Source organism: Rutidosis leptorrhynchoides, chromosome 9, assembly GCF_046630445.1.
Source record: "Rutidosis leptorrhynchoides isolate AG116_Rl617_1_P2 chromosome 9, CSIRO_AGI_Rlap_v1, whole genome shotgun sequence".
Taxonomy (NCBI): Eukaryota; Viridiplantae; Streptophyta; class Magnoliopsida; order Asterales; family Asteraceae; genus Rutidosis; species Rutidosis leptorrhynchoides.
The window spans coordinates 267,188,475-267,260,563 of NC_092341.1; the positions used below are offsets into that span (position 1 = coordinate 267,188,475).

Here is a 72,089-nt window from a genome sequence, read left to right on the forward strand (position 1 = left end):
TGAACGGATTAAAGCTCCAAGTTAATATATGGCTGATGGTCACAACTTGGTGGCTATTCTTGGGGTGTTCTTGAGTGTACTAATGTGTCGGGTGGTTTGGTTAGGTGGAGATATATATAAGACTCGCCGAAAACCGATACCCGGGGCTCAAGTTATGACCCGATGAACTTTTAATTAAAACTTATGGTTATGAAATAATACTTTGACATATATAATGATTTTCATTATTAATAAATTACTTATGATATAAAAAGTAATTATTTTAATTTAAGACTTATGATATACATATTTATTATATCATTTATTAATTAATTATGATTTAAGTAAACATTTAATTAAACTTATGATTAATAATGATTTTATTATTAATGAAAAATACTTATGATAAGTACTAAACTTATATTATGAGATTATTTTAATAAGACTTATAATAAAGATTATTTAATTATTTAATTATTATAAGGCTTAGTTATTACTTAATTATAATTTAATTATTAAATACTTATAATTTAATAATTATAATTAAATAATTATGATATGATTAATAATTCATTATTAATTAATAATACTTATGATATGATTAAAATTTATTATTAATTAATAATACTTATATTATGATTAATATTTAATTATTTAATTAAATACTTATGTTATATTAATTCTATCATTTAAACTTATGTTAACTTTATTAATTCAAATTAATTTAATTAAACTTATGTTATGACATAATTATACATGTATGACTTTAAATAACATTATAACTAATATTATTATTATAACTTATACTTTAAAATTTAATGTTGACTATGTTTGACCAAGGTTGACTTTTGAGTTGACTTTCGGTTGACTTTGACTTTCAGTTAACTTTTGTTGACTTTCTAATTAAGGAAACTTTCCTAATTTATAAACTTTCCAAAAATAGCAACTTTCTAAATATGGAAACTTTCCAAAAATAGTAACTTTCTAAAAATAGAAACTTTTCTAAAATAGAAACTTTCCTAAAATAGAAACTTCCCAAAAATGGAAACCTGCTAAAAATAGAAACTTTCTAAAAATAGGAAGTACGTGTCCTTACGCTGTTCTGATCAAACCGAAGCATGTTGAGTGTTGTTCTATGTTTACTTGCAACAAGTACTATAGCTATCATAGTAAGACTTGACCTAAGTTAGTTATTTATATCGACCTCCTTTATTTATAGGTCGGTGTTGTGATCATTGTTGTGATCATTGTTGATCACTTTACTTCGTTTATTGTTCGCTTTTGTGTGGTTACTTCATTTGCTTTAAGGTGAGTTATAGTCCCGTGTTCATACTATTTAAAGTGTTTTTGGGATGTGATTACATGCATTTTGTTTTACGTTTAGATACAAGTGGCAATTAAATTTAAATTATTCATTATGAGTTGAACGAAAATATTCCCTAGTCTGGTAACTGTAATCACTGGTTTCTACTGGTGAACGTGAATCATATGGATAGATCTATCGGGCTTGACAGCCCCATTTCGAGCTAGTCGCGCTAGCAATTTATAATCGGAATGTATTAGTACTTCGTATTTATTTGAAGATACATATGTTTAGTGTATATATTATGTTTGGCAAGGGTAAGTAAATGGTTAAGGGGTTACCAGGTGGCTCATAGATAATGGAATAATATTTTATGTTTTCTAACATTTTAAATCTTGTGGTCTAAAGTTTATTCGTTTATTTAAACCTATAATTCACTCAACATTTTTGTTGACAGTTTACTCGCATGTTTTCACAGGTACTTGATTTGTTTGGTGCTTCCGCTGTGTTAGAAGTGTCTGTATGCATTTGGGCAGATTTTGTTAAACAATTTATGAAACATTAAACTTGCATTCTCTTTTTGAATATTTAAACTTGTGGGTATTTGGTTGACTATGTTTTATGTCAACTTTGGATATTTAATATGTTGGGTTTGTTTAAACTACATATTTTGGTAAATTTTCTTTTTGGGAAACTTTTTTAATGTTGTTTATTAAATTCATTTAAAGTACGATCAAGCTGTGGGACCAAGTGACGGAGCCGTTAAGTGTTTTGACAGGGCCATCACAGATATGAGTTCTCATTCTCTGTGGTCCCTTTCGAGGGAATGATGAACTATTAAATTCGGATACTATTGCGCAGTTGGAAGAGAAAATTTGTAACGGGTTCGTTAACCGTTAGACCATCTTGAAATTTTTACTGAAGGTTCCAGACAAGTATTTCCAGTCGTTGTTAAAGTTTGGCGATGATCAGACCATTAGATCTCATGGTATGATTTTTCCAAGATGTTGTCGTTCAGGTATAAACTATTAGGATTTGTTTGCACAACTGCGAGAGAAAATTCATTGCGGGTGCGTCCACCGTTAGATTGACTTGGTGTTTGGAATGTAGGGTTACAACATACTGATCTAAACGTGGTTAAAATTTGGCGATGATCGGACCGTTGGATCTTGAGTTAATATTTTTTAAAGTTGCTGTAATTTATCGAAGAGTTTCCGGGTTTTGATATTGCGAATGGCAAGACGGTTTTGTTTTATGAAACTTTGGGTGATAAGGCTATGTTTTTCAGAGATGTAGGTTTGTTACGGAGCTAACATATATGTCGGATTTTATGGACGACAATGTGGGTGTACCTCTCAGCGCATGCATGCGTTCCCTTGGTAACATTGAGTTGATCCTGGAGTCTTGTATTGAAATCTCACTGGCCAACACACATACAACTTGAGGGTTCCATTTGGCGGTGGCAAAGGTTAGGTCCGAACTAACGTTGCAGGGAGACCCATATGGACTTGGGTTTGAGGAGATGTTTGTTATGCTGCAAACCAAAGTCATACACCGGATATGGGGAAGAAACAAATGTGTGCTTAGGAGGTGGTTTCTCTCTGGTTTGGCGGTATGGTAGTAAACAGTGGGGACATTCGTTTGGAAATTGATAGTGGAAGTTATCTTGAAAGTTTTGATACTCGCGGTTGTAGTCTGGATGTATGGATAGCGCAATGTGACATTTACAACATGTCGACGATTGGCGCACTCGTTGGTTAGTGCAAGCGGTTACGCACCCTTAGTGGAAGAGTTGATCTTGGAGCCTTGTACCATAAGTCGACTGAAAGGACCCGTTCATATACATTATAAACGATTCACAATAGTTGATTACATCGCGAGGTATTTGACCTCTATATGATACATTTTACAAACATTGCATTCGTTTTTAAAAGACAAACTTTCTTTACAACGAAAGTTGACGGCATGCACACCATTTCATAATACATCCAACCATAATTTGGCTTAATAATAATCTTGATGAACTCAATGACTCGAATGCAACGTCTTTCAAAATATGCCATGAATGACTCCAAGTAATATCCTTAAAATGAGCTAATGCACAGCGGAAGATTTCTTTAATACCTGAGAATAAACATGCTTTAAAGTGTCAACCAAAAGGTTGGTGAGTTCATAGGTTTATCATAACAATCATTTCAATATATTAATAGACCATAAGATTTCCGTTTATAAATATATGTACACTCGCAAGTGTATAAAAGTATTCTATAAGTTGTAGGCACCCGGTAACAAGCTTTAACGTTCATGTTTTACCCTCTGAAGTACACCAGATCAGGTGTGTTTAAAATAACCTCGAAGTACTAAAGCATCCCATAGTCAGGATGGGGTTTGTCAGACCTAATAGATCTATCTTTAGGATTCGCGCCTACCGTACATAGACAAGTAGTTTAATGTTACCAAGCTAAGGGTATATTTCTGGTTTAAACCCACATAGAATTAGTTTTAGTACTTGTGCCTATTTCGTAAAACATTTATAAATCAGCGCATGTATTCTCAGCCCAAAAATATATATAAAAAGGGAGCAAATGAAACTCACAATACTGTATTTCGTAGTAAAAATACATATAACGTCTTTTAACAAGTGCAAGGTTGGACTCGGATTCACGAACGTATCAATATTGAGATTCAATATTGCAGGAAAGTACGTAGACGCAACGGAGATGATAAACACTAGATTGACCTCACGAGCATACCCATGAACCATACCCATCACCTCCATAGCTATAACCCATAATTTCCTTAGCTTCGACTCATTTAAAAAAACTATTTTGAAATTACTCAGACAGCACTCCGTCGTAATATTTTATGTATACTAATAATATCTTGAAATAATACAAAGAAAATATATATATGTAATTCGATTGAGAGAGTTTAGAGAAATATATTTTCAAGTTTCTAAGAAATAATGAAACCTATTGAATTCTATTTATAACAGATTTTTGAATTATTAAAGTGAATTATTAAAGTATGAATTATTAAAATAAATTATTAAAGTATGAATTATTAAAGTGAATTATTAAAGTATGAATTATTAAAGTATGAATTATTAAAGTGAATTATTAAAGTATGAATTATTAAAGTGAATTATTAAAGTGAATTATTAAAGTATGAATTATTAAAGTATATTATTAAAGTGAATTATTAAAGTATAAATTATTAAAGTTAAAGTAAAATAAAAGTAAAGTAAAGGTAAAGTTAAAGTATAGTAAAAGTATAAAACTATATACGTATAATACGCGTATAAGTATATATAATATTAATTTAAATCATTATATATATTTAATAAAATAAAATATAAATATCGTTATCTTTATCATACTGGTAAGTAATGAGTTGTCAAAAGTGGTTCTAGATATTTATAAAAGATATATACGTTTTAATAATAAAGTTCTTTTTAAACTGAAAACGTTTTTTGTACTTTTGAAACTAAATTAATAGAATATTATGGAAACCAATTCTCCACTAACTTTTGTCTAACTTTCGTAAATGACACTTTTTGTTTTTATTTATAAATAGCTTTACAAATTATTCTGAATATCGTTAAGAGGAATAGATTTTCTCAAATCATAGTGGACCTCTCAACAGAGACTTGTAATCATAATTCAATGTTTCTGATAATTCAATCTTTTAATATATTTTTTTTAATTTCATCAAAAATCATATTGAAACAAATACGTTCGTGTAAGGTATTATACGTTTAATACTTTATTAATATTCTCAAGTTATAATATATATATACATATACATATCTATTTATATATAACGGTTCGTGAATCGTCGGAATTTGGTCGAGGTTATAATGAATGTATGAACACAGTTTAAAATTCTTGAGATTTAACTTAACAAACTTTGCTTATCGTGTCGGAATAATATAAAGATTAAAGTTTAAATTTGGTCGGAAATTTTCCGGTCGTCACAGTACCTACCCGTTAAAGAAATTTTGTCCCCGAAATTTGATAGAGGTCGTCATGACTAACAATGAGAATGTTATTATAACGATTATAGAGTTTTATCATGTTCAAGAAGAATGGATAAAATAATTCGATTACTCGAAGCGTGTGAGTGAAGTTATCATAAATGAATGAAATAAGATAATAGTGATTCGTCGTATCTTTTGACGTCATCACGATTGATCTCCGAAATGAAAATCTTTGTAATCTATATTGGATTTGATTATTCGGCGATTAAGGAAATTATGATCCTCTTCGAATTAATGCAATAATCCATTTTGATTTCTCTGTCGGATATTTCACTATAAATCCACCTCATTTGTTTTCTTACAACTCACACCTTCTCAACTCATATTTTAAAGTATTTGTCAATATGCTTCATCCAGTGCTGATTCTTGATATACTCCTCATTTTCATATCTGTCGCTCTTCTTTTTCATCTGCCTCCGGAAGAATCTATTTACTTCTACTATACTCTTGGTTTTATAGTGTTTTTAGTTCTCCCGTGTCTTTATATTGCTATATGCATTGATATATACGGTTTGTGATTTCTGGGTTGTTGTTGGGTTTTATATCTTCCCTTATATTTCAAAGTCCTTGCTTCTTCTATAATCATTGTCATCCACAGTTAATGCTCTCTTCTATTTGCTATGATTTATACTCCCATTTCTAGTTCGGAGCTTTGTCCTTTCGTTTCTTCTTCTTGCGATTAGGCACCGCTTGTAATGGTCCAGAATTCGCAGATATAAATTTTGGAATGAACATTGTTAATGTTATAGGAAGGAAATTGTAATGGCACGATCTTGACTTGTCAAATTACCAGAATACCTCGGAAAAGGCCGAATCATCAAGAAATATTTTTTTGATATTTAGAGATCAAAGAGAATACAAGAGTCGTGTAACACAGCACATGATGACGTTATGATCTGTGAATCATCATGTTCCATTTAGAAACTCAGCATGAATTACTGTAATATAATCACGTTGATCAAGTGTCATTATATTATACTAACTCATGCTTCAGCTCCTAACACTTCTTCAAGAATATTCCTATTTTAAACTCGAATGTTTTAGAATTTAGAAACTAAAATAGTTTCTTTTATGATATAATACAGATAGCGCGATGAAGTAAATGATTTCAGATAAGAATAATTATGGAAATATCTTCAGAAATATGGAGGATATTTATAATGAAAGATACGATGATATCTTAAAGTTTCTAATATTAGAGGATGATGAAGAATATTGTCCGTAAGGGTTTAGAGTCAGGAGCAAGGTATTCGATAATGAATTCAGCAGACACGGAATCATTTGGATTCTTTGAAGGTAGATTTCGTCCTTGTGATTTATCCACAGCCTTCTTCATGGTTTGCTCAATCCGTATTTTTCAGTACCAAATCTTCTCTTTTTCTGAGCTTTGCCAACACACTACTCTTTATCATCAAACTTTTTACTGTTAAGGTCGTTTATAGTTTTTGCTGCTTCATCAGTATTTCGAGAACTAGTTCGCAGTTTAGGGTGTTTTTCAGAAACTTCACATTCAAAGTATATAAGTCCAGAAGATAGACACATATAATTGTTGGCGTAGACATGCTGCGAGATTTCAAAATACTGATTGCTAATTTCAGATGATTCGTATGGAAATTCTCGTTACAAGATGCAGATGAGTAAATGATGGGGTTTTGATAAATATAAAGATTTTTCGGAAAGTCAAAGATCAATGAAGTTGTTAATAAGTTTACTGCTAATGTGGCGAGATATGAAAGGTTCCCCGGTAATAATGATGAAGGGGTAATCATTATAATAAGGCTTATTCGAATGAACAATTGAAGTTAGTTTGCTGGAGCTGTGACAAAACTGTCTATTTTTAGAAGGGATTGAAAAGTTATTTTAGCTAGTAAATGCCAAAAGGTCTGACATGGATACATGTTAAATTATGACTTTGGTTTGAAGAGTTTTTCAGGTACGTAACTGTGGATAACATGTGGTTGGATCATCATCTCAATTGTTCATTATTTGAAGTGTCTTCATGTATTCCGAAGGGCTTGAACACAGATTATAATCGTTAATATACATACGATGTTCTAACACAGTTTTGAAGTTAAAGTATAGCTTTGAAAGATATAGGAATCTAAGAGTGATGATACTGGTTATATTTCGAATTGAATTATGCGATTTCAAAATCAGAATATGTAATTGAATTTGAATGAGTATGATTGTTTTGATTTATATGAAAGAATGGATATTGTTGTGAAAGTAGGGAGTATAGTTGATGATTGTTGAATCAGTTTCGAAAAATGTAATATATTAATTGTGAATTTATATATCTCTCGGGTATTACCTACCCGTTAAAAAAAATTTCACAATTAATATTTTGTACAAAAGAAGTTTATTACAGTCTTTATGAAAATATATGTGTATATTTTCTTTAGATGTAATATAGATTTAATGAGTTAATATTAAATTAAACTCATTTGTTTTATGGTTGGAACTAGAATTGAGTAATCCCTAAAACTTTATAAATTGCATAAGTATTTCTTCAATAATATTGAAATTATGAATCATTACTTTGTTATTTGTTAGTTTTTGTGAAATTCTTGTGAACTTCGCAAGGTACGAATGATGTTATTTGAAAAGTTTCGAGTACATCGATGATGAAAGTGTAAAATCAAACATATATTCGAATAATACACTTGATTTATTATGAATTGGATTTTTATTGAATTGAGACAGAGATTGTAATTAACGATGGTTAAGTTACGGACGAAGGACGTACATCATTGCATATTTGTAATATGAATTAACTGAGTAGTTAAGATTCACACATAATAGCTTAGTACGGGAAGATTTTTTATGGTTTAAAAATTTATACATATAAAATATACATATAAATCTTTCGATTGGAAATGAGTTAATACTTCATAACTCGTTAATACAATATATTTGTTGTTGATTCATAATGATGTCCACAATGATTCTTGAACTGACAGAGTTTGTGATGTTACAGGTGCTGTTGATTCTGACGATATTGACGGCACTGACTGTGTTGATGATGCTACGGTCATGTTGATGCTATTGGTAAAACAATTCTAGCTTGTAAATCGTACACCATTTTCGATCAAAGTTTCTACTCTACCATCTCCGTTCACTCATCCGATTTACGGTCAGAATTAAATAATCTCTAAGATTTTGGAGATTACATAACTGCCGCAGAGATATCTGTAGTGACCCGAACTTTTCCATGTTTATATATATTAATTGAGATTGATATTTACATGATTAAATGTTTCCAACATGTTAAGCAATCAAACTTGTTAAGACTTGATTAATTGAAATATGTTTCATATAGACAATTGACCACCCAAGTTGACCGGCGATTCACGAACGTTAAAACTTGTAAAAACGACATGACGATATATATATGGATATACATATGGTTAACATGAGATTATGATAAGTAAGTATCTCCATAAGTATATTAACAATGATTTATATACATATAAACAAGACTACTAACTTAAGGATTTCGAAACGAGACATATATGTAACGATTATCGTTGTAACGACATTTAAATGTATATATATCATATTAAGATATATTAATATATCATAATATCATGATAATATAATAATTTAACATCTCATTAGATATAATAAACAATGGGTTAACAACATTAATTGAGATCGTTAACTTAAAGGTTTCAAAACAACACTTACATGTAACGACTAACGATGACTTAACGACTCAGTTAAAATGTATATACATGTAGTGTATTTAGATGTATTAAAATACTTTTGGAAGACTTCAAGACATATATCAAAACACTCATACTTAACGAAAATGGTTACAGTTACTTTCCCATTCTTTTCTTTCATCAAGAATTCTAGTCGTATTCTTACCCGTATTATACACAGCTTCAAAACGTACTTACTATGGGTATATACCAATAGGAACTAGCATGGGATTCCACTCTTGATTATGTCATGTATGACTAATCAATTTTAACTTCTACCATGAGCTAGTCAACTAACTAGAACTCCTTTTAACCCCACTCACCACTCACCAATTACCACTCATCATTCACTCCATTTCACTTCCAATTCTCTTTCTAATTCTCTCTCAACACACCCACACTATTATGAACGTATTTTTCCAGTAGTTAATCATCATCTTCATCAAAATCACTTCAAGAATCAAGCTATAATCATCATAGGAAGAACACTTCAAGAACACTTCAAAAATTCCTTCAAGTTTACTAATTTACTTCCAAACTTTCTAATCCATTCCAAGTAATCATCTAAGATCAAGAAACCTTTGTTATATACAGTAGGTTATCTTTCTTATTCAAGGTAATATTCATATTCAAACTTTGATTCAATTTCTATAACTATAAACTATCTTAATTCGAGTAAAAATCTTACTTGAACTTGTTTTTGTGTCATGATCCTACTTCAAGAACTTTCAAGCCATCCAAGATCCTTTGAAGCTAGATCATTTCTTGTCACTTCCAGTAGGTTTACCTACTAAACTTGAGGTAGTAATGATGTTCATAACATCATTCGATTCATATATATAAAACTGTCTTATTCAAAGGTTTAAACTCGTAATCACTAGAACATAGTTTAGTTAATTCTAAACTTGTTCGCAAACAAAAGTTAATCCTTCTAACTTGACTTTTAAAATTAACTAAACACATGTTCTATATCGATATGATATGCTAACTTAATGATTTAAAACCTGGAAACACGAAAAACACCGTAAAACCGGATTTACGCCGTCGTAGTAACACCGCGGGCTGTTTTGGGTTAGTTAATTAAAAACTATGATAAACTTTGATTTAAAAGTTGTTATTCTGAGAAAATGATTTTTATTATGAACATGAAACTATATCCAGAAATTATGGTTAAACTCAAAGTGGAAGTATGTTTTCTAAAATGGTCATCTAGACGTCGTTCTTTCGACTGAAATGACTACCTTTACAAAAACGACTTGTAACTTATTTTTCCGACTATAAACCTATACTTTTTCTGTTTAGATTCATAAAATAGAGTTCAATATGAAACCATAGCAATTTGATTCACTCAAAACGGATTTAAAATGAAGAAGTTATGGGTAAAACAAGATTGGATAATTTTTCTCATTTTAGCTACGTGAAAATTGGTAACAAATCTATTCCAACCATAACTTAATCAACTTGTATTGTATATTATGTAATCTTGAGATACCATAGACACGTATACAATGTTTCGACCTATCATGTCGACACAACTATATATATTTCGGAACAACCATAGACACTCTATATGTGAATGTTGGAGTTAGCTATACAAGGTTGAGGTTGATTCCAAAATATATATAGTTTGAGTTGTGATCAATACTGAGATACGTATACACTTGGTCGTGGATTGATTCAAGATAATATTTATCGATTTATTTCTGTACATCTAACTGTGGACAACTAGTTGTAGGTTACTAACGAGGACAGCTGACTTAATAAACTTAAAACATCAAAATATATTAAAAGTGTTGTAAATATATTTTGAACATACTTTAATATATATGTATATATTGTTATAGGTTCGTGAATCAACAGTGGCCAAGTCTTACTTCTCGACGAAGTAAAAAATCTGTGAAAGTGAGTTATAGTCCCACTTTTAAAATCTAATATTTTTGGGATGAGAATAAATGCAGGTTTTATAAATGATTTACAAAATAGACACAAGTACGTGAAACTACATTCTATGGTTGAATTATCAAAATCGAATATGCCCCTTTTTATTAAGTCTGGTAATCTAAGAATTAGGGAACAGACACCCTAATTGACGCGAATCCTAAAGATAGATCTATTGGGCCTAACAAACCCCATCTAAAGTACCGGATGCTTTAGTACTTCGAAATTTATATCATATCCGAAGGGTGTCCCGGAATGATGGGGATATTCTTATATATGCATTTTGTTAATGTCGGTTACCAGGTGTTCACCATATGAATGATTTTTATCTCTATGTATGGGATGTGTATTGAAATATGAAATCTTGTGGTCTATTGTTACGATTTGATATATATAGGTTAAACCTATAACTCACCAACATTTTTGTTGACGTTTTAAGCATGTTTATTCTCAGGTGATTATTAAGAGCTTCCGCTGTCGCATACTTAAATAAGGACGAGATTTGGAGTCCATGCTTGTATGATATTGTGTAAAAACTGCATTCAAGAAACTTATTTTGTTGTAACATATTTGTATTGTAAACCATTATATAATGGTCGTGTGTAAACAGGATATTTTAGATTATCATTATTTGATAATCTACGTAAAGCTTTTTAAACCTTTATTGATGAAATAAAGGTTATGGTTTGTTTTAAAATGAATGCAGTCTTTGAAAAACGTCTCATATAGAGGTCAAAACCTCGCAACGAAATCAATTAATATGGAACGTTTTTAATCAATAAGAACGGGACATTTCAGTTGGTATCAGAGCCAGGTTCTTAGAGAACCAGAATTTTACATTAGTGTGTCTTATCGAGTTTGTTAGGATGCATTAGTGAGTCTGGACTTCGACCGTGTTTACTTGAAAAATGATTGCTTAACAAATTTTGTTGGAAACTATATATTTTTAACATGTGAATATTATGTGATATATTAATCTCTTAACGCGTTTGATATTATGTGATAGATGTCTACCTCTAGAACAAGTCCCATTGACTCACCTAATAATAATGAAGAGTCAAATGTAAATTGGAATGATTCGTGGACTGATTCACAAGTTCCCGAAGAGGAACTGGAAGAAGAGTCGGAACCGGAAGAAGAATCGGAATCGGAAGAAGAATCGGAACCGGATAAAGAAATAGAACCGGTGGAGGAAATAATAAAACGGTTAAGTAAAAGAAAATCCTCAACCAACCGACCAAGGTTAATTATGGTCAATGGTGTTTCCGCCAAGGAAGCAAAATATTGGGAGGATTACCAATTCTCCGATGAATCGGATTCCGACGAGAATTCTGATGATGTTATAGAAATTACCCCAACGGAATTTAAAAAGGCAAAAGAAAATAATAAGGGAAAGGGCATAAAAATAGAGAAATCTAATTCCAACCCCGATGAACTTTATATGTATCGTCAACCCCCGAAGTCCTTAAGTTGTAACAATGACCCGGGAACCTCTAAACCACCAGGTTTTTCTAAACCAATGTGGATAACGACGGCTCGTATTAGGGGAACATCATATATCCCTAGAAACTTGGCAAAACGAACCAAAACCAAAGAAGAAGAAACAAGCGAGTCGGAATAAGATAGTTGTATTCGTGTGGTGTAATATAAGTAATATAGTGTGCTTATGCTTTATGATATATGTAAAAATTGCTTGTATTAATAAGTATTTTTTTTATGAATCTAACTCTTGTCTATTTTACAGTATAAAAACACAAAATGGATAGACAACCCAATATTTTAAGAGACCTACCCGGAGACATGATTGATGAAATCTTGTCTAGAGTCGATCAGAATTCTTCGGCACAACTATTTAAGGCGAGATCAGTTTGTAAGACATTCGAAGAACGTTCCAAGAATGCCTTGGTTTATAAAAGGCTTTCGTTCGAAAGATGGGGGATATCACATTGGGAAATCCATAAGTTACGATGTGTTTACTTTGACGCATATATTGCGGGGAACCCAAATGCTATTTTACGCAATGGGTTAAGAAATTATTTTGACTCAATATATCCGAATATTGGACTTCGTGATTTAGAAAAAGCGGCTAACATGCAACATAAAGAAGCATGTTATGCTTACGGATTAGTAATGTTCGCTTCTCACCAAAGTGAGAACAAGAACATCGGGCTACAACTATTAAACGAAACGTTCCCACAAGTGACGGAGTCGGTAATTGGGGTAAGAAATGAGGTTTTTAGATTGTTACGGGACTGTTGGACATTACGTAACCCTCGTCCCTTTGACGACGTTACAACACGCTGTCTTATCAACGGCCATAACGGTTATGTTCCACAAGACCAAGGATGGGAAGTAATCCTAGTAAAACCAGAATGCATGACTTGTTTCTGGACGTATGAATTACGTGTCTTTATTGCCTTTGCTGAACGACTTGTGAACTAGCTAGAATTATCTTCACAACCATCTTGTATCAAATTTATTGTGTGCTATATTTCATGCTATATGTAAAATAAGCGGTATTGTAAGTTTGTAAAATATTGTGTAAAAGTTTGAACGCGAAATATTATTATAATCAGTTTTTCATATAGAATTGTAGTAGTTGAATTGTATATTAGCTACTAAGTATGAACTTAACGGGTAGGTACTACCCGAATTTAAACTTATAAAACGCTAATATGAAGAAAAAGCTTTTATAAATGAGTTCATATTATGCTACGAAATACTATTAACTACTCTTAATATTCTGTATGATTAACTTGTTCCATTTGACTATTTTGAAGGAAATGGCACCGACTACTCGACACACCGTGAATATGAATGAAGAGGAATTCCGTACTTTTCTAGCTTCAAACATAGCCGCAGTACAGGCTACGCTACATACCAACAATAACCTTAGATCTAGCAATACAGGAAATCGTGTAGGATGCACCTACAAAGAATTCACTGCCTGCAAACCTTTGGAATTTGATGGAACCGAAGGACCGATCGGATTAAAACGGTGGACCGAGAAGGTCGAATCGGTGTTTGCCATAAGTAAGTGTACTGAAGAGGACAAAGTGAAGTACGCTACGCATACCTTCACAGGTTCTGCGTTAACATGGTGGAATACCTATCTAGAGCAAGTGGGACAAGACGATGCGTACGCACTACCGTGGTCAGCATTCAAGCACTTGATGAACGAGAAGTACCGTCCCAGAACCGAGGTCAATAAGCTCAAGACAGAACTTAGAGGGTTACGAACCCAAGGTTTTGATATTACCACGTACGAAAGACGATTCACAGAATTGTGCCTATTGTGTCCGGGAGCGTTCGAAGATGAGGAAGAGAAGATCGACGCGTTTGTGAAAGGATTACCGGAAAGAATCCAAGAAGATATAAGTTCACACGAGCCCGCCTCCATACAACAGGCATGTAGAATGGCTCACAAACTAGTGAACCAGATTGAAGAAAGAATTAAAGAACAGACTGCTGAAGAGGCCAATGTGAAGCAAGTCAAAAGAAAGTGGGAGGAAAACAGTGATAAGAATCACCAATACAACAACAACAGCAATTACAACAATAATCGCAACAATTATCCCAACAATCGCAACATCAATCGCAACTACAAAAAACGGCCCAACAACAACAACAACAATAACAACAACTACAACAATCATCCCAACAACAATAATAACCGCAACAACAACAACAACAATCAGAAGCAGCTATGCCAAAGGTGCGAAAAATATCACTCGGGTTCTGCACCAAATTTTGCAACAAGTGTAAAAGAAATGGTCATAGCGCGGTCAAGTGTGAGGTCTACGGACCAGGGGTTAATAGAACGAAAGGAACAAATGGTGTCGGAACGAGTAATGGCGGAGCAAGTAGTGTCGGAGCAAGTTATGCCAATGTAGTTTGTTATAAATGTGGAAAACCGGGCCACATTATTAGAAATTGCCCGAACCAGGAGAACAAGAATGGACAAGGCCGCGGAAGAGTTTTCAATATTAATGCGGCAGAGGCACAGGAAGACCCGGAGCTTGTTACGGGTACGTTTCTTATTGACAATAAATCTGCTTACGTTTTATTTGATTCGGGTGCGGATAGAAGCTATATGAGTAGAGATTTTTGTGCTAAATTAAGTTGTCCATTGACGCCTTTGGATAGTAAATTTTTACTCGAATTAGCAAATGGTAAATTAATTTCAGCAGATAATATATGTCGGAATCGAGAAATTAAACTGGTTAGCGAAACATTTAAGATTGATTTGATACCAGTAGAGTTAGGGAGTTTTGATGTGATAATCGGTATGGACTGGTTGAAAGAAGTGAAAGCAGAGATCGTTTGTTACAAAAATACAATTCGCATTATACGATAAAAAGGAAAACCCTTAATGGTGTACGGAGAAAAGGGCAACACGAAGCTACATCTTATTAGTAATTTGAAGGCACAAAAGCTAATAAGAAAATGTTGCTATGCTGTTCTAGCACACGTCGAGAAAGTACAAACTGAAGAAAATAGCATCAATGATGTTCCCATTGCAAAAGAATTTCCCGATGTATTTCCGAAAGAATTACCGGGATTACCCCCACATCGATCCGTTGAATTTCAAATAGATCTTGTACCAGGAGCTGCACCAATAGTTCGTGCTCCTTACAGACTCGCACCCAGCGAGATGAAAGAACTACAAAGCCAATTACAAGAACTTTTAGAGCGTGGTTTCATTCGACCAAGCACATCACCGTGGGGAGCTCCTGTTTTGTTTGTCAAGAAGAAAGATGGTACATTCAGGTTGTGTATCGACTACCGAGAGTTGAACAAACTTACCATCAAGAACCGCTACCCACTACCGAGAATCGATGACTTATTTGATCAACTACAAGGCTCGTCTGTTTATTCAAAGATTGACTTACATTCCGGGTATCATCAAATGCGGGTGAAAGAAGATGATATTCCAAAGACTGCTTTCAGAACACGTTACGGTCATTACGAGTTTATGGTCATGCCGTTTGGTTTAACTAATGCACCAGCTGTGTTCATGGACCTTATGAACCGAGTGTGTGGACCATACCTTGACAAGTTTGTCATTGTTTTCATTGATGACATACTTATTTACTCAAAGAATGACCAAGAACACGGTGAACATTTGAGAAAGGTGTTAGAAGTATTGAGGAAGGAAGAATTGTACGCTAAGTTTTCAAAGTGTGCATTTTGGTTGGAAGAAGTTCAATTCCTCGGTCACATAGTGAACAAAGAAGGTATTAAGGTGGATCCGGCAAAGATAGAAACTGTTGAAAAGTGGGAAACCCCGAAAACTCCGAAACACATACGCCAGTTTTTAGGACTAGCTGGTTACTACAGAAGGTTCATCCAAGACTTTTCCAGAATAGCAAAACCCTTGACTGCATTAACGCATAAAGGGAAGAAATTTGAATGGAATGATGAACAAGAGAAAGCGTTTCAGTTATTGAAGAAAAAGCTAACTACGGCACCAATATTGTCATTGCCTGAAGGGAATGATGATTTTGTGATTTATTGTGACGCATCAAAGCAAGGTCTCGGTTGTGTATTAATGCAACGAACGAAGGTGATTGCTTATGCGTCTAGACAATTGAAGATTCACGAACAAAATTATACGACGCATGATTTGGAATTAGGCGCGGTTGTTTTTGCATTAAAGACTTGGAGGCACTACTTATATGGGGTCAAAAGTATTATATATACCGACCACAAAAGTCTTCAACACATATTTAATCAGAAACAACTGAATATGAGGCAGCGTAGGTGGATTGAATTATTGAATGATTACGACTTTGAGATTCGTTACCACCCGGGGAAGGCAAATGTGGCAGCCGATGCCTTGAGCAGGAAGGACAGAGAACCCATTCGAGTAAAATCTATGAATATAATGATTCATAATAACATTACTACTCAAATAAAGGAGGCACAACAAGGAGTTTTAAAAGAGGGAAATTTAAAGGATGAAATACCCAAAGGATCGGAGAAGCATCTTAATATTCGGGAAGACGGAACCCAGTATAGGGCTGAAAGGATTTGGGTACCAAAATTTGGAGATATGAGAGAAATGGTACTTAGAGAAGCTCATAAAACCAGATACTCAATACATCCTGGAACGGGAAAGATGTACAAGGATCTCAAGAAACATTTTTGGTGGCCGGGTATGAAAGCCGATGTTGCTAAATACGTAGGAGAATGTTTGACGTGTTCTAAGGTCAAAGCTGAGCATCAGAAACCATCAGGTCTACTTCAACAACCCGAAATCCCAGAATGGAAATGGGAAAACATTACCATGGATTTCATCACTAAATTGCCAAGGACTGCAAGTGGTTTTGATACTATTTGGGTAATAGTTGATCGTCTCACCAAATCAGCACACTTCCTACCAATAAGAGAAGATGACAAGATGGAGAAGTTATGTCACGACCCTACTTTTTCCGTTATCTTTTTCCGTTAATTATTTAACAACCGTTAACTGTTAGTGTGCCACGTCATTTCTATGACCTGTATTATTATTTGTAATAATATATATATATATATATATATATATATATATATATATATATATATATATATATATATATATATATTAATTATTATGTGTTATGTGAATATATGTATTCATATTTTAATTTATACGTTTCTACGTCTCGCGGATTTCTATCCGGCGAATCTTTTCGGTTTTTAAACCAACGGTCGAGCTTTCGGGATTTTTAAATCCTAAATATTTTAAATATGATATTTTAAGGTCATATTATTATTAGGTGTATTTATATTTATTTTTCGTCGCGCGTTTGTTATCTTTCCGGATTTTTAATCGCGTAAGCGTGTTTTCGCGTTTCGGGATTCGTTCGGGCTTTCGGGCCACAAGGACTTGAGCTTTTAGCAAGACGGGCTAGTGGGGCCCACTCCCCACCCCCCATTCGGCCGAAGTCCACCAAGGGAGGGAGTATACTCCCTTAATTTTTCCTTTTTCCATTTTATTTTGCAAAACACAAAACCTAATTCTAATTTTGAGCTCTCCTCTCTCCCTCTCCCTTTTATGCCGTCGCCACCACCACCATACATCACCAAAATCATCACTTTTTATTGCTTGGATCATCAATTGGCTTGCATAATCGGATTCCTCTCGTCTTTCTCTACACATCTATATTCTTTGATTCTCGATTTGGGTATAAACCCTAACCCTAGAACTTTTCATAATTATTTATATTTCTGTATTTTGAGTTTATATTATTAGTATGATGTATATTAGTTGTTGTAATGTTGTTTGGATGCGTAGAGTTACTCGTTTGCATATGTTTTCGGTTTGTAAATTTTGGACAGCAGTTTGATTCGTATATTCTGACTTTGTAACTGATATGAATGTTAAAATAAAGTACATAAATGAGTTCCTCTCATCAAGACATTAATTTTAGACTCCGGATTCATGTCGTTTCGATTCCCGGAGCCCTAGATATGCTTAATTTGGTTTTTGCTAAAGATTGAAAGGTGTTCTTGGCATGAACAAGGTTGGGTCCGACTTTGTGACTATCCTTGGTGTCTTTAGGATGTGTCATTTGGTTAGGACTGATGGTGAGACGAATTGTTATGTTCGGGTCACCTAAATCCGAGCCACGGTTCACCCGTTCTGCCCGAATTACCGTTTTGAGTAAATTGATTTCCCAAATGTTGTCATGGCTGATATCCACGACCTAGGGACTGTTCTTGGAGTGTTCTTGAGTTCATAATTGTGTCGGTTGGTTTGAGTAGGTGAAGTTGCATATGTGGCTTGCCCGAAACCGACACCCGGGGCTCAAGATACGACCCGACGAACTTTTAAACTTAAAACTTATGGTTAATGATTAAACTTATGTTAAAATTAATGGATTTCATTATTAATTAATTACTTATGATAAAAGAAGTAATTATTATTATTTAAAACTTATGATATAAATATTTATTATATCATTTAATTATTAATTATGATTTAATTAACATTTTAATTAAACTTATGATTAATAATACTTTTATTATTAAAGGAAAATACTTATGATAAGTATTAAATTTGTTTTTGAGAAATTATTAAAAGACTTATAATAAACATTAAATAATTATTTAATTATTATAAGACTTAATTATTATTTAATTATGATTTAATTATTAAATACTTATGATTTAATAATTTTAATTAGAAACTTATGATATGATTAATAATTCATTATTAATTAATAATACTTATGATATGATTTAAAATTTATTATAAATTAATAATATTTATATTATGATTAATATTTAATTAGTTAATTAAATACTTATGTTATACTAATTATAACATTTCAACTTATATTAACTTTAATAATTCATTTTATTTAATTAAACTTATGTTAAGACATTATTATACACTTTTGACTTTAATTAACATTATAACCTATGTTATTATTGTAACTTACAATTTTAAAATTAATGTTGACTATGTTTGACCAAGGTTGACTTTTGAGTTGACTTTCGGTTGACTTTGACTTTCAGTTGACTTCTGTTGACTTTCTAAATAAGGAAACTTTCCTAACTTCAAAACTTTCTAAAAATAGAAACTTTCCAAAAATAGAAACTTTCCAAAAATAGAAACTTTCCAAAAATAGAAACTTTCCAAAAATGGAAACCTGCTAAAAATAGAAACTTTCTAAAAATAGAAAGTGTGTGTCCTTATGCTGTTCCAATCAAACCGATGCTTGATGAGTAATGTTCTATGCCTACTTGCAACATGTACAATAGCTATCATACTAAGACTTGGCCTAAGTTAGTTATTTATTTCGACCTGCTTTATTTATAGGTCGGCGTTGTGATCTTTCTTGATCACTTTACTTTACTTGCTGTTCGCTTGTTTGTGAGATTTCTTCAGTTGCTATTTAAGGTGAGTTATAGTCCCGTTTTTACATACTTTTCAAAGTATATTTTTGGGATGTGATTACATGCAGATTTTCATTTACGTTTAGACACAAGTAACAGTTAAATTTAATTATTCATTGTGAGTTGGACAAAAATATTCCCTAGTCTGGTAACTGTAATCATTGGTTTCTACCGGTGAACGCGAATCCTACGGATAGATCTATCGGGTTTGACAACCCCATTTCGAGCTAGTCGCGCTAGCAATTTATAATCGGAATGTTTAGTACTTCGTAATTTGTTGTAGATACACTGTCCAAGTGTATATTTTTATTGTGTTTGGCAAGGGTAAATAAAGGGTTAAGTGGTTACCAGGTGGCTCATTGATAATGGAATAATGTTTAATGTTTTCTAACATTTTTAAATCTTGTGATCTAAAGTTTACTTATTTATTTAAACCTATAATTCACTCAACCTTTGTGTTGACAGTTTACTTGCATGTTTTCACAGGTACTTGAGTTATATGATGCTTCCGCTGTCGTTAGAAGAGTCTGCATGCATTTGGGCAGATTTTATTGAAACAATTTATGAAACTTAAGCTTGCATTCTATTTTTGGATAATTTAAATTGTGGGTTTGTTGGCAATGTTTTGTGTCAACTTTTGGTTCATTACTATGGTTGGTTGGTTTTAAACTACATATTTTGGTTTGTTTCCTTTTTAGGAAAACTTTTGAAATAAAAGAATGCAACTTTGTTTATTTAATTCATTTAAGTCCGATCAAGCTATGGGACCAACTGACGGATCCGTTAAGTGTTTTGACGGGGTCGTCACAAGTTAGCACGACTGTATTTGAAGGAAGTCGTCTCCAGACATGGAATACCAATCTCTATTATCTCTGATAGGGATGGCAGATTTATTTCAAGATTCTGGCAGACATTACAGTAAGCATTAGGAACTCGTCTAGACATGAGTACTGCCTATCATCCACAAACTGATGGGCAGAGCGAAAGGACGATACAAACGCTTGAAGACATGCTACGAGCATGTGTTATTGATTTCGGAAACAGTTGGGATCGACATCTACCATTAGCAGAATTTTCCTACAACAACAGCTACCATTCAAGCATTGAGATGGCGCCGTTTGAAGCACTTTATGGTAGAAAGTGCAGATCTCCGATTTGTTGGAGTGAAGTGGGGGATAGACAGATTGCGGGTCCGGAGATTATATAAGAAACTACCGAGAAGATCATCCAAATTCAACAACGGTTGAAAACCGCCCAAAGTCAACAAAAGAGCTACGCTGACATTAAAAGAAAAGATATAGAATTTGAAATTGGAGAGATGGTCATGCTTAAAGTTGCACCTTGGAAAGGCGTTGTTCGATTTGGTAAACGAGGGAAATTAAATCCAAGGTATATTGGACCATTCAAGATTATTGATCGTGTCGGACCAGTAGCTTACCGACTTAAGTTACCTCAACAACTCGCGGCTGTACATAACACTTTCCACGTCTCGAATTTGAAGAAATGTTTTGCTAAAGAAGATCTCACTATTCCGTTAGATGAAATCCAAATCAACGAAAAACTCCAATTCATCGAAGAACCCGTCGAAATAATGGATCGTGAGGTTAAAAGACTTAAGCAAAACAAGATACCAATTGTTAAGGTTCGATGGAATGCTCGTAGAGGACCCGAGTTCACCTGGGAGCGTGAAGATCAGATGAAGAAGAAATACCCGCATCTATTTCCAGAAGATTCGTCAACACCTTCAACAGCTTAAAATTTCAGGACGAAATTTATTTAACGGGTAGGTACTGTAGTGACCCGAACTTTTCCATGTTTATATATATTAATTGAGATTGATATTTACATGATTAAATGTTTCCAACATGTTAAGCAATCAAACTTGTTAAGACTTGATTAATTGAAATATGTTTCATATAGACAATTGACCACCCAAGTTGACCGGCGATTCACGAACGTTAAAACTTGTAAAAACGACATGACGATATATATATGGATATACATACGGTTAACATGAAATTATGATAAGTAAGTATCTCCATAAGTATATTAACAATGAGTTATATACATATAAACAAGACTACTAACTTAAGGATTTCGAAACGAGACATATATGTAACGATTATCGTTGTAACGACATTTAAATGTATATATATCATATTAAGATATATTAATATATCATAATATCATGATAATATAATAATTTAACATCTCATTAGATATAATAAACAATGGGTTAACAACATTAATTGAGATCGTTAACTTAAAGGTTTCAAAACAACACTTATATGTAACGACTAACGATGACTTAACGACTCAGTTAAAATGTATATACATGTAGTGTATTTAGATGTATTAAAATACTTTTGGAAGACTTCAAGACATATATCAAAACACTCATACTTAACGAAAATGGTTACAGTTACTTTCCCATTCTTTTCTTTCATCAAGAATTCTAGTCGTATTCTTACCCGTATTATACACAGCTTCAAAACGTACTTACTATGGGTATATACCAATAGGAACTAGCATGGGATTCCACTCTTGATTATGTCATGTATGACTAATCAATTTTAACTTCTACCATGAGCTAGTCAACTAACTATAACTCCTTTTAACCCCACTCACCACTCACCAATTACCACTCATCATTCACTCCATTTCACTTCCAATTCTATTTCTAATTCTCTCTCAACACACCCACACTATTATGAACGTATTTTTCCAGTAGTTAATCATCATCTTCATCAAAAATCACTTCAAGAATCAAGCTATAATCATCATAGGAAGAACACTTCAAGAACACTTCAAAAATTCCTTCAAGTTTACTAATTTACTTCCAAACTTTCTAATCCATTCCAAGTAATCATCTAAGATCAAGAAACCTTTGTTATATACAGTAGGTTATCTTTCTTATTCAAGGTAATATTCATATTCAAACTTTGATTCAATTTCTATAACTATAAACTATCTTAATTCGAGTGAAAATCTTACTTGAACTTGTTTTTGTGTCATGATCCTACTTCAAGAACTTTCAAGCCATCCAAGATCCTTTGAAGCTAGATCATTTCTTGTCACTTCCAGTAGGTTTACCTACTAAACTTGAGGTAGTAATGATGTTCATAACATCATTCGATTCATATATATAAAACTGTCTTATTCAAAGGTTTAAACTCGTAATCACTAGAACATAGTTTAGTTAATTCTAAACTTGTTCGCAAACAAAAGTTAATCCTTCTAACTTGAATTTTAAAATTAACTAAACACATGTTCTATATCTATATGATATGCTAACTTAATGATTTAAAACCTGGAAACACGAAAAACACCGTAAAACCGGATTTACGCCGTCGTAGTAACACCGCGGGCTGTTTTGGGTTAGTTAATTAAAAACTATGATAAACTTTGATTTAAAAGTTGTTATTCTGCGAAAATGATTTTTATTATGAACATGAAACTATATCCAAAAATTATGGTTAAACTCAAAGTGAAAGTATGTTTTCTAAAATGGTCATCTAGACGTCGTTCTTTCGACTGAAATGACTACCTTTACAAAAAACGACTTGTAACTTATTTTTCCGACTATAAACCTATACTTTTTCTGTTTAGATTCATAAAATAGAGTTCAATATGAAACCATAGCAATTTGATTCACTCAAAACGGATTTAAAATGAAGAAGTTATGGGTAAAACAAGATTGGATAATTTTTCTCATTTTAGCTACGTGAAAATTGGTAACAAATCTATTCCAACCATAACTTAATCAACTTGTATTGTATATTATGTAATCTTGAGATACCATAGACACGTATACAATGTTTCGACCTATCATGTCGACACATCTATATATATTTCGGAACAACCATAGACACTCTATATGTGAATGTTGGAGTTAGCTATACAGGGTTGAGGTTGATTCCAAAATATATATAGTTTGAGTTGTGATCAATACTGAGATACGTATACACTGGGTCGTGGATTGATTCAAGACAATATTTATCGATTTATTTCTGTACATCTAACTGTGGACAACTAGTTGTAGGTTACTAACGAGGACAGCTGACTTAATAAACTTAAAACATCAAAATATATTAAAAGTGTTGTAAATATATTTTGAACATACTTTAATATATATGTATATATTGTTATAGGTTCGTGAATCAACAGTGGCCAAGTCTTACTTCTCGACGAAGTAAAAAATCTTTGAAAGTGAGTTATAGTCCCACTTTTAAAATCTAATATTTTTGGGATGAGAATAAATGCAGGTTTTATAAATGATTTACAAAATAGACACAAGTACGTGAAACTACATTCTATGGTTGAATTATCAAAATCGAATATGCCCCTTTTTATTAAGTCTGGTAATCTAAGAATTAGGGAACAGACACCCTAATTGACGCGAATCCTAAAGATAGATCTATTGGGCCTAACAAACCCCATCCAAAGTACCGGATGCTTTAGTACTTCGAAATTTATATCATATCCGAAGGGTGTCCCGGAATGATGGGGATATTCTTATATATGCATTTTGTTAATGTCGGTTACCAGGTGTTCACCATATGAATGATTTTTATCTCTATGTATGGGATGTGTATTGAAATATGAAATCTTGTGGTCTATTGTTACGATTTGATATATATAGGTTAAACCTATAACTCACCAACATTTTTGTTGACGTTTTAAGCATGTTTATTCTCAGGTGATTATTAAGAGCTTCCGCTGTCGCATACTTAAATAAGGACGAGATTTGGAGTCCATGCTTGTATGATATTGTGTAAAAACTGCATTCAAGAAACTTATTTTGTTGTAACATATTTGTATTGTAAACCATTATGTAATGGTCGTGTGTAAACAGGATATTTTAGATTATCATTATTTGATAATCTACGTAAAGTTTTTTAAACCTTTATTGATGAAATAAAGGTTATGGTTTGTTTTAAAATGAATGCAGTCTTTGAAAAACGTCTCATATAGAGGTCAAAACCTCGCAACGAAATCAATTAATATGGAACGTTTTTAATCAATAAGAACGGGACATTTCAATATCTCTTCAATGAAGTTTATGAATTAATACTTCATCATTTGTTGTTGTTGATATTCCTGGATATTTACAGGGCGTATGACGTTGGTGTTTGAGATACAGATTGTGATGTTGCGGTGTGGGATGTAGATGTTGTTGTTGGTGGTGGTGATGGTACTGTTGGTGTTGCTAATGGTGGTACTGTTTATGCTGCTGGTGCTGCTGCTGGTGTTTGTAACCTTTGCACCATATTCTCCAAAGCCACTACCCGAGCGCGAAGCTCGTTGACTTCTTCTATTACACCGGGGTGATTGTCGGTTCGGACGAGCGGATAAATAAAATCTAGAATTTGGTGTAGTATGTAATCGTGACGAGATACTCTAGAAATAAGAGAGAAAATGGTGTTTCGGATAGGTTCGCCGGTAAGTGCTTCAGGTTCTTCGCCAAGAGGGCAATGTGGTGGATGGAAGGATCACCTTCTTCTTATCTCTAATGATCAAGGAGGCTACGAACCCATCCCCAATTCATCCAGAATAGATGATGAATAATTGGTTGATCCATTCCGGTCACACTGCTTTCGAAACTTGAGTGGGATTCCATTTCAGAATCCGAGGGACTTGAACTAATGACGAATTCCATTTCGTACGATTGAATAAAGAATTTTTCGATATGAAATGATTTTCCGGCTATCGGGTGGTATTCTAATTATATAGAGCAAAAGGTTTCGTAGATTACGGAGGAATTTACGGAATATGTCAGGCAAAGTTTACAGTAACAGATACGCTAAGATATGAATTAGCAGATACGCTAAGATATGAATTTTGTCTATACACTATTCATGCAATCAATGCAATAAGATGTGTCTAGACTAAGAATGATAAGCAGGTAATTTCCGACAAAAATGATGAGCAAAACTTTTGACATACAGACACGGTCGAAGTCCAGACTCACTAATGCATCCTAACGACTATCAGTTAGACACACTAATGCAGACCTGGTTCGCTATGACCACCGCTCTGATACCAACTGAAAGGACCCGTTCATATACATTATAAACGATTCACAATAGTTGATTACATCGCAAGGTATTTGACCTCTATATGATACATTTTACAAACATTGCATTCGTTTTTAAAAGACAAACTTTCTTTACAACGAAAGTTGACGGCATGCACATCATTTCATAATACATCCAACCATAATTTGGCTTAATAATAATCTTGATGAACTCAATGACTCGAATGCAACGTCTTTCAAAATATGCCATGAATGACTCCAAGTAATATCCTTAAAATGAGCTAATGCACAGCGGAAGATTTCTTTAATACCTGAGAATAAACATGCTTTAAAGTGTCAACCAAAAGGTTGGTGAGTTCATAGGTTTATCATAACAATCATTTCAATATATTAATAGACCACAAGATTTCCGTTTATAAATATATGTACACTCGCAAGTGTATAAAAGTATTCTATAAGTTGTAGGCACCCGGTAACAAGCTTTAACGTTCATGTTTTACCCTCTGAAGTACACCAGATCAGGTGTGTTTAAAATAACCTCGAAGTACTAAAGCATCCCATAGTCAGGATGGGGTTTGTCAGACCCAATAGATCTATCTTTAGGATTCGCGCCTACCGTACATAGACAAGTAGTTTAATGTTACCAAGCTAAGGGTATATTTCTGGTTTAAACCCACATAGAATTAGTTTTAGTACTTGTGCCTATTTCGTAAAACATTTATAAATCAGCGCATGTATTCTCAGCCTAAAAATATATATAAAAAGGGAGCAAATGAAACTCACAATACTGTATTTCGTAGTAAAAATACATATAACGTCTTTTAACAAGTGCAAGGTTGGACTCGGATTCACGAACGTATCAATATTGAGATTCAATATTGCAGGAAAGTACGTAGACGCAACGGAGATGATAAACACTAGATTGACCTCACGAGCATACCCATGAACCATACCCATCACCTCCATAGCTATAACCCATAATTTCCTTAGCTTCGACTCATTTAAAAAAACTATTTTGAAATCACTCGGACAGCACTCCTTCGTAATATTTTATGTATACTAATAATATCTTGAAATAATACAAAGAAAATATATATATGTAATTCGATTGAGAGAGTTTAGAGAAATATATTTTCAATTTTCTATGAAATAATGAAACCTATTGAATTCTATTTATAACAGATTTTTGAATTATTAAAGTGAATTATTAAAGTATGAATTATTAAAATGAATTATTAAAGTATGAATTATTAAAGTGAATTATTAAAGTATGAATTATTAAAGTATGAATTATTAAAGTGAATTATTAAAGTATGAATTATTAAAGTGAATTATTAAAGTGAATTATTAAAGTATGAATTATTAAAGTGAATTATTAAAGTATGAATTATTAAAGTAAATTATTAAAGTTAAAGTAAAATAAAAGTAAAGTAAAGGTAAAGTTAAAGTATAGTAAAAGTATAAAACTATATACGTATAATATGCGTATAAGTATATATAATATTAATTTAAATCATTATATATATTTAATAAAATAAAATATAAATATCGTTATCTTTATCATACTGGTTAAGTAATGAGTTGTCAAAAGTGGTTCTAGATATTTATAAAAGATATATACGTTTTAATAATAAAGTTCTTTTTAAACTGAAAACGTTTTTTGTACTTTTGAAACTAAATTAATAGAATATTATGGAAACCAATTCTCCACTAACTTTTGTCTAACTTTCGTAAATGACACTTTTTATTTTTATTTATAAATAGCTTTACAAATTATTCTGAATATCGTTAAGAGGAATAGATTTTCTCAAATCATAGTGGACCTCTCAACAGAGACTTGTAATCATAATTCAATGTTTCTGATAATTCAATCATTTAATATATTTTTTTTTAATTTCATCAAAAATCATATTGAAACAAATACGTTCGTGTAAGGTATTATACGTTTAATACTTTATTAATATTCTCAAGTTATAATATATATATATATATATATATACATATACATATCTATTTATATATAACGGTTCGTGAATCGTCGGAATTTGGTCGAGGTTATAATGAATGTATGAACACAGTTTAAAATTCTTGAGATTTAACTTAACAAACTTTGCTTATCGTGTCGGAATAATATAAAGATTAAAGTTTAAATTTGGTCAGAAATTTCCGGGTCGTCACATCAACTTTATGTGTTCTCAGTCGGGTTGTGTTCCAAGGTTGCGACAAGTTCTAAAGAAGGTTGGATGTTAACTATCATTGGACGAAGGCTCAGTTGAACATGGGTTTGAGGGGAGGTCTATTGGATTGCAAACTAAAGTCCAACATCGAATTATTGAACGGGTCGACCAGTGTATTTGGTCGAATATTCCAGGGTATTTGGAATATGCGAGTTGGGTTAGAGCTTCACTCATTGAAGAAATTAGTTTGAAGTTGTCGGATAGAACGCGTTTGAATGGCGCTTTGGGTTTGGTTGACACTGTACAACAAAGCAATCGGGTTTTCTTCGGGGTGACAAATTAGAAATATTTAGTTGATGGTCGAAGTGGATACCCTTGTAATTCCTGGAACTTGAGCTTTCTAGAGGTTGTCAGGAACTCGGTGGGGTTCGATAACTAACGGAAGTACGAAGCTAGTGGAAGTTACGGAGATGGCTATGCAAATTGGGTCTCTAGTATTCACAGGATTAGTGCGTAAATTTTGGATAACACTAGGGTACTCGGCTGCTACAAGTATACCCTCGAATGGCAAAGAGATTTGCAACTGACCAGTGGTACGAACCATATTCTTCTCAAGTAGCCGTAGTTTATTTCTTAATCGTAAAGTGGGAGCGTGATTGGGAATGGAAAGATGTGTTCGTATCATATCTATGAGGATGGGTCAGTGTACCAGCGTGAAAGTGAGAAAAGTTCAAAGGTGTAGATTTCAAGGTTGTGATTGCATTCTAACGGGAGCCTTGATGAATAGTCTACAAGAGGTCGTCTGTTGGGTTTTCTGATTATGGGAAGGAAAATCAAAGATTATTTTTTTTTGAACAGCGATTCGGATCACCCGAGGGGGACTAAACCACCCGTTGCGATCATCTCCCGTTTCGACTATGCCGATGCAGCGATAATAACCCCGCCCCCATCGCTGCTCGGGAGGAAACCTTGAAACCGTTCCAAGGTCACGACCAAGTAAAACCCCATCCCCTTTACCCCCAAAACGATATGGGAAATGTGCCATGTGTGGATACTTCATGGCAGAGATGAAATTGTGTTTTTAATATGTAGCCAACGGGGGTCGAACTCCTGACCTTCTAAAGGAGGCAGACCATCAACCGCTGGACCACATCACAACTTCTTACGAGTGATCGTTGACATAGGTTTCACGGGATTGGACGTGTCTAGAGCGATCGATGAGTCGGTGTTGTCTCATGGAAGAATCCTGTAATTGAAGTTTCACATACTTAAGTTGATCTTCTTTTGTATGATGGTGGTGGTGCAAGAAATTGAGAGTGCCCATGTTAGTAACTGGAGATCGGGTTAAATTTTAGAGGTTTTTGTTTTGAAAGACTTCCTTCCCTGCGTGGCAGTGGGAGGTGATTCAGCTTTTTGATTCCGGCGGTATCAAAAGTCGTAGTCGAGAGGAGATCGGGAGTTGCTATGGGTGTTTGAACAACATTGAAGTTGAGGAGGTTACTGGTAGTTTGACGTTCTTAGTTGGAATGGAGATTAATGTTCGGGTTTGTTCAAAATCTTCAAGTTGGAGAGTGTTGAGTAGTGAAGAGTTTGCTCTAAGCCTTCAAGTGGGAGATTGTTGAAGGTGTGAAGAATTTGATCAAAGGAACAAAGATTCATGTCAGACTTGGTGAACAAGTCGTACGGATTTTGTTGGCTTATCTAGTTCTTCTAGTAGGTTGAAGCATTTGAACAAAAAGGGAGACAAAATAAAATTAACTTAGAGATTAAGTCAAGCTTGGAAGACAAGTTTACTTAAGGAACAAATAGTTGATTTTTTTATTGGATGTTTCTTGTATTTGAAGGCCAAGATAACTTGTGTAACAAGGTTTTAGGTTTGATGTTTCCCTTATAAATTGTAACCCCTAGCCTCATTGTAATGTGTGCACAATAATAAAGAAAATATCTGGTTTACACCCGTGGACGAAACCTTTCTTCAAGCCAATGGAGTTTGGATATAATCACGTTAAATCTTTGTGTCGTTTATCGTTTTATTTATCGTTTATGCTTTAGTTTATTCGTTTGTTGTTCGTGGATTATGTGATTGACTGTACCACAATCACCTGTTCTTGTTAGGGTCCACTATCGAAATTCCTAACATAAAAAGATGACCGAGTTCGGGTTGTTGAATACCGTATCGTATACCGTATAAAAATAATCCCGTTTTTGTGACTTGAAGCCTTCCGATAATACTTGGGAAGGCGTATTTATCCCATATTCAAAATTTGCTCCAAAGATATGATAGAGAGCATACATTAACAATTAGTAATCTAAGTTTATATGTAAATTGATAAGTTTAACATAGTTTTAACCACCGAAGCTTGACTTAGTGTTATAGGGGTGAGATCTAATTTGGGGTACTGCCAATCCAGGTTCGATTCTCACTTCAAGTAGGGAGTTTCCAACCTTTGATGGTACTGTCAATATCAATGCGATTTGGGAAGCTCTATGGGGGGTTTTCCCAACCTTCGATAGTACTGTCAACATCATCGCGATTTAGGTTTTCTCTTAACGCGTGTGTGAGTGACAAATGAGAGCATTCGATGTCGATATCGCCGTTGAAATTTTTGGTTAACATAGTTTTCTAAATGGCATCGGGCTTAACATGGTCAGAAAACGGCCCTACTAATACATACACTAAAGTTCTTCAAATGACAACAACTTGCCTTTCAAAAAAAAATAATAAAAAATAAAAAAGAATAAAAAAAGTCAACAAGGAGAGAAACATGATGACAAAAAAAGAACTAAAATTACAAAAATAAAACAGAAAGAAGACAACGGAAACATGGAGAACAACACAAAACAAAAGTTGAGAACTCGGCAAAGAATCTATTACATGGTCGTAGTTGTCCAACAAGGTGGAGTATTTTAACATGTATGTAACTATTGTATAAATAAATGTAGTTTTATTTGATTGAATATCACTAGTCAACCCCTCAGTTTAGGACGGGTTTCATCCTGAATCGCAGTTGAAGACTGATTATACAACTGCAAAAGATGAGCACGTGAGTAGTTAATTCTCCTTAAGTGATCAACTACTATTCAATTATTAATAATCGCTTTTTGTGTTATATAATAAAATAAAAAGGAAAGGAATGGGTGATGTACCACATTTTTTAGCCCTAGTATTAAAACAAATTTGATACTTGATACTTGATCACATGCGCGGTTGTTATATGTATTATTCTCACAACATCTACGCATCAAGGATGCAGTTAATAATTTCAGGGCAAGCGCTCAATGGTAAAGCGCAAAAGAATAAGTTCATACATTAAAAGTATAAAGTATTGATTGAGTGATCACATGAATCATTTTGAACAGAACGTGGTGATCTTACATTCCAAGATGATATCTTGAAATAATTATCATAAGGTCCTTAAAACGTAACAACAATCTCATCATCTTTTACACTAACTTGTTAAATGTATATGATTGAGATATGGTCGATCAATGGTGTATGACTAATAATATGGTATATCAGTACATTTTAAGTCAATTTCTCCTATCAATATTGCGGTTTATAACTAACATAAGAGGATGTGATATTTTCATTTTTCTTTTTGATACATTCACCATTATCTTACATCTTACATTATTTTTAAAAATAACCTTCAATAAATTCTAATAAAAAATTTATATAATACTCGATATATTATTTATGAGTATTTTAGGTAATTTAAATGGATCTATCTCTCATGTTCTAACTTACATTTGAGTTTTCGATGACTACAAGGTAAATTATATCAAAAATGTTATTGGAAATATTAACACTCAACATAAGACGTCTAGCTCTAGTAAAACGATACGTATAATTTATATTTTCTTATAAAACCATAAACAATACTTTGGCTTAAAAAAATCAAACCAAAAGTAAACTACATTCACGAGCAAATCAAAGTCAACTTACTTGTTTAAAACCAAAAGAAAAACTATTACAAAGATACATTGTGAACCCATGAACAAACCTTCTAACGCATAACAATTTTGAGTTAATGAAAACTACACACACTTGCACCAACAGTATGTTCAATAATCCTACCATTCGTGCCCAAAAACACACTGTTTCATATGCACAAATCTTTAATACTGCTCGCCTTCAACAACATTCAGTAATCCATACTCTTTAACAAAAGACGGATTAAGAAATTTCGCGACAAAAGCCCATAATTTATACACATCGTCGAAATTGGTCAAGAACCCAAGTGAAGCAGTAACAACCTCTGCTCTAAAAAACCCGTTTCCGTTCTGTTTCTCATAATCCATCGGTCTGCATAAAGTTAAGTCAACAAGGTCCATACACTCACGGGTCGGTACGATCTTTACATGAGAAATAATCGCAACACCAAGCGAAATCCCATTTGCTTCGCCTAATTTTTGAACGATTTCAGGACTGTATAAACCATTACTTCTGTTTCTCACATTAAACGCCACTGATGCACCCCGTTCGTATTTTATTTTTGGCCCGTAAATGTGAACAAGTGGGATTGTTGACCCGTTTGAGCCCAGTAATCTCAGTTGAAGTAGTGAAGTTACAAGCCAATTGATCAAGAAACGAGCCCTGTGTGTCGTCATATTGAGGCCCGTCATGTTTACATGATCAAGATGCCTGCATGATATTTCGGGTTCTGTTCTATCTGATTCGAATTCTATATAATCTTCCTCAATGTCTAACGATCGAGATAACGTAAAGTTGTCATCTTTTTCCAAATCCAACGATACCCGTTTGATTTCTTCCCTACCCCGAAGTAATCTGAAATCATGTTCGGTTTCTTTTTGTATAACTGCACTCAAAACAGGACATTCCTCTATTTCTTGACGCTTAACTGCACCATTGAAAGACAAACCTTGGCTTAAAATGGGACTCGGGCCCAAACTAATCCATGCTGAATAATCAGATGATTCATCTTCTTCACTAAAAACAGGACTTTTCATAACCTCGCCAACCGAAAAACTGCTACTTCCTTCATAAACAGAGCTACTTCCATCTTTATCCGACCCGTTACTGTGACCCATTTCGGTTTCAAATACATCCTTCACTTGAGAAAGATTGAATGCACCAGAAAAGGCCGGTAATTGAGCTCCGGGTTCATTTTCAACTCGTTTTCCAGCAACCTCAACATCTTCGATTCCGTCAATAGAATCACCCGAGTAAAGAGGAAAAACAGGACTGATCTTTACAAGACCAGAGCTAGTAGCATGACTAGATTGGTTACGCAGGCTTCCTATAACTGATTTTTTAATAAGAAGACACCCAAATCCCGTCGGGTCAAACCCAAAAACTCTATAAAACGATGTGATAATAAAATCAGGCCTAAACAAAGACAACCCGAGTGAATCCATATCTTTCGGGCCCAACGCCCCTGCATCAAGTAACACATGCCAATTGTTTTGTTGTGCCATTGACATCCATTGATAAGAATACTTAGCGCCCGTAACTCTAGATTGAACAGGAAACACAAACAACCCTGTAGCCGAATCTTTTTTAAGCTTTTTCTTATTTAAAATCGTCTTTGTAAGATGTGAAGCACAAGGGTTCAATGTAGGCCAATTGAACCATGCACTATGAACCTTTGCACCTTTTTGTTTCGCGCTCTGAGCCATCCAATTAACCGACTGGCTCTCGTGATCAAACATTGTTAACAACTTTTTATTCGTGTGAAACGGGTACGATTCGGCTAAAAGTTTAAAAGCAGAACCTCTACTAACAGTAAAAACAAGACCATATTCATTATCAGGGATGTTTAAGTAATCCATAATCCTAGTTTTTATATCATGTTCAACTGTGCCTATATCTCCACCACCATAAAGTGCATGATTACATAAATTTGCAGTTATTTCAGTTAAACTAATTGTTGAAGATTGCCAATAATTAACAGTTTGAAGAAATGAAAACAACCCAAATCCACAATAATCAAGGCATACCTTTGAAGAAGTTTCAGCCAAATGAGAATACTCATCAACCCTCAATTGGTCAATCTTTTCAGTTGACTTGTACTTTGGGTACATTGTTAAGAACTTTAAAAAAGCTTCATCAAAATCAGGAATTGATTCATAAACCTCAAACAACTTATCAGCAGCTAAAGATGTAGCTTTTAAGAATTCTTTTTGAGCTTGTAATCTTGCTAATGATCTTGATCTCCCCAAGCTCTTATCTTTAACATCAACAGATTCTAAAAAATCAAAATTTTGGGATTTTATGAGACACCCATCTTCAGATGCTTGTTCAAGTGCATCTTTTAGTATGTTTTCTTGTAATCTTCTAAGAACTGATGGGTTTATGTTGGTTTCATTTGAAGAATGATGACACCCATTTTTATTCTTGTTCTTTTTATCAGAAATTAAAAAAGAACAGTGTGAAATAATGGGTTTCCAGAGTGAATAATGCATCAAAATGGTGAAAATTTGAAGTACTAAAAATTCTAAATTTTTTTATAATAGAAAAAAGAAGATGGGTTTTGAGTGTTTTTGTTTGTTTGTATGTTTAATTCATTTGATCTCCTCTTGAATAAAGCAGAAAAAAATGTAAAAGACTGAAACCCTAGATTCAAAAAAGCAAAAGGTGTCAACTTTGAAGGATTTTAGAATCAAAACCTTTGATTCAAACTTCAAAACTCAAAATTGAGGAGGGAAACAAGAAACACCATCACCCACAAAAAAAAAAAAAAAAAAAAAAAGGTATGGCTTTGAAAGAATAATATATTCCAAAAAAACACACACAACACCAAGAACACACAGTCAAGAAAGTTACTCCGTACTATTATACACACATACACAAAGTGAAGAAATTCGGTATATTGAGTAAATGGGGAAGAAAGAGTGAAGTTGACTATACTTTTAAAAGATTCAAATTGATGAGGCTCAAATTCACAAAAGTTGTCTCTAAAACCAAATCAATGCAATACCTATCACCATAAATCTTTGCATTTACACTTTGAGGTGAAAGTGACAACTCAAATATTTGAAATGTAGCTCAAATACTGGTTAACCTCTCTTTTAGTTTCACTTGTGCCAGAGACAAAACCAACTTAATTAGAACATTCGTTATGTTACAATGGTGTGGGTGAGTTGTGTGGATTTTTTTAATGACAAATTGAAAATTTAAAGTTATATTGATGTGGGTTGAAGTGTGAGTAATCATCGTTAATATTAATATTAATATTTAATATATATTTTAAATTACGGTATTAAGATTACTGATGGGGTTTAGCCGCTCACCCGATCATATTCACGAAGTCACAGGTTATGCTCAATTTCTACACCCTTTAGGAAGAAATTAAGGATATTGCATCCAAGAAAAACCCCCGAATAAACTTTACAAGATATGGGCAAAATCCACCATTTGCGAAAAACCCCTGAGGAAACCTTGTTAGATATAGGCAAAATCCACCATTTGCAAGAAATTTCAAAGGACAATTGCAAAACAAATTGCATAATGAAAATCCTTAATTGAGGCTCGAACTCGAGACCTCTTGAACACCCTGAAAAAGACGGTAACTACTTAACTAAATAGGGATAAATCACGAATAATATTCGTTTGTGATTGCTTTATCCAAAATATTCGTATGTGATTGTGTCTACTTATATGTGAAAATATCTATAATTTGAAAATTATCGCAATTGATTTTTCTTCTTTATGTTCTCTCATATGCAAAAAGTTCTCTCTAAATCCTATCTTACACATACACACAAACACACACACACACACACACACACACACACACACACACATATATATATATATATATATATATATATATATATATATATATATATATATATATATATATATAGTGAAGGGATGTAGAAAAAATTAAGGGTGGTAAAGAACTCATAGAACCTACATATTGAGCTCAATCTGTACACAAATTGACCTCAATCTGCATACAGAATGACCTTAATCTGCACACAGATTGAGTCAATCTGCACTCAGATTAGATTGAGCTCAATCTGCACACAGATTGAGCTCAATCTGCACATAGAATGAGTTTAGTCTGTGAATTCTTTGAGTTCTCTCATACCCTTGGTTCTTTCTGGATCCTCACCTTATATATATATGTAACGACCCTAGATTTTCCAACGTTAATTGTTAATAATTATTATTATTAATACTTGTGATTAAACGGATGTATGTTATTACATTTACATGTTGCCATGAATGCCCGTACTTAACTTTAAATGCCCGAAACGTCTTTGTGACAATACGTACATTACCCGAATAATATTTTTGAATATTATTTACATTCATGATTAATTTTTATTAATCATTTTAATTAACTAAAGTTACTAGTTAATTACTTGGGCTTTTATTGGATTATTATTCAGTTGGACTTCGGCTTATTTATTTAACTTGTTACTTACATACATACTTGAGCTTATAAGCCCACCCTACACCCTTAAGTGGACTAGTTAGCCCATTACTCCATGTAAGTATCATTTAAAATGAAACTAGATGAGTTAACTTTGTTGGAATCTAGTTTCCACATCTTTTCCATGTAATCACCTCTAATGACCACCTTTTAAGACTTTTACATGCAAATGACTATTGAATATTTCCCTTCCTCTTTTTCTTCCCTTGGCCGTTGGCCTACATGAAGCAAGAAGGAGTTTTTGTTTCATTTCTTTGTATTATTTCTTACTAGTATCCTCTCATTTCAACAACACACTTTTACTTGCATCTTCATTTTCTCTCTTTTCTCTCTAGACTTTGTAAGTAACAAGGACTTTCTTCTTCTTTTCTTTTGGCCTAAAAACCGTAGCAAACCATCAAATATCATCATCATTTGTTTATTGTTTTGATACTTGTCTTTGTTAATTACTTACTAGTTGTTACTTGTTTCATATTGTTGTTGATTACTTACTTTGTTGTTGTTATTCTTTACTAGTTACTAAGAACCAAACTTTCTAGTTTGATTCTTCTTTTATCTTGTATTTACATGAACACTCAAGAACATAAACTTACTAGTTTGTGATTCTACCTTTATTGTTTTAAAAGATGAAAGTTCATGTGTTGTAAGCATACTTGTGTTCATGAAGTAAACTTAAAGTTTACTTTCTAACGATCAAGACTTAGGCTTGAATCTTTAAAGTATGAAACCCATGAACTTATTACTTGTTTACTTAGTTTATTTCTTTATATTATGCACTTTAATCTCATGTTTGTTGGTTAAAATTGGTCAAGTGTTACTAGTTAACTTTGATCTCATTAATCTTGAACTAAAAGTTAACTTGAAAGTTCAAGAACATGTAAGTAAGCTTTCTTTAAATATAACTTTGTACACTTATGTTAAATCTAGACTTTTGGGTCTAGGATCTTCAAGATCTAACTAAGAACTATGTTCTACAACTTAAGATCTTGATTTCATAAGTTCACTTTCAAGTTTGTAACTTATTATTAGTTTTAAAGTTCATATATGTGTTAGATCTAAGACTTTGATGTAACTTTGGTTCATCAAAACACTTGCAACACTTAAGTGAGTTGTGCTTCATGTCTTAGACTTACACTTGGGTTATGATGGTCAAACCTTGGTGAAAATGATGCAAACACATCAACGAGTTGTACACTTGAAGCTATATGCATCAAGGATGAGAACCATGATAAGCATCGAGCACCAAGAACCACCGGAACCTACTGACCCTACTGTTCTACTGTTTCTGTGTCTGACCCGTACGACCTGGGCTACTATAGTTATGATTTTCAGATAGCTCTATTCGAGTAGATAACTTTTCATATAGGACTCGTCTTAATCCGAGTTACGGTTTAGGATTTATGGCCCTCCGATCGTCACTATGTCCATTTAACGTTGTGCTAAAAATTCTGACCTACTCGCACTTAGACCGTCGCCACGGTCAAACGAAGATGAGTTTGCTTCTGTAATTTTTACCACAACTAAAGGACTCATAAACGGAGCCATGGCTGCTGGTCTCACCTTATTTCAGTAGGTATAGAGGCCGTGGTGACTGACCGAACTCAACCTTTTTTTAAAACTCTTTACTTGAACGAAACTTACTTTACACCTTTTGTTTGATGATGAATGATGATGACCCTTAAGACCTTATTTACATACTTTTAAACCTATTCAGACGATTTACTGACTTAGTACTATTTGACTTAGGTTGAGGACCCGTTTGGACAACCTTCATTACTTGCTTACTTTCCGAGTCATACTTTACCGCTACTTTATCATTGTGAGTTATAGCATTCCCTTTTTACTTTAACTTATTTTGGGAACTGAGAATACATGCGGATTTTATGTTTTACATACTAGGCATGAGTACTTAAACTTATATATGTGTGGGTTATACAACGACATAAACATTCCCTTTAGCTCGGTAACGTTTAATCATTGGTTTTTGAACCGTGAACGCGAATCTTAGATATGGATCCATAGGGTTTGACATCCCCACTCGGGCTAGTAGCGCTAGCATTTAACGAGTGTTTAATACTTCATAAATATACGCATTTGCCAAGTGTACTTTCAGGGGGTATAAACGTTAAGTTAGTTACCAAGTGCCCACGGTTAACATATACTTTATCATACTGTTTTGAAACGCTCTTTGTAGCACTGAAATCTCGTGGCCTACCTTACATACTGTTATACTTAAACTATAGCTCACCAACCTTTGTGTTGACTTTTTTAAGCATGTTTTTCTCAGGTGCTTAAGGTTATTTGCTTCCGCTGTCGTGCTAGTCTTGCCGTAGACACCCGCTGTTCTAGTGTTATCACCGCATGAACTGTTTATCTTGCATTCAAACTTTAATACATTTGAAACTATGTTTTGTAACGACCTAAGAGTCACATACATTTATTCATGCTTGCTATTCGTAGAAGCATATTGTTGGTGTAAAACAATTAACGTCGGTTATGACGTCATCTTTTTATCATGAATGCAACTTCTTTTATTACAGCATATAGTACTTAACCTTGTAATGATCCTGTTGTTGATGAATCATACACGATGGTTTTGTACGGGGCATCACATTTGGTATCAGAGCATTGGTTGTAGGGAATTAGGATGCATTAGTGAGTCTAAGACTGACCGAGTAGGATTCACTAATAGGACTAATCTACAACTTGCTAGTTTACTTGTTTCCGTTGAACTTACTGCATGCTACTGCTTACTTTTACTGCTATATGCCGTATGCTACTACATGATTTCACTACTGTATGATATTACTTGCTTTCGATTGCATGCTACTTCTGTACGATTCGTTATCATTGCCATGCTACTTATTGTTATACATGATTTAAACTGTTGGCCTAATACGTGCTTGCTTTATGACTTACTGACATGGAAAAATTTATTTTTCCTTGTTCAAATGTCGGATACTCCACCTGCTATCATTTTGGGCAGTTCAGACTCGTCAGCCACCCCACCTGCTGCTACTGCCGACACACCGATCCCGCTATCCACGAGTGACCCCGGCGCTTCATCTTTCGGGACTAGCAGCCAGGCGCCTGCCCCAGTGGTTACTTCTAGCGGAGCCCAGGACCCTTCGGAGATTCCAGCTCCATCTGCCCCCGGACCTTCAGGATCACAGCCCCGCTCCGGCGAGATTGTGATTCCCGCGGAGTTCGGGGAAGGTCCATTCCGTAATCGGTATCGCCATTGGTGCCGATGCGCCCCTGATGGACGTCTCATTCCGATCGGACCCGCTCGTTACCAACAGATGATGGCCGCTCAAGGACGGCCAGTTCAGCCACCCGTACAGCCACCACATGATTCGGACGACCCGTCATCCACTGATGCTTCATCCGACAACACCTCCTCAGACGACTCCAGTGATGATGAGGACCCTGCTGATATACCTATTCAGCCACCCTCCACCCCGCCGAAGAAGCGGTATTGCTTCGACGGTACCATCACTCCGGGGATCAATGGAGGACGAGCCTTCACTGACGCGTTTGGTCGACGTCGTAGGGTTACTGCTCGTAAGTGGCTTGTGCCATACCCTGCCGACCCACAAGTGCGTAAGGCACCCCGTTACGTACTGACTATTTCTGAAGCCGGAACATCTACACCCCGTTATGTAATGTCTGCACCACCGGCACCACCCGCACCGCCAGCACCGCCTGCCCCACCATCTCCCACAGTCGAGGAATTGACAAGGGAGGTGGAGATCCTCCGAGCTCGAGTAGCTGAGCTTGAGGAGCAGATGGCCCATGTTATGGACATCCTTCACCCACCTTCACCGTAGGGATTTTGTATTTAGATTTCATTATGTAATCTAGTTGTAATTTTATGTTTCACTTATGTATTGTACGGACTTATTCAGATGTATGAAACTTATTATTATTAATGGAACTTTGCGTTATTTAATTCTTGCACGATGTTCTATTTACATTACTGTACGGTGATTCTGTTGTATTTGTACCTAGATGCGTTATTTAATAACATGTGATGTTTTGATTCCATGTTGGTTACTATATACTGTATTATTATATATTGAATGCTAGATTTTGACTTGAGTCAAAATTTTTGTTTAGAACACCATGGCTAACGGTCGATCCACACCTACTGCTGCTCAAATTGAAGAGATGATCCAAGAACGTGTAGCCACAGACATTGCGGAAATGCAACCCCAAGCTCCACCGCCACCACCACCGGTTATTCAACCCTTTCGAAATGGGTGTACTTACAAGGAATTCCAGAGCTGTAAACCACATAACTTCAGCGGCACTGAGGGACCGGTTGGTCTCACTAGATGGTTCAAGAAACTTGAATCAGTATTCCGAGTTAGCAACTATTCGGAGGACAACAAAACCAAATTTGCTTCTTGCACGATGTCTGACGGCGCGCTCACGTGGTGGAACACAATGGCACAGGCACAAGGCATTGATGAGGCGTATGCTACGCCATGGGAAGAATTTAAGTGTGCCATGATTGAGGAGTATTGTCCGAGAACCGAGATACAAAAGATGGAAATGGAATTTATGCAGTTAAAGGCCGTTGGGAACGACCTTGATGGTTACAACAGGAGATTTTTGGAATTAGCCCTGATGTGTCCGACAATGGTCACCTCAAAATTCAAGCGAATGGAAAGATACTTCTGGGGACTTCCTAAGAGCATTAAGGGAAACGTCACCTCGTCCAAGCCACCGAATGTTCCCGAAGCGATGCGTATGGCGCATACTTTGATGAATCAAATAACCATCGATGAACCGGAGAAAACTAAGTCTGAAGCGGGTACTAGTGAGAAGCGCAAATGGGATAACAACAGGGGAAGGAACTATGATCAAAACCCGGCGAAACGACATGAGGGTTTTAGGGGAAACAACAACGGTGGAAACCCCAATCCGAACACCAACTCCAACCCGAACTACAAGGGAACCTTACCACAATGCAAGCGGTGCTACAAACACCACACTGGGTATTGCAATGTTGTCTGCGAGAAGTGCCAACGGTCTGGGCATGTTGGAAAAGACTGCAAGGTCACCACTTTGAATGAGAAGCCGAACACCAACGGGCCGAAGAAGTGTTATGAATGCGGGCAGACGGGCCATTTCAGAAATGCGTGTCCAAATAAGCGAAAAGATGGCGGACCACCGCTCGCTAGAGCTTTCAATGTTAATGCAAGGGACGCATGCGAAAACCCCGACTTAGTGACAGGTATATTCAAAATCAACAATCTTTTAGCTTCTGTCTTGTTTGATACTGGTGCGGATAGAAGTTATGTATGTAGACATTTTTGCGATAAGATTAATTGGTCATTAGTCCCGTTAAAAGAGAGTATGCTTGTCGAGGTCGCCAATGGAAAACTTGAAAAAGTTGACCATATCAGTCAAGGAGCTATTATCAACATAGCTGGTGCAGATTTTGAAATCGATTTGATACCCATCAAACTGGGAATTTTTGACGTGATAGTCGGTATGGATTGGTTGAGCAAGATAAAGGCTGATATTATTTGTGGAGATAAAGCTCTTCGTATACCACAAGGAGACTGTGAGCCACTGATCATCTATGGAGAGAGATGTACCTCGAAGTTGAACCTCATTAGTTGCGTGAAAGCGCAAAAGATTATGAAGAAGGGACGTCTTGCTGTCCTAGCGCATGTGAAAACAGTAGAAACTGAGGTGAAGAGCGTGAACGACGTTCGAATTGTGAACGAATTTTCCGATGTCTTCCCTGAAGAATTGCCTGGATTACCGCCGCAAATAGCAGTAGAGTTTCAGATTGATTTAGTACCAGGAGCTTCACCTGTAGCTCGCGCACCTTATAGACTCGCACCTTCCAAGATGCAAGAATTACAGAGCCAACTACAAGAGCTGTTAGACCGTAGATTTATCCAACCAAGTTTCTCGCCTTGGGGAGCACCTATGTTGTTTGTGAAGAAGAAGGATAGTTCCTTCCGTATGTGTATCGACTACCGTGAACTCAACAAATTGACAATCAAGAATCGGTATCCTTGATGTCAAAGCTAAGGGATACGAAATAGTTTATATTTTACTAGGAAAAACTATTAAATACGATACAATTTTACACAAGATATTTATTTATTTATAGAATGGATATACTTAAACCTTGCTACAACACTTATAGGCAGTGTACCTAATCGTACAGTAGTGTAGTTTTTAGTAAGTCCGGTTCGTTCCACAGGGAATCTTTTTTAAACAAAGCTCAACGCTATATTAGTTCACTTTTATAGAAATACACATATATATAAGTAATATTATTATTATAAAGGGGGGTTTTTACCGTTTAATGACCGGTTTGTCGATTTTAAAACTTTAGTCGCAGTTAAAACCAAATGTAAAATAATAAATAAATACAAGACTTAATTTTAAAGCATGAAGTAAATAACGATAAATGAAATTGCGAATAATAAAAGTGCGATAAAATAAACTTGCGATAATTAAAAAGTACGATAATTAAAAGTGCGATTAAATACAATAACAATAAAAATGCGATAATTAGAAGTGCAATTAAATATAAAATAAAGGAAATTAAATATGAAATAAAAGAATTATGCTTATTTAAACTTCCGTAATCATGATGTTTGACGTGTTGATTTTAGTTTTATGCCCATGGGTTAATTGTCCTTTGTCCTGGATTATTTAATATGTCCGTCTGGTTTTTGTCCATAACAGTCCATCAGTCATAAATATAAAGTGCGAGTGTCCTCGTCAAATTAACCTTATACCCGAAGTTAAATATTCCAACTAATTGGGGATTTAAACTGTAACAAGATTTTAATACTTTATTTAATAATTACATCAGGTTGTCGACTGAGTGTAATCCAAGGTTTTAATATTTTGTTATCAATTATACCAAGTGTCCTTGTACATAATTTCACCCCTGTTTTAATTATTCTAGTGGCTATTAATCCATTCCCGTGTCCGGTTAAATGAACGATTATTCATACATATAAATACCCCGCCCATCGTGTCCGATTGAGTGTATATGGTAATTTATAGGGACGCCCAATTGTAAATCTTTATATTAACATTAACAAACTATCATTTAGTTAAACAAATATAAAGCCCATTAATAGCTCATAGTCTAATTTCCACAAGTGTCGTTCTTTTGTCCAAACCCCAATTATGGTACAAAGCTCAATTACCCAATTTTAGTAATTAGCCCAACATCATGATTACTTCGTTTTAAATAAGCATAATAATAACTTAGCTACGAGACATTAATATAAAAAGGTTGAACATAACTTACAATGATTAAAAATAGCGTAGCGTTACACGGACAGAATTTCGACTTACACCCTTACAACATTTGCTAACATACCCTTATTATTAGAATTATAATTAAAATTAAAATTAAAATATAAATTATATATATATACTTTACGTATATATGAGAGAAGAAGAAAAAGATAGATATTTTACGATCAGAATGCGCGAGCTTTATAGGGGGTTTCTGAATTTGGGGCTCCGCGACTCGCGGCATTTTTGCCTTCAAACTCCGCGAGTCGCGGAGAATGAAATTACAGCTCACAACTTTGGAGTCTTTCTCTGCCGACGGTTTTTATTTATAAATATAATATATATATAATTAATATAATTAATTATATATTATATTATATTTATATACATAGTTAACTTGTAATTTTTAGTCCGTTGCGTCGAGCGTTAAGAGTTGACTCTGGTCCCGGTTCCGGATTTTCGAACGTCCTTGCGTACAATTTTATATTTTGTACTTTGCGTTTTGAATCTTGTACTCTTGTAATTTCGAGACGTTTCTTATCAATAATTGGAACCTCTTTGATTGTCTTTTGTACTTTTGAGCTTTTTGGTCGTTTGCGTCTTCAATTCGTCGAATCTGTCTTTTGTCTTCACCTTTTATTATTTAAACGAATATCACTTGTAAATAGAACAATTGCAACTAAAAGCTTGTCTTTCTTGAGGAATAATGCTATGAAATATATGTTCGTTTTTAGTATTATCAAATATTCCCACACTTGAGCGTTGCTTGTCCTCAAGCAATATCGTCTTGAAATACTAGAATCACTTCTTTATTCTTCACACTTTGTATATCAGTGATTTCTATATGGCGGTATAAACAATGGTAGTAACGATATGGTTTAAAGTCCCACATGACTATAAAAATTTAGATCCATTAAGGAAATTGGATCTTTATGAAAACATTTGATCTTTTGAAAATTAAATCTAGTTTTTACCCTAGATAAGTTTTCCGGGATAACCCTTTACCGGTGTTTGCAAAATATTTTTGTGGGTTTGGTGGGTTTCAGATTTGAAAATTTTAGCTCAAAACTTGCGGTTTTGTGTCACCCACTTGCTAACCTTGTATTTGGAAAGCAACACGTCCAGTTTACTTGTCCCGTATATTACCTTTCGGTAAACTACCGTCCGGTTGTAAAGGAAAGCGTTGAACAAGCAACTGTTAAGGCAATGTCCCCTGACATGCTTTTAATTATGGTCTATAACGTGTCGGACGCAATTACTATCCTTGGTAGGAGCAATAGTAAAGCTCACCCTTATGATTTTTCGGTATGGCACAAGGTCCTGTCTTTGACCACTATGCAACCACCGTTCTTACGGTTGACACCCGTTTTAGTTCAGGTGACCTAATAAATTCCAGGTGAATTCCTAGGATTTTACGTTCAATGGTAATGAAAGCATTGAAAATAGGGTTTTCAGAAAACAAATCGGTTTGTAATTTTGATCAAAATATTTTCTCGTTCAAGCTCGAGTTTAGATATTATTGAATTCCATGAGTTTGAATTCTCAATCTTTAAGGTCAATCTCTAGGATTGAGTAATATCAGTCTTAAAAGCTGATTTTTAATCTTTAAGGAGATTATCCTTTCTGGGGATCTGATTCATTAGTCTTATCAAGCTAATTTGCATGGTGCCCCCCATTGTACGAGATAAATCCTTCTCATGGTTAGGATAAATCTGACCACTTGGCGACCCTGTTTAATGCTGAGGTCCGTGGATTTCCTGCTGATTTTAGTGATGACTTTTCTAGATTTTTCGTCAACCTACAGCTGGTCTGGACGACAACTTCATGACCTAAATCAAGAAGCGCGTGTCTTTTTCGGAAGACTTTACTTCCTTTTAATGATGGAATTGATTCATCGTGTAGATCCATCTTTTCTTTTCTTTCATCGGGTAAAACAGTTTAGTTTAGTCCAAAGCAAAAGTATTTTCAGTTATTTGTTACAGATATATGTGACATATGTTTAAGATAATTTGATAAATTTTCCCACACTTGGCTTTTATTTTCCTTTTTATCGTCCTCTATTCCATTTTAAATGAATTTTAACATTTTGGTTTGTTTCTCAATTTATGTTCTTTCCGAGGTAACAATAATTTCGGTGTTAAAACCTAGTTTTATCGTTCATAAATATGTATAAACATGATTTTGAGTTCATTTAATTGAAAATTTTGAAAAATTTTACTAGAATTGGGTAGTCAGTATATAAGACTAGGGCTGTTCTTTATTATCAGAGAGCACTAGATTCTAATACAACTACTGCTTTACTAGTATTTTTAATGGTAACCAAGTGTTTAAGATAAAAATTTTAAAATCCGAAAGAATTTAACCCCTTCCCACACTTAAGATCTTGCAATGCCCTCATTTGCAAGAAATCAGTAACAATTTAAATTATTGAGGGTGATTTGTGTGAAAATGATTAAATTTTTACCAAAGTTTCCAAATATATTGGCGTTTGTTTGCTGAATGATAAATGGTGCACATCATTTGTTCATTCCGTCTTGTTGTTATTTCACATATATTTTGCATCTTGTCGTCAAAATTAGTTGCTTTTGCTGAACTTAATGCCAGTCTTTGAAAATGCGTTGTTTTACCCTGTTGTGTACATAAGATAAACTGCAAACATATATACATATTTTTGAAGTTTGGTATATTACCCCACATTCAAAAATTATTAAAATCTAAGAATAAAAGTTAGATAATTATAAAAATGATTACAATATTAACAAAAGCATTAAACGTATCAATAATTACAAATTACAAAAAAAAATAAAACTAAGTATACTAGGGATGATACTGGTACCAATAGGGGTTCCAGGCATAACCATAGGTGCTATAGAATGCTTCGGCAGGGTTATACGTAGGATATGGTGGCTGCATCTCTATAGACCAAGGAGGAAAGATGGGTTTCGGTGTAGGAATATAGTTTCTACCTATATGTTGGCAATGAGCTATGATTTGGTTCTGATGAACTTGCCAATCTTCAAATGCTCTCTGTCTAGCATTTTCGTATTCCTGAGAAGCTATAAACCTTTGCATTTCTTGCATCTCATTCCCCCCTCCTACATTACCTTGCTGTTGGTTTCTCTCCACCTGTGGATGTCTACCATGGTATTGTACTGCGGCGTTATTTCGCCTCTTCAAAACTTTCGCACCATGGTATACATTTAAACCTATAGTATCGCGGTGTAGTGACCCGAACTTTTCCATGTTTATATATATTAATTGAGATTGATGTTTACATGATTAAATGTTTCCAACATGTTAAGCAATCAAACTTGTTAAGACTTGATTAATTGAAATAGGTTTCATATAGACAATTGACCACCCAAGTTGACCGGTGATTCACGAACGTTAAAACTTGTAAAAAAAAAAACTATATGATGACATATATATGGTTATATATATAGTTAACATGATATTATGATAAGTAAACATATCATTAATTATATTAACAATGAACTACATATGTAAAAACAAGACTACTAACTTAATGATTTTGAAACGAGACATATATGTAACGTTTATCGTTGTAACGACATTTAATGTATATATATCATATTAAGAGATATTCGTACATCATAATATCATGATAATATAATAATTTAAAATCTCTTTTGTTATTATAAACATTGGGTTAACAACATTTAACAAGATCGTTAACCTAAAGGTTTCAAAACAACACTTACATGTAACGGCTAACGATGACTTAACGACTCAGTTAAAATGTATATACATGTAGTGTTTTAATATGTATTTATACACTTTTGAAAGACTTCAATACACTTATCAAAATACTTCTACTTAACAAAAATGCTTACAATTACATTCTCGTTCAGTTTCATCAACAATTCTACTCGTATGCACCCGTATTCGTACTCGTACAATACACAGCTTTTAGATGTATGTACTATTGGTATATACACTCCAATGATCAGCTGTTAGCAGCCCATGTGAGTCACCTAACACATGTGGGAACCATCATTTGGCAACTAGCATGAAATATCTCATAAGATTACAAAAATATGAGTAATCATTCATGACTTATTTACATGAAAACAAAATTACATATCCTTTATATCTAATCCATACACCAACGACCAAAAACACCTACAAACACTTTCATTCTTCAATTTTCTTCATCTAATTGAACTCTCTCAAGTTCTATCTTCAAGTTCTAAGTGTTCTTCATAAATTCCAAAAGTTCTAGTTTCATAAAATCAAGAATACTTTCAAGTTTGCTAGCTCACTTCCAATCTTGTAAGGTGATCATCCAACCTCAAGAAATCTTTGTTTCTTACAGTAGGTTATCATTCTAATACAAGGTAATAATCATATTCAAACTTTGGTTCAATTTCTATAACTATAACAATCTTATTTCAAGTGATGATCTTACTTGAACTTGTTTTCGTGTCATGATTTTGCTTCAAGAACTTTGAGCCATCCAAGGATCCATTGAAGCTAGATCCATTTTTCTCTTTTCCAGTAGGTTCATCCAAGGAACTTAAGGTAGTAATGATGTTCATAACATCATTCAATTCATACATATAAAGCTATCTTATTCGAAGGTTTAAACTTGTAATCACTAGAACATAGTTTAGTTAATTCTAAACTTGTTCGCAAACAAAAGTTAATCCTTCTAACTTGACTTTTAAAATCAACTAAACACATGTTCTATATCTATATGATATGCTAACTTAATGATTTAAAACCTGGAAACACGAAAAACACCGTAAAACCGGATTTACGCCGTCGTAGTAACACCGCGGGCTGTTTTGGGTTAGTTAATTAAAAACTATGATAAACTTTGATTTAAAAGTTGTTATTCTGAGAAAATGATTTTTATTATGAACATGAAACTATATCCAAAAATTATGGTTAAACTCAAAGTGGAAGTATGTTTTCTAAAATGGTCATCTAGACGTCGTTCTTTCGACTGAAATGACTACCTTTACAAAAACGACTTGTAACTTATTTTTCTGACTAGAAACCTATATTTTTTTTGTTTAGATTCATAAAATAGAGTTCAATATGAAACCATAGCAATTTGATTCACTCAAAACGGATTTAAAATGAAGAAGTTATGGGTAAAACAAGATTGGATAATTTTTCTCATTTTAGCTACGTGAAAATTGGTAACAAATCTATTCCAACCATAACTTAATCAACTTGTATTATATATTATGTAATCTTGAGATACCATAGACACGTATACAATGTTTCGACCTATCATGTCGACACATCTATATATATTTCGGAACAACCATAGACACTCTATATGTGAATGTTGGAGTTAGCTATACAGGGTTGAGGTTGATTCCAAAATATATATAGTTTGAGTTGTGATCAATACTGAGATACGTATACACTGGGTCGTGGATTGATTCAAGATAATATTTATCGATTTATTTCTGTACATCTAACTGTGGACAACTAGTTGTAGGTTACTAACGAGGACAGCTGACTTAATAAACTTAAAACATCAAAATATATTAAAAGTGTTGTAAATATATTTTGAACATACTTTGATATATATGTATATATTGTTATAGGTTCGTGAATCAACCAGTGGCCAAGTCTTACTTCCCGACGAAGTAAAAATCTGTGAAAGTGAGTTATAGTCCCATTTTTAAAATCTAATATTTTTGGGATGAGAATACATGCAGGTTTTATAAATGATTTACAAAATAGACACAAGTACGTGAAACTACATTCTATGGTTGAATTATCGAAATCGAATATGCCCCTTTTTATTAAGTCTGGTAATCTAAGAATTAGGGAACAGACACCCTAATTGACGCGAATCCTAAAGATAGATCTATTGGGCCTAACAAACCCCATCCAAAGTACCGGATGCTTTAGTACTTCGAAATTTATATCATATCCGAAGGGTGTCCCGGAATGATGGGGATATTCTTATATATGCATCTTGTTATTGTCGGTTACCAGGTGTTCACCATATGAATGATTTTTATCTCTATGTATGGGATGTGTATTGAAATATGAAATCTTGTGGTCTATTATTATGATTTGATATATATAGGTTAAACCTATAACTCACCAACATTTTTGTTGACGTTTAAAGCATGTTTATTCTCAGGTGAATATTAAGAGCTTCCGCTGTTGCATACTAAAATAAGGACAAGATTTGGAGTCCATGTTTGTATGATATTGTGTAAAAACTGCATTCAAGAAACTGATTTCGATGTAACATATTTGTATTGTAAACCATTATGTAATGGTCGTGTGTAAACAGGATATTTTAGATTATCATTATTTGATAATCTACGTAAAGCTTTTTAAACCTTTATTTATGAAATAAAGGTTATGGTTTGTTTTAAAAATGAATGCAGTCTTTGAAAAACGTCTCATATAGAGGTCAAAACCTCGCAACGAAATCAATTAATATGGAACGTTTTTAATCAATAAGAACGGGACATTTCAGTTGGTATCCGAGCGTTGGTCTTAGAGAACCAGAAAATTTGCATTAGTGTGTCTTATCGAGTTTGTTAGGATGCATTAGTGAGTCTGGACTTCGACCGTGTTTTCTTTAAAAATGATTGCTTAACATTTTTGTTGGAAACTATATATTTTTAACATATGAATATTATGTGATATATTAATCTCTTAACGTGTTTGATATTATGTGATAGATGTCTACCTCTAGAACAAGTCCCATTGACTCACCTAATAATAATGAAGAGTCAAATGTAAATTGGAATAATTTGTGGACTGATTCACAAGTTCCCGAAGAGGAACCGGAAGAAGAGTCGGAACCGGAAGAAGAATCGGAACCGGAAGAAGAATCGGAACCGGATGAAGAAATAGAACCGGTGGGGGAAATAATAAAACGGTTAAGTAAAAGAAAATCCTCAACCAACCGACCAAAGTTAATTATGGTCAATGGTGTTTCCGCCAAGGAAGCAAAATATTGGGAGGATTACCAATTCTCCGATGAATCGGATTCCGACGAGAATTCCGATGATGTTATAGAAATTACCCCAACTGAATTTAAAAAGGCAAAAGAAAATAATAAGGGAAAGGGCATAAAAATAGAGAAATCTAATTCCAACCCCGATGAACTTTATATGTATCGTCAACCCCCGAAGTCCTTAAGTTGTAACAATGACCCGGGAACCTCTAAACCACCAGGTTTTTCTAAACCAATGTGGACAACGACGGTTCGTATTAGGGGAACATCATATATCCCTAGAAACTTGGCAAAACGAACCAAAACCGAAGAAGAAGAAACGAGCGAGTCGGAATAAGATAGTTGTATTCGTATGGTGTAATATATGGAATATAGTGTTCTTATGCTTTATGATATATGTAAAAATTGCTTGTATTAATAAGTATTTTTTTTTTATGAATCTAACTCTTGTCTATTTTACAGTTTAAAAATACAAAATGGATAGACAACCCAATATTTTAAGAGACCTACCCGGAGACATGATTGATGAAATCTTGTCTAGAGTCGGCCAGAATTCTTCGGCACAACTATTTAAGGCGAGATCAGTTTGTAAGACATTCGAAGAACGTTCCAAGAATGTCTTGGTTTATAAGAGACTTTTGTTTGAAAGATGGGGGATATCACATTGGGAAACCCATAAGTTACGATGTGTTTACTTTGACGCATATATTGCGGGGAACCCAAATGCTATTTTACGCAACGGGTTAAGAAATTATTTTGACTCAATATATCCGAATATTGGACTTCGTGATTTAGAAAAAGCGGCTAACATGCAACATAAAGAAGCATGTTATGCTTACGGATTAGTAATGTTCGCTTCTCACCAAAGTGAGAACAAGAACATCGGGCTACAACTATTAAACAAAACGTTTCCACAAGTGACGGAGTCGGTAATTGGGGTAAGAAATGAGGTTTTTAGATTATTACGGGACTGTTGGACATTACGTAACCCTCGTCCCTTTGATGACGTTACAACACGCTGTCTTATCAACGGCCATAACGGTTATGTTGCACAAGACCAAGGATGGGAAGTAGTCCTAGTAAAACCAGAATGCATGACTTGTTTCTGGACGTATGAATTACGTGTATTTATTGCCTTTGCTGAACGACTTGTGTACTAGCTAGAATTGTCTTCACAACTATCTTGTATCAAAGTTATTGTGTGCTATATTTCATGCTTTATGTAAAATAAGCGGTATTGTAAGTTTGTAAAATATTGTATAAAAGTTTGAACGCGAAATATTATTATAATCAGTTTTTCATATAGAATTGTAGTAGTTGAATTGTATATTAGCTACTAAGTATGAACTTAACGGGTAGGTACTACCCGAATTTAAACTTATAAAACGCTAATATGAAGAAAAAGCTTTTATAAATGAGTTCATATTATGCTACGAAATACTATTAACTACTCTTAATATTCTGTATGATTAACTTGTTCCATTTAACTATTTTGAAGGAAATGGCACCGACTACTCGACACACCGTGAATATGAATGAAGAGGAATTCCGTACTTTTCTAGCTTCAAACATAGCCGCAGTACAGGCTGCGCTTCATACCAACAATAACCTTGGATCTAGCAGTTCAGGAAATCGTGTAGGATGCACCTACAAAGAATTCACTGCCTGCAAACCTTTGGAATTTGATGGAACCGAAGGACCGATCGGATTGAAACGGTGGACCGAGAAGGTTGAATCGGTGTTTGCCATAAGTAAGTGTACTGAAGAGGACAAAGTGAAGTACGCTACGCATACCTTCACAGGTTCTGCGTTAACATGGTGGAATACCTATCTAGAGCAAGTGGGACAAGATGATGCGTACGCACTACCGTGGTCAGCATTCAAGCACTTGATGAACGAGAAGTACCGTCCCAGAACCGAGGTCAATAAGCTCAAGACAGAACTTAGAGGGTTACGAACCCAAGGATTTGATATTACCACGTACGAAAGACGATTCACAGAATTGTGCCTATTGTGTCCGGGAGCATTCGAAGATGAGGAAGAGAAGATCGACGCGTTTGTGAAAGGATTACCGGAAAGAATCCAAGAAGATATAAGTTCACACGAGCCCGCCTCCATACAACAGGCATGTAGAATGGCTCACAAACTAGTGAACCAGATTGAAGAAAGAATTAAAGAACAGACTGCTGAAGAGGCCAATGTGAAGCAAGTCAAAAGAAAGTGGGAGGAAAACGGTGATAAGAATCACCAATACAACAACAACAGCAATTACAACAACAATCGCAACAATTATCCCAACAATCGCAACATCAATCGCAACTACAACAAACGGCCCAACAACAACAACAACAACAACAACAACAACAACAACAACAGCAACTACAACAATCATCCCAACAACAATAATAACCGCAACAACAACAACAATCAGAAGCAACTATGCCAAAGGTGTGAAAAGAATCACTCGGGGTTCTGCACCAAATTTTGCAACAAGTGTAAAAGAAATGGTCATAGCACGGCGAAGTGTGAGGTCTACGGACCAGGGGTTAATAGAACGAAAGGAACAAATGGTGTCGGAACGAGTAATGGCGGAGCAAGTAGTGTCGGAGCAAGTTATGCCAATGTAGTTTGTTATAAATGTGGAAAACCAGGCCACATTATTAGAAATTGCCCGAACCAGGAGAACACGAATGGACAAGGCCGTGGAAGAGTTTTCAATATTAATGCGGTAGAGGCACAGGAAGACCCGGAGCTTGTTACGGGTACGTTTCTTATTGACAATAAATCTGCTTACGTTTTATTTGATTCGGGTGCGGATAGAAGCTATATGAGTAGAGATTTTTGTGCTAAATTAAGTTGTCCATTGACGCCTTTGGATAGTAAATTTTTACTCGAATTAGCAAATGGTAAATTAATTTCAGCAGATAATATATGTCGGAATCGAGAAATTAAACTGGTTAGCGAAACATTTAAGATTGATTTGATACCAGTAGAGTTAGGGAGTTTTGATGTGATAATCGGTATGGACTGGTTGAAAGAAGTGAAAGCGGAGATCGTTTGTTACAAAAATGCAATTCGCATTATACGAGAAAAAGGAAAACCCTTAATGGTGTACGGAGAAAAGGGCAACACGAAGCTACATCTTATTAGTAATTTGAAGGCACAAAAACTAATAAGAAAAGGTTGCTATGCTGTTCTAGCACACGTCGAGAAAGTACAAACTGAAGAAAAGAGCATCAATGATGTTCCCATTGCAAAAGAATTTCCCGATGTATTTCCGAAAGAATTACCGGGATTACCCCCACATCGATCCGTTGAATTTCAAATAGATCTTGTACCAGGAGCTGCACCAATAGCTCGTGCTCCTTACAGACTCGCACCCAGCGAGATGAAAGAACTGCAAAGCCAATTACAAGAACTTTTAGAGCGTGGTTTCATTCGACCAAGCACATCACCGTGGGGAGCTCCTGTTTTGTTTGTCAAGAAGAAAGATGGTACATTCAGGTTGTGTATCGACTACCGAGAGTTGAACAAACTTACCATCAAGAACCGCTACCCACTACCGAGAATCGACGACTTATTTGATCAACTACAAGGCTCGTCTGTTTATTCAAAGATTGACTTACGTTCCGGGTATCATCAAATGCGGGTGAAAGAAGATGATATTCCAAAGACTGCTTTCAGAACACGTTACGGTCATTACGAGTTTATGGTCATGCCGTTTGGTTTAACTAATGCACCAGCTGTGTTCATGGACCTTATGAACCGAGTGTGTGGACCATACCTTGACAAGTTTGTCATTGTTTTCATTGATGACATACTTATTTACTCAAAGAATGACCAAGAACACGGTGAACATTTGAGAAAAGTGTTAGAAGTATTGAGGAAGGAAGAATTGTACGCTAAGTTTTCAAAGTGTGCATTTTGGTTGGAAGAAGTTCAATTCCTCGGTCACATAGTGAACAAAGAAGGTATTAAGGTGGATCCGGCAAAGATAGAAACTGTTGAAAAGTGGGAAACCCCGAAAACTCCGAAACACATACGCCAGTTTTTAGGACTAGCTGGTTACTACAGAAGGTTCATCCAAGACTTTTCCAGAATAGCAAAACCCTTGACTGCATTAACGCATAAAGGGAAGAAATTTGAATGGAATGATGAACAAGAGAAAGCGTTTCAGTTATTGAAGAAAAAGCTAACTACGGCACCTATATTGTCATTGCCTGAAGGGAATGATGATTTTGTGATTTATTGTGACGCATCAAAGCAAGGTCTCGGTTGTGTATTAATGCAACGAACGAAGGTGATTGCTTATGCGTCTAGACAATTGAAGATTCACGAACAAAATTATACGACGCATGATTTGGAATTAGGCGCGGTTGTTTTTGCATTAAAGACTTGGAGGCACTACTTATATGGGGTCAAAAGTATTATATATACCGACCACAAAAGTCTTCAACACATATTTAATCAGAAACAACTGAATATGAGGCAGCGTAGGTGGATTGAATTATTGAATGATTACGATTTTGAGATTCGTTACCACCCGGGGAAGGCAAATGTGGTAGCCGATGCCTTGAGCAGGAAGGATAGAGAACCCATTCGAGTAAAATCTATGAATATAATGATTCATAATAACATTACTACTCAAATAAAGGAGGCGCAACAAGGAGTTTTAAAAGAGGGAAATTTAAAGGATGAAATACCCAAAGGATCGGAGAAACATCTTAATATTCGGGAAGACGGAACCCGGTATAGGGCTGAAAGGATTTGGGTACCAAAATTTGGAGATATGAGAGAAATGGTACTTAGAGAAGCTCATAAAACCAGATACTCAATACATCCTGGAACGGGGAAGATGTACAAGGATCTCAAGAAACATTTTTGGTGGCCGGGTATGAAAGCCGATGTTGCTAAATACGTAGGAGAATGTTTGACGTGTTCTAAGGTCAAAGCTGAGCATCAGAAACCATCAGGTCTACTTCAACAACCCGAAATCCCGGAATGGAAATGGGAAAACATTACCATGGATTTCATCACTAAATTGCCAAGGACTGCAAGTGGTTTTGATACTATTTGGGTAATAGTTGATCGTCTCACCAAATCAGCACACTTCCTACCAATAAGAGAAGATGACAAGATGGAGAAGTTAGCACGACTGTATTTGAAGGAAGTCGTCTCCAGACATGGAATACCAATCTCTATTATCTCTGATAGGGATGGCAGATTTATTTCAAGATTCTGGCAGACATTACAGCAAGCATTAGGAACTCGTCTAGACATGAGTACTGCCTATCATCCACAAACTGATGGGCAGAGCGAAAGGACGATACAAACGCTTGAAGACATGCTACGAGCATGTGTTATTGATTTCGGAAACAGTTGGGATCGACATCTACCGTTAGCAGAATTTTCCTACAACAACAGCTACCATTCAAGCATTGAGATGGTGCCATTTGAAGCACTTTATGGTAGAAAGTGCAGGTCTCCGATTTGTTGGAGTGAGGTGGGGGATAGACATATTACGGGTCCGGAGATTATACAAGAAACTACCGAGAAGATCATCTAAATTCAACAACGGTTGAAAACCGCCCAAAGTCGACAAAAGAGCTACGCTGACATTAAAAGAAAAGATATAGAATTTGAAATTGGAGAGATGGTCATGCTTAAAGTTTCACCTTGGAAAGGCGTTGTTCGATTTGGTAAACGAGGGAAATTAAATCCAAGGTATATTGGACCATTCAAGATTATTGATCGTGTCGGACCAGTAGCTTACCGACTTGAGTTACCTCAACAACTCGCGGCTGTACATAACACTTTCCACGTCTCGAATTTGAAGAAATGTTTTGCTAAAGAAGATCTCACTATTCCGTTAGATGAAATCCAAATCAACGAAAAACTCCAATTCATCGAAGAACCCGTCGAAATAATGGATCGTGAGGTTAAAAGACTTAAGCAAAACAAGATACCAATTGTTAAGGTTCGATGGAATGCTCGTAGAGGACCCGAGTTCACCTGGGAGCGTGAAGATCAGATGAAGAAGAAATACCCGCATCTATTTCCAGAAGATTCGTCAACACCTTCAACAGCTTAAAATTTCGGGACGAAATTTATTTAACGGGTAGGTACTGTAGTGACCCGAACTTTTCCATGTTTATATATATTAATTGAGATTGATGTTTACATGATTAAATGTTTCCAACATGTTAAGCAATCAAACTTGTTAAGACTTGATTAATTGAAATAGGTTTCATATAGACAATTGACCACCCAAGTTGACCGGTGATTCACGAACGTTAAAACTTGTAAAAAAAAAAACTATATGATGACATATATATGGTTATATATATAGTTAACATGATATTATGATAAGTAAACATATCATTAATTATATTAACAATGAACTACATATGTAAAAACAAGACTACTAACTTAATGATTTTGAAACGAGACATATATGTAACGTTTATCGTTGTAACGACATTTAATGTATATATATCATATTAAGAGATATTCGTACATCATAATATCATGATAATATAATAATTTAAAATCTCTTTTGTTATTATAAACATTGGGTTAACAACATTTAACAAGATCGTTAACCTAAAGGTTTCAAAACAACACTTACATGTAACGGCTAACGATGACTTAACGACTCAGTTAAAATGTATATACATGTAGTGTTTTAATATGTATTTATACACTTTTGAAAGACTTCAATACACTTATCAAAATACTTCTACTTAACAAAAATGCTTACAATTACATTCTCATTCAGTTTCATCAACAATTCTACTCGTATGCACCCGTATTCGTACTCGTACAATACACAGCTTTTAGATGTATGTACTATTGGTATATACACTCCAATGATCAGCTCTTAGCAGCCCATGTGAGTCACCTAACACATGTGGGAACCATCATTTGGCAACTAGCATGAAATATCTCATAAGATTACAAAAATATGAGTAATCATTCATGACTTATTTACATGAAAACAAAATTACATATCCTTTATATCTAATCCATACACCAACGACCAAAAACACCTACAAACACTTTCATTCTTCAATTTTCTTCATCTAATTGAACTCTCTCAAGTTCTATCTTCAAGTTCTAAGTGTTCTTCATAAATTCCAAAAGTTCTAGTTTCATAAAATCAAGAATACTTTCAAGTTTGCTAGCTCACTTCCAATCTTGTAAGGTGATCATCCAACCTCAAGAAATCTTTGTTTCTTACAGTAGGTTATCATTCTAATACAAGGTAATAATCATATTCAAACTTTGGTTCAATTTCTATAACTATAACAATCTTATTTCAAGTGATGATCTTACTTGAACTTGTTTTCGTGTCATGATTTTGCTTCAAGAACTTTGAGCCATCCAAGGATCCATTGAAGCTAGATCCATTTTTCTCTTTTCCAGTAGGTTCATCCAAGGAACTTAAGGTAGTAATGATGTTCATAACATCATTCAATTCATACATATAAAGCTATCTTATTCGAAGGTTTAAACTTGTAATCACTAGAACATAGTTTAGTTAATTCTAAACTTGTTCGCAAACAAAAGTTAATCCTTCTAACTTGACTTTTAAAATCAACTAAACACATGTTCTATATCTATATGATATGCTAACTTAATGATTTAAAACCTGGAAACACGAAAAACACCGTAAAACCGGATTTACGCCGTCGTAGTAACACCGCGGGCTGTTTTGGGTTAGTTAATTAAAAACTATGATAAACTTTGATTTAAAAGTTGTTATTCTGAGAAAATGATTTTTATTATGAACATGAAACTATATCCAAAAATTATGGTTAAACTCAAAGTGGAAGTATGTTTTCTAAAATGGTCATCTAGACGTCGTTCTTTCGACTGAAATGACTACCTTTACAAAAACGACTTGTAACTTATTTTTCCGACTAGAAACCTATATTTTTTTTGTTTAGATTCATAAAATAGAGTTCAATATGAAACCATAGCAATTTGATTCACTCAAAACGGATTTAAAATGAAGAAGTTATGGGTAAAACAAGATTGGATAATTTTTCTCATTTTAGCTACGTGAAAATTGGTAACAAATCTATTCCAACCATAACTTAATCAACTTGTATTATATATTATGTAATCTTGAGATACCATAGACACGTATACAATGTTTCGACCTATCATGTCGACACATCTATATATATTTCGGAACAACCATAGACACTCTATATGTGAATGTTGGAGTTAGCTATACAGGGTTGAGGTTGATTCCAAAATATATATAGTTTGAGTTGTGATCAATACTGAGATACGTATACACTGGGTCGTGGATTGATTCAAGATAATATTTATCGATTTATTTCTGTACATCTAACTGTGGACAACTAGTTGTAGGTTACTAACGAGGACAGCTGACTTAATAAACTTAAAACATCAAAATATATTAAAAGTGTTGTAAATATATTTTGAACATACTTTGATATATATGTATATATTGTTATAGGTTCGTGAATCAACCAGTGGCCAAGTCTTACTTCCCGACGAAGTAAAAATCTGTGAAAGTGAGTTATAGTCCCATTTTTAAAATCTAATATTTTTGGGATGAGAATACATGCAGGTTTTATAAATGATTTACAAAATAGACACAAGTACGTGAAACTACATTCTATGGTTGAATTATCGAAATCGAATATGCCCCTTTTTATTAAGTCTGGTAATCTAAGAATTAGGGAACAGACACCCTAATTGACGCGAATCCTAAAGATAGATCTATTGGGCCTAACAAACCCCATCCAAAGTACCGGATGCTTTAGTACTTCGAAATTTATATCATATCCGAAGGGTGTCCCGGAATGATGGGGATATTCTTATATATGCATCTTGTTATTGTCGGTTACCAGGTGTTCACCATATGAATGATTTTTATCTCTATGTATGGGATGTGTATTGAAATATGAAATCTTGTGGTCTATTATTATGATTTGATATATATAGGTTAAACCTATAACTCACCAACATTTTTGTTGACGTTTAAAGCATGTTTATTCTCAGGTGAATATTAAGAGCTTCCGCTGTTGCATACTAAAATAAGGACAAGATTTGGAGTCCATGTTTGTATGATATTGTGTAAAAACTGCATTCAAGAAACTGATTTCGATGTAACATATTTGTATTGTAAACCATTATGTAATGGTCGTGTGTAAACAGGATATTTTAGATTATCATTATTTGATAATCTACGTAAAGCTTTTTAAACCTTTATTTATGAAATAAAGGTTATGGTTTGTTTTAAAAATGAATGCAGTCTTTGAAAAACGTCTCATATAGAGGTCAAAACCTCGCAACGAAATCAATTAATATGGAACGTTTTTAATCAATAAGAACGGGACATTTCACGCGGGGTTCCGGTTCTTCTACTAATAATCCCCCCCGACTTATATCCACACCGAGATATTCACCAATCAAAGTAATAAAAATACCACCTTCTATTATGCTATGCGGTCGCATCCCCCGAACCATAGCTGATAAATAATAACCCACACAATATGGTATACTTACAGCGCTTTGTGAGTCTCGAATACACATATGGTAAAACAAATCTTGTTCATTTACCTTTTCCTTGTTTTTACCCCTTTGTGTAATCGAATTAGCGAAAAACCTATGAATCACTCTTAATTCGGCTCTATCTATATCCAAATAAGAGTAATTTCCCCCTTTGAAACGGTGATGGCTTGTCATTTGACTCCACACACCGTGTGTATCAAAATTTTCATCTATCTTTCTACCGTTTAGTATCTACCCTCTACAATCGGCAGATGCTAACTCCTCAGGCGTATATATACGTAAAGCCTGAGCCATGTCCAGTAAAGACATGTGGCGCATCGAACCGCCTAACAAAAATCTAATAAAAGAACGATCGGTTAAACTAGCTACCCGATCATTCAACTCTATACTACATAACAATTCTTCACACCATACTTTATATACAGGTCTACGCATGGTGAATAAATGTACCCAGTCATTAAAAGTAGAATTACCATACCTCTGTACAAGTAATTCCCTAATTGGCCCGGCCAATTCTATAGCTTCTAAGGGTCCCCATTCTATGACCCTCGGTACCTCAACAACCTTAGAATGAAGAGTATGCAAACCCCTTTGATATTTTGGATAATCTATCCAAAGTCTGTCAAATCTCAGGTTCGGGTGCAACTCTTCCAAGTGCATATCAGAAAAGGTCATGACTGGATGAGGTATATCCTGCTTGTAGTAGTTATCCACCTCCTGTTGTTCCACATTCTCAGCAGGAGCATTGCGGGCTTGGGATGAAGATTCACCCCTTTCAGTCTGCAAAACATATCAAACACAATTTTTGTGCATCCAAATATGCATTAGTGTCAGCAAAATCATCAATCAAAATAATTACAATGACATGATCAATTTATATCAAACTTAAGCTCATTTTCACATTTTTATCAAATCTACACTTTTTCAAATAAGCATATACGAAAATGTTCGCCAAGTTCATAAGCATTCAACTCAAATAACATGTCAAAATAATCATTACTAGCAATTAAACAAGTCTCAAATGGCATTATCTCTCAAAAATCAAGTTCATGAATTTTAGACTTGAAAAAGTCCACTTTAATTCTCAAAATCATGTTTAGGCTCAAAGTTTGGATCATTTAACTACCTAGACATGTTACACTACTCAATTTAGCAACAATTCATGACAAAAATCGGCCATAACCTGTTTATATCAAAAAGCCCCAAATTTGCTCAAGAACACAAACCCTAGATTACTCAAAATTTGAAGTTTAAGGCTTCTAATCATGTTAAATAGCATCAATCTAGGTTATACAAGCATAATACACAAACAATTTAAGCATAATTACACTAAAAAGCATCAAAATCAAATTGGGGAAAAAATTTCTCAAGAACACCAAATTTCGGATTAAATAGTGTTTAGGTGTAGAAATTTACCGTTCTTCTTGAGTAATTCCTAGATAGCATCCTTCTTAACATGATTTTAGTAAAAGATTTGGTGATTAACGGTTAAAAATTGTGAATTTGGGGTGTATTTTTCGGGTTTTTTCGTGGGTTTTCGCAGTATTTTTTCTTCTGTGGGTTTTGTGTGGACTGAGCTGTTTCAGCTCTTATTTTTTTCTGTAATCCGACCCCTCCGCGACTCGCGGTGAATTACTCTTCAAACTCCGCGAGTCGCGGAGTTTGCTATTTTTTTTTTTTTTTTTATAATCATTAACTTATAAAACAATTAAGTATTTAATTTTAAAATTTTGTTTCCCTTGTTATTTAGGACGAGGTCATTTCGGATCGATGTCCTAGTCCGTCCTTCGACAAAATTTTAAAATTTGTCTTTTTGTAGCGTTTTTTTTAAAAGCTAAGATTTTTTTTTTGTTTTTTAATGTTTTTGGCATACTTTAATTCAATAAGATTAAAAATAATGATAATAAAAGTTCTCGTCCCTCCCTCGGGTAAAGCAATTTCGGTTCAAAGACCTAGTCTTCAACTTACGACGAATTTTAAAAATCATATTTTAACTTAATGAGATAAAGTAAATTTTTGTTTTTAAATTCACACAACTTAAATATAAAATTCAAAATTAATATTAAAATTTCACACCAAACTTAAAATTTGAAAATTCATATTATAAATTCATACCAAACTTATATTAATTTTTCAAATATTTACAATTTTAAAAATATTGTTTTTACAAAGTTTACAATATTAATTTAAGATTTATATATTAATTTTAAAAACATGGTAAAAATAAAATTAAAAATCTTTTTGTCTTTTTATCCCACTTTAATCAATCAAATATTATCAAAAATATGCGCCCCTCTTTTTGGTAAAGTAATTTCGGTTCCAAGACCTAATTTAACTCATGACGAATTTTTGAAATATTTTGTGTTGATTGATTAAAGATATTTATACCTTAAGAATAAACGTTAAATTTCGCAGTGATGTAATAAATTTTTGAATGATATCAATAATTTCGGTCGCCAAACCTAATTTTATTCAATACTAATTTAATACTTTTTAGCGAACAAATTAGCGTTTATTATCAAAAGGTTAAAAATAAAAATAAAAATAAAAACTGTACAGACATACCTGTGAAATACATTTCTTAGTTATATGATCTATCCCATTCATAAGATAGTCGGTTTAATTGGTTTTCCATGGCTACATAGGCGTAACCTCGAGCATTCAGTGTCTTTTCTTCTAAACATATGAACGGTCCGTCTCTGCATAAAGTAACAAATTCGGTATTTGAATAGGTTTGATTATTTGAACATTTACCTCCATGTGACCATTTTCCGCATTTGTGACATCTTTCTAGGTGTCGTGCTCTTCTTTTCGCTGCGGATTTTGATTTTCCTTTACCAAATTGTAACTTATTATCTTCGCATCTGGATTCTTTTCTAACTCCGTCCATTCTTTCTCTGATTACTGATACTAATTCACTCGGTAGTATGTCATTATTACGTTTAGTGATCAAAGCGTGTAGCATTAGACCATGGTTTAGTTCACAGGCAGTCTTCATTTCGTAAAAACCTAAAAAAAATAAAAATTCAGAATGGGGGGAGAAGACTAGTTCTTTAGGGTCTGCTAGGGAAAGACCATTCGGGTTCCATTTTCGAGAACTACACGAAAACAGACAATCTAACTCTATCAGAAATACATATTATCCTTTAAAGACTTAATTCTCCCCACACTTAGTTAGCTGTGGTGTCGAAATTGTGATTAACTTCGTTGTCGACTTCCATCGGACCATGTATGTAATGTTTAACTCTGTGACCATTAACTTTAAATTCAATCCCATTTGAATTTATCAATTCTATCGTTCCGTATGGGAAAACTCTTTTTACTATGAATGGTCCAGACCATCTTGATTTCAATTTTCCAGGAAATAGCTTGAATCTTGAATTGAAAAGAAGAACTCTGTCTCCTTCTTTAAATTCTTTTGAACTTCTGATTCTTTTATCATGCCATTTCTTCGTTCTTTCCTTATAGATTAACGAATTTTCGTATGCTTCATGTCTTAATTCTTCTAATTCGTTTAGTTGACTTAATCGTAGACGTCCAGCTTCATGTAAATCAAGATTACATGTTTTCAAAGCCCAAAATGCTTTGTGTTCAATTTCTACTGGAAGATGACATGCTTTTCCATAAACAAGTCTAAAAGGTGTGGTTCCAATTGGAGTTTTGTAGGCTGTTCTAAAAGCCCAGAGTGCATCCTCCAATTTAATGGACCATTCCTTCGGATTTGATCCTACGGTTTTCTCTAGAATACGTTTTAAGGCTCGGTTGGTATTTTCAACTTGTCCACTTGTTTGTGGATGATATACGGTGGAGATTTTATGAGTTACTCCATATCTTTTAAGAACTTTCTCAAGTTGATTATTACAGAAATGAGTACCCCGATCACTTATTATGAGATTTTGGAAATGGACCCATAAAGTCAATACCCCAAATGTCAAATACTTCACATACTTGGATGACATTTTGTGGCATTTCATCACGTTGACTTATTTTTCCGGCCCTTTGACATGCATCACAGGATTTGCAAAGAAGGTGTGCGTCTTTGTAAATTGTAGGCCAATAGAATCCAGCTTCATAAACTTTTCTTGCTGTTAGTTGAGGCCCATAATGCCCTCCTGTTGGTCCTGTGTGACAATGGTTTAATATTTTACTAGCTTCATCTCCAAATACACATCGGCGTATTATTCCATCGGGACAACTTTTAAACAGATGTGGATCTTCCCAGAAATAGTGTTTTATATCACTGAAGAATTTCTTTCGTCTTTGGTACGATAATCCTTTTTCAAGGAATCCACAAACCAAGTAATTTGCATAGTCTGCAAACCATGGGATTTCTTTATAATCTATCTTCAATAGATATTCATCAGGAAAATTGTCTTGTATGGTTGATTCATTTAGAACTTCTAATTCGGGATTTTCAAGACGAGAAAGATGATCAGCGGCGAGATTTTCTGCTCCTCTTTTATCTCGAATTTCAATATCAAACTCTTGTAATAGTAAGATCCAACGAATTAATCATGGTTTGGCATCTTGTTTCGAAAATAGGTATCTAAGAGCAGAATGATCGGTATAGACTATTGTTTTTGATAGAACGAGATATGAACGAAATTTGTCAAAAGCAAAGACAATAGCGAGGAGTTCTTTTTCAGTAGTTGTGTAATTCGTCTGTGCTCCTTGTAATGTCTTACTAGCGTAATAAATAGGTTGAAATCGTTTTTCAATCCTTTGTCCTAAAACGGCTCCCATTGCAAAATCACTTGCACCGCACATTAGTTCAAATGGTAGATTCCAATTTGGTGTTATCATGATCGGTGCATTAGTGAGTTTTTCTTTAAGAATATTAAAAGATTTGATACACTCATCTGAAAAGATGAATGGAGCATCCTTTTCTAGGAGTTTATTCATAGGAGTGGCAATTTTAGAAAAATCTTTTATAAAACGTCGGTAAAAATCGGCATGCCCTAGAAAACTCCTAACTCCTCTAACATTGGTGGGATGTGGAAGTTTAGCAATTACATCTACTTTAGCTCTATCCACTTCAATTCCTTCTTTTGAAATTTTATGTCCAAGAACGATGCCTTCTTTAACCATGAAATGGCATTTCTCCCAATTAAGAACTAGATTTGATTGTTCGCATCTAAGGAGCATTCGTTCCAGATTAACTAGACATGATTCAAATGTATCACCGAAGACTGAAAAGTCATCCATGAATACTTCCATGCATTCTTCTATCATGTCGTGAAAAATCGCCATCATACACCTTTGAAAGGTTGCAGGGGCGTTGCAAAGTCCAAATGGCATGCGTTTGTAAGCAAAAGTACCATAAGGGCACGTGAATGTGGTTTTCTCTTGGTCCTCGGGTGCTATTGGAATTTGAAAATATCCGGAAAATCCATCTAGAAAACAATAGTAACTATTTCCGGCTAATCTTTCCAACATTTGATCTATAAAAGGTAAGGGAAAGTGATCTTTTCTGGTGGCGTCATTTAATTTTCTATAATCAATACATACACGCCATCCTGTTACAGTCCTAGTAGGAATAAGCTCATTTTTCTCATTTGTAATGACAGTCATGCCACCCTTCTTAGGCACGCATTGAACTGGGCTTACCCATGGACTATCAGAGATTGGATAAATTAAACCTGCATCTAGCAGTTTAATAATCTCTTTCTTAACTACATCTTGCATATTAGGATTTTGTCTTCGTTGGCGTTGCACATACGTTTTATGACCTTCTTCCATAAGAATTTTATGAGTGCAATACGAAGGACTTATGCCTTTAATATCATGAATCTTCCATGCAATAGCTGGTTTATGAGCTTTTAGTACAGAAATGAGTCGAGATTTTTCATCGTTTGTGAGAGAAGACGATATTATTACAGGTAATTCAGATTCACCATGTAAATAAGCATATTCCAAATGAGTTGGAAGTGGCTTTAACTCTAATTTCGGAGGTTCTTCTATCGATGATTTATATCGATATCTGTCTTCTTCTTTTAGCATTTGAATTTCTTCTGTTGTTGGTTCATATCCATTAGCTATAAGTGTAGCTAACATTTCAGCTTCATCAATTGGTTCATTACCTTCTCCTAAAGAACATTCTCATGTTCCTTGTAATTCTGGAAATTCTTCTAATAATTCTGCATGTGCATCTATAGTTTGAATATAATAACATGTATCATCTGCAGATTGTGGTTGTTGCATTGCTCTATCAACTGAAAAGGTAACACTCTCATCCTCTATACTTAGGGTCAGTTTCTTACCGAACACGTCTATCATTGCTTTAGCCGTGTTTAAGAATGGTCTTCCTAATATGAGAGGAACTTGAGAATCTTCTTCCATGTCCAGAACAACAAAATCTACTGGAAATACTAAAGTACCAACTTTAACTAGCATGTTCTCCATTATCCCTCTAGGATATTTTATTGATCTATCGGCTAGTTGTATGCTTATTCTGGTTGGTTTCAATTCTCCAAGGTCTAGTTTAGTGTATAGTGAATACGGCATTAGATTTATACTAGCACCTAAATCTGCTAATGCTTCTATTGAACTAAGACTACCCAGAAAACATGGAATTGTGAAACTTCCTGGATCAGATAGTTTTTCTGGTATCTTATTTAACAGCACTGCTGAACAATTAGCATTCATAGTAACAGCCGAGAGTTCTTCTATTTTCTTTCTATTTGAAATTAGATCTTTCAAGAATTTAGCATATCTAGGCATTCCTGAAATCACATCAATGAAAGGAAGATTTATATTTATCTGTTTAAACATATCCAAGAATTTGGATTGCTCGGCTTCAAGTTTTTCTTTCTTCATTTTACTCGGATAAGGAAGTGGTGGTTGATATGGTTTAACATAAGGTTTAGCCTTAGCTGTATTATCTTCATTAATCTTTTCAACTACCGGTTCTTTTTCCTTATCTTGATCAGGTTGTGGTTCTTGTGGAGTAGGAATGGCTTCATCAGAAGTTACAGGTATTTCAGGTGGTTTAAGTGTTGTACCACTTCTTGTGGTAATGGCTTTAGCTGTTTCATTCCGGGGGTTAGCGTTTGTATCACTAGGTAGACTTCCCGGTTTTCTATCACCTATTAACCTTGCTAGGTTACTTACTTCTTGTTCTAGATTTTGAATAGAAGCTTGTTGATTTCTAAATGCTTGAGCATTTTGTTCATTGGTTTGTTTTTAAGATGTGAAAAACTGCGTTTGAGTTTCAACTAGCTTTGTCATCATATCTTCTAAATTCGGCTTTTTATCATCGGTTTGTTGTGGTGGTTTGTTTTGAAAATTAGGTCTTTGCTGATTATAAGTATTATTGGATACTTGTTGATTGCTAGGACCTTGTTGGTTGTTGTATGGAATATTTCGGTTATAATTTTGGTTTTGATTGTAAATCGGTCTTGGCGGTTGATAATTATTCTGATAATTATTTCCAGGCCTTTGGTTTATGTATGAAATATTCTCTCTTTGTTCCATTGTTAATTCAATACTGAGACAATCTTTTGTCAAATGTGGTCCTCCACACTGCTCACAACTAATTCGTATTGAGTGAATATCCTTAGTCATCTTTTCCATTCGTCTCTCCACAGCATCTATCTTTGCGGAAATGGAATCTAAGTCATGGCTAGAATCGGCTCTAGCTGCTTTAAATGATCTAATGATATCTTTTTCTTGGTGCCACTCATGTGAGTGGGAAGCAGTGTTATCAATAATTTTGTAAGAATCAGTTTCGGTTTTCTTCATAATAGAACTACCAGCTGCTATATCTATGTCTTTTCTTGTAGTGATGTCGCATCCTTGGTAGAATATTTGTACTATTTGACAGGTGTCTAAACCATGTTGCGGACATCCTCTTAACAACTTTCCATATCTTGTCCACGCCTCATATAGAGTTTCATTTGGCTTCTGTGTGAACGTAACAATTTCTGCTTGAAGTCTTACAGCTTTAGATGCAGGAAAGAATTGTTTAAGAAATTTGTCAACTAAAACGTCCCATGTATCAATCGCCCCTTCAGGTAACGATTCTAACCAATCTTTGGCTTCTCCCTTTAAAGTCCAGGGAAATAACATGAGATATATCTGTTCATCCTCCACTTCTCGGATTTTAAATAGTGTGCAGATCCTATTAAAGGTACGTAGATGTTCATTTGGATCTTCCTTCGGCGCACCACTAAATTGGCATTGATTAGTCACCATGTGTAGAATTTGTCCTTTGATTTCATAATCTGGCGCATTAATGTCTGGATGAGTAATTGCGTGACCTTGGCCAGTGCGTTTAGCTCTCATTCGGTCTTCCATACTTAAAGGTTCCAGATTCTCCATAATTGAATTTGTTGAATCGGTATCACTAGATGATTCTGATTTAATGGTTCGTTCCTCAACAATCTCTGTTTGAATGATTGGTGGCTCCGGAGGAAAGTTTAATGGTTCAGGATCTACGAACCGTTCCTGAATATTCTCCGGATTCTCAATTGTGAGGTCGGTTTCAAAAAATGGATTTTCGGAAATTTGAACTGAAGTACTTGGTCGACTGGATGACGATTCTAAAGAAAAATCAACGGCGGTTATATTTGCTAAATGTCTTGATCTAGTTACAGGTGGTGAACGTACAAAAGGTGATGAACGTCTTGCTCGGTGCATTCACTGAATATCCTATTAGTTTTTAAAAGGAAAGAAAAATTATAATAAGTTATCCAACCAATAGACTTTTCTGATTTTGCCCATGTTTCGAATAGCCAAAAGATGCAGCAGAGGGGTAGGATTCGTTTGGTCTCAATATAATTGAGGACTGTTTGGCTCCAATAACCCGGTCCACGTACAAATCCAACTATTACTACGAACCAGAAAATTTTGATGTCTATTAATTTAACCACTCAAAATAAATTTTCGTAATTTTAAGAAATTTAGATAAGAAGTAGAATAAAAATCTATGTCCTAAAAACTAGAATAGCGAGAAATAAGAAAGAAAAAGAGTTCGTCGAAAAAGGTCGAAAAAGAAAAATGGTTGAAAAATAAAAGGTGACGAAAAAAAATAAAAGAAACTTATAAAACTTAAAAATACTTGACTAACCTAACCTTATTACTACAACTAACTTAAAATTATAATCGCAAATTGAGATTACTAATTGGAATGATAATTGATACATAGGTAAAAGTCGTCTAAAAATATTAAAGCTTACAAGAAAAACTAAATCCCAAATGGAAATAACTTAAAAAGAAACTAAAACTTAAAAAGGCGTCGCAAAAATTCTAAAGTACCTAAATCTTAGTCTAAAGAAAAAGCACTTAAGGAATTCTACGGCAAAGCCTAAAAATCTAGGAGTAAAAATGACTATGGCAAAAACTAAGTTTAAAATTAAATATGAGCGAAAAAATACAAATATTACGCTACAACGATTAAAAAGGGACAAAATATAAAAATATACAAAAAGTTGTAAAAATTACAATTTTTATAAAAATATTATTTTTATATTATTTATTTAATAAAACTACTAATTTTACAATTTAATTAAACTAATTTAACTAAAATATAAATTAAATAAAACTTAAATTAAAAATAAACTTAATTATAATAATAATAATAATAATTAGGGTTAATAATAATAATAATTAATAATAATCCGTAATAAATGCAGGATTAGGGCTTCCTGTTCGTGTGTCAGGTCCTCTCCGCGACTTGCGGTATTCAAAGCTTCAAACCCCGCGACTCGCGGGGTTCAGAAATTCAGATGACAGGTTTAATCTTCGACGCGTTTTTCTTTATTTATTTATTTATTTATATTTTTTGTTTTTAAATATGTGTATTAATAAAACTTTATATTTAAAACTTAAATAAAAATAGAATCACTTTATAATTTTATAAATAAAAATCTTAAAACTAGATTTATATATATATATATATTTTTATATTTATATGTTTTTAAATAAAAACAAAATACTTATATAAAACTTATGTTTTTATAAAAACAAAGAAACTTTATAAAACTTAAATATTTATCAAACTCCTAAAAATATTTATATTTTTGTTTTTCTTTTTATATTTTCGAATATTTAAAACGTTTTTTTTTTTTTTTTTATATTAGCGTTGCGCTTCCGGCTTTTAAGAGAGTTCCCCGGCAGCGGCGCCAAAAATTATTGATGTCAAAGCTAAGGGATACGAAATAGTTTATATTTTACTAGGAAAAACTATTAAATACGATACAATTTTACACAAGATATTTATTTATTTATAGAATGGATATACTTAAACCTTGCTACAACACTTATAGGCAGTGTACCTAATCGTACAGTAGTGTAGTTTTTAGTAAGTCCGGTTCGTTCCACAGGGAATCTTTTTTAAACAAAGCTCAACGCTATATTAGTTCACTTTTATAGAAATACAAATATATATATAAGTAATATTATTATTATAAAGGGGGGTTTTTACCGTTTAATGACCGGTTTGTCGATTTTAAAACTTTAGTCACAGTTAAAACCAAATGTAAAATAATAAATAAATACAAGACTTAATTTTAAAGCATGAAGTAAATAACGATAAATGAAATTGCGAATAATAAAAGTGCGATAAAATAAACTTGCGATAATTAAAAAGTACGATAATTAAAAGTGCGATTAAATACAATAACAATAAAAATGCGATAATTAGAAGTGCAATTAAATATAAAATAAAGGAAATTAAATATGAAATAAAAGAATTATGCTTATTTAAACTTCCGTAATCATGATGTTTGACGTGTTGATTTTAGTTTTATGCCCATGGGTTAATTGTCCTTTGTCCTGGATTATTTAATATGTCCGTCTGTTTTTTGTCCATAATAGTCCATCAGTCATAAATATAAAGTGCGAGTGTCCTCGTCAAATTAACCTTATACCCGAAGTTAAATATTCCAACTAATTGGGGATTTAAACTGTAACAAGATTTTAATACTTTGTTTAATAATTACACCAGGTTGTCGACTGAGTGTAATCCAAGGTTTTAATATTTTGTTATCAATTATACCAAGTGTCCTTGTACATAATTTCACCCATGTTTTAATTATTCTAGTGGCTATTAATCCATTCCCGTGTCCGGTTAAATGAACGATTATTCATACATATAAATACCCCGCCCATCGTGTCCGATTGAGTGTATATGGTAATTTATAGGGACGCCCAATTGTAAATCTTTATATTAACATTAACAAACTATCATTTAGTTAAACAAATATAAAGCCCATTAATAGCTCATAGTCTAATTTCCACAAGTGTCGTTCTTTTGTCCAAACCCCAATTATGGTACAAAGCCCAATTACCCAATTTTAGTAATTAGCCCAACATCATGATTACTTCGTTTTAAATAAGCATAATAATAACTTAGCTACGAGACATTAATATAAAAAGGTTGAACATAACTTACAATGATTAAAAATAGCGTAGCGTTACACGGACAGAATTTCGACTTACACCCTTACAACATTTGCTAACATACCCTTATTATTAGAATTATAATTAAAATTAAAATTAAAATATAAATTATATATATATATTTTACGTATATATGAGAGAAGAAGAAAAAGATAGATATTTTACGATCAGAATGCGCGAGCTTTATAGGGGGTTTCTGAATTTGGGGCTCCGCGACTCGCGGCATTTTTGCCTTCAAACTCCGCGAGTCGCGGAGAATGAAATTACAGCTCACAACTTTGGAGTCTTTCTCTGCCGACGGTTTTTATTTATAAATATAATATATATATAATTAATATAATTAATTATATATTATATTATATTTATATACATAGTTAACTTGTAATTTTTAGTCCGTTGCGTCGAGCGTTAAGAGTTG

The 72,089-nt window shown here is 34.1% G+C and overlaps 1 protein-coding gene across 1 annotated transcript; it reads right to left on the minus strand.

Moving 5' to 3' along the window:
* Positions 1 to 32,057: 32,057 nt before the first annotated feature.
* LOC139867527 (uncharacterized) lies at positions 32,058 to 34,489 on the minus strand. Its single transcript, XM_071855891.1, has one exon. The coding sequence runs from the start codon at positions 34,487 to 34,489 to the stop codon at positions 32,183 to 32,185; it is 2,307 nt and encodes a 768-aa protein (XP_071711992.1). The 3' UTR covers positions 32,058 to 32,182.
* Between the last annotated feature and the right edge of the window lie 37,600 nt (positions 34,490 to 72,089).

Coding starts and splice junctions, on each gene's coding strand:
- LOC139867527 (XM_071855891.1), bottom strand. CDS start 34,489: ATGCATTATTCACTCTGGAAACCCATTATTTCACACTGTTCTTTTTTA.